General features: G+C 41.9%; 4 protein-coding genes across 7 annotated transcripts in view; 1 reads left to right on the top strand and 3 right to left on the bottom strand.

Annotated features, from left to right (window-relative positions):
• The window catches only part of prpf18 (PRP18 pre-mRNA processing factor 18 homolog (yeast)), a 14,655-nt gene extending 4,086 nt beyond the window's left edge, over window positions 1-10,569 (bottom strand). Inside the window, exons 1-2 of the mRNA XM_039010083.1 lie at window positions 10,398-10,569; window positions 9,932-10,009 (exon numbers count right to left, since the gene is read on the bottom strand). Of these exons, the coding sequence (XP_038866011.1) occupies window positions 9,932-10,009; window positions 10,398-10,463 (144 nt within the window). The 5' untranslated portion in view covers window positions 10,464-10,569. The remainder of the gene's footprint in view (window positions 1-9,931; window positions 10,010-10,397) is intronic.
• Window positions 10,570-22,661: 12,092 nt separating this feature from the next.
• On the top strand, window positions 22,662-31,488 carry LOC120060667 (selenide, water dikinase 1-like). 2 transcript variants are annotated; one of them, XM_039010064.1, is made up of 10 exons: window positions 22,662-22,731; window positions 27,064-27,192; window positions 27,505-27,601; window positions 27,679-27,782; window positions 27,996-28,103; window positions 28,255-28,409; window positions 28,589-28,679; window positions 28,878-28,977; window positions 29,115-29,327; window positions 29,435-31,488. In XM_039010064.1, the coding sequence occupies exons 2-10, from the start codon at window positions 27,097-27,099 to the stop codon at window positions 29,647-29,649; spliced, it is 1,179 nt and encodes a 392-aa protein (XP_038865992.1). In that variant the 5' UTR covers window positions 22,662-22,731; window positions 27,064-27,096; the 3' UTR covers window positions 29,650-31,488. The 2 variants fall into 2 exon arrangements, with proteins under 2 accessions (XP_038865992.1, XP_038866000.1); XM_039010072.1 differs by having other exon boundaries at window positions 22,706-22,745.
• Window positions 31,489-33,273: 1,785 nt separating this feature from the next.
• LOC120060659 (carnitine O-palmitoyltransferase 1, liver isoform-like) lies at window positions 33,274-42,872 on the bottom strand. Its single transcript, XM_039010052.1, has 19 exons — window positions 42,742-42,872; window positions 41,471-41,630; window positions 41,088-41,227; window positions 40,793-40,964; window positions 40,527-40,628; window positions 40,230-40,367; window positions 40,013-40,090; window positions 39,805-39,912; window positions 38,352-38,436; window positions 37,956-38,151; window positions 37,673-37,858; window positions 36,578-36,683; window positions 35,875-35,991; window positions 35,553-35,717; window positions 35,328-35,462; window positions 34,558-34,710; window positions 34,308-34,421; window positions 34,044-34,136; window positions 33,274-33,921 (listed from the first exon to the last, which is right to left on the bottom strand). The coding sequence occupies exons 2-19, from the start codon at window positions 41,609-41,611 to the stop codon at window positions 33,835-33,837; spliced, it is 2,316 nt and encodes a 771-aa protein (XP_038865980.1). The 5' UTR covers window positions 41,612-41,630; window positions 42,742-42,872; the 3' UTR covers window positions 33,274-33,834.
• Window positions 42,873-48,197: 5,325 nt separating this feature from the next.
• Window positions 48,198-67,840, bottom strand: chkb (choline kinase beta). Of its 3 annotated transcripts, none has more exons than XM_039010034.1 (12): window positions 67,663-67,840; window positions 67,037-67,401; window positions 66,702-66,810; window positions 62,141-62,254; window positions 60,435-60,568; window positions 60,158-60,262; window positions 55,264-55,322; window positions 54,787-54,874; window positions 52,613-52,721; window positions 51,072-51,178; window positions 50,652-50,733; window positions 48,198-50,403 (listed from the first exon to the last, which is right to left on the bottom strand). In XM_039010034.1, exons 2-12 carry the CDS (start codon window positions 67,384-67,386, stop codon window positions 50,347-50,349), a joined length of 1,314 nt encoding a protein of 437 aa, XP_038865962.1. In that variant the 5' UTR covers window positions 67,387-67,401; window positions 67,663-67,840; the 3' UTR covers window positions 48,198-50,346. The 3 variants fall into 3 exon arrangements, with proteins under 3 accessions (XP_038865962.1, XP_038865969.1, XP_038865954.1); XM_039010041.1 differs by having other exon boundaries at window positions 67,723-67,840; XM_039010026.1 differs by having other exon boundaries at window positions 67,037-67,840.
• Between the last annotated feature and the right edge of the window lie 3,922 nt (window positions 67,841-71,762).

The raw sequence follows: 71,762 nt of genomic DNA, 5'->3' as shown, positions 1-71,762 counted from the left end.
ATGCACAGTGCATTCTTCCATCACATGTACAGCTGATTCAAGATCTTGCACACTAATGAGATGCTATTGAGCCCACACTACTACTGTCCGAGCCAAGGACTACCGTACATGCTTTTTGGTAAGTTTTGATTACAATACAGGGAGGGTTGATATATTTTACATTACATGATTTTTGTTAACTAGTAAATAGTAGCCTACAGCAAAGTGTGTTTAAATCATTTCTAACTTGTTAATTTCTGCTGATTAGTTTTTGCTACCATGTGGGTTTTAGCTTGCTTGCGCCTGCTAACTGAGGGGTGTTAATTCACCTTTTTCCATACACGTTTCATATTAAGACATTCATCTTACAAAAGGAGTTGTTTAATCTAACTGCTTAACTATTTATCTGTACATGGAATTGTATGTTGTTTTTTTACAATTTCTTCCCTAATCTTTACAGGAAAATGCCACATTTCACTGCAGCTAATGTAGAAGGAAAAGCTGTGTACATTTGCAAATACTGTGCAAAATATGTGAAGAATGCAACAAAGATGCAGAATCTGGCCAAGTGCATAAAGTTTCCTCAGCGTTCACAGCAAGCAACCTGACAAAAGTCCCTCTACTTCTATTCGAGGTGAAAATGATGAATCAGGCACCTTATCGGTAGCAACAGCTCATGGTCCTCCTGGAATCTGAAGTGTTTTTGGCTCATTGGAGGAACGTAGTCATTCACCTCTGATGCTCACAGGCAATGTGTATTGGAAGAGATTTCTGAATGTTCTTCACCCAGGATACACCCCTCCAACAAGACATGCTTCATCTACTAGTTCAAAAGAGTTCAAGTGAAGGTCAAGCAAATCAGAGAAAGCAGACTATTGCAATCATCTCTGATGGGTGGTCGAATGTTCGTGGGCAAGGAATAATTAACTACATCTCCAACCCTCAACCAGTATTCTACAAGAGCACAGACACACCGGTCTCTACATTGCAGATGAGCTGAAGGCAGTCAATGACTTGGACCACAGAAGGTATTTGCACTGGTGACAGACAATGCTACAAACATGAAGGCTGCTTGGTCTAAAGTAGAGGAGTCCTACCCTCACATCACACCCATTGGCTGTGCTGCTCATGCACTGAATCTGCTCGTCAAGGACATCATGATACTGGAAACAATGGATACACTCTACAAGAGAGCCAAGGAAATGGTTAGGTATGTGAAGGGTCATCAAGTTATAGCAGCAATCTACCTCATCAAGCAAAGAGAGAGAATAAGAACACCACATTGAAGCTGCCCAGCAACACCCGTTGGGGTGGTGTTGTCATCATGTTTGACAGTCTCCTGTAAGGGAAGGAGTCTCTCCAAGAAATGGCCATATCACAGTCTGCCGATATGGACAGCCCCATCAAGAGAATCCTTCTGGATGATGTATTTTGGGAGAGTGGTAAGCAGCCGGAAACCTACAGCAATAGCCATTGCACGGATTGAGGGAGACAATGCAGTCATGTCTGATGTTCAGACTCTGCTTGCATATGTAAGAGAAGAAATCCATACTGCCCTGCCCACTTCACTGTTGCGCCAAGCAGAGGAAACTACAGTTCTGAAATGCATCAAAAAATGTGAAGACTTCTGCCTGAAGCCCATACACATCGCAGTGTACATGTTGAACCCCAAGAATGCTGGCAAGAGTATCCTGTCTGGTGTAGAGATCAACAAGACCTATGTTACCATCACTACAGTGTCGTCTCGCCACCTTGGCCTGGATGAGAGCAAGGTTCTTGGCAGTCTGGCAAAGTGCATTTCCAAGCAAGGGCTTTGGGATGGAGATGGAATATGGCAGTTGTGCCAACATGCTGTTGAAGTCGGAAGTTTACATACACCTTAACTGTATTTAGCTAACTCAGTTTCACAATTCCTGACATTTAATTCCCTGTCTTAGGTCAGTTAGGATCACCACTTTATTTTAAGAATGTGAAATGTCAGAATAGTAGAGAATGATTTATTTCAGCTTTGATTTCTATCATCACATTCCTAGTGTGTCAGAAGTTCATATACTCAAATAGTATTTGGTAGCATTGCCTATAAATTGCTTAACTTGGGTCAAACATTTTGGTTAGCCTTCCACAAGGTTCCCACAATAAGTTGGGTGAATTTTGGCCCATTCCTCCTGACAGAGCTGGTGTAACTGAGTTAGGTTTGTAGGCCTCCTTGCTCGCACACATTTTATATAGGTTTGAGGTCAGGGCTTTGTGATGGCCACTCCAATACCTTGACTTTGTTGTCCTTAAGCAATTTTGCAACAACTTTGAAAGTATGCTTAGGGTCAATGTCCATTTGGAAGACCCATTTGCGACCACGCTTTAACTTCCTGGCTGATGTCTTGAGATGTTGCTTCAATATATCTACATAAATTTTCTTCCTCATGATGCCATCTTTTTGTGCACCAGGCCCTCCTGCAGCAAAGCACCCCCACAACATGATGCTGCCACCCCCATTCTTCATGGTTGGGATGGTGTTCTTTGGCTTGCAAGCATCCCCCTTTTTCCTCCAAACATAACGATGGTCATTATGGCCAAACCATTCTATTTTTGTTTCATCAGACCAGAGGACATTTCTCCAAAAAGTACGATCTTTGTCCCCATGTGCAGTTGCAAACCGTAATCTGGCTTTTTTATGGCGGTTTTGGAGCAGTGGCTTCTTCCTTGCTGAGCGGCCTTTCAGGTTATGTCGATATAGGACTTGTTTTACTGTGGATGTAGATACTTTTGTACCCGTTTCCTCCAGCATCTTCACAAGGTCCTTTGCTGTTGTTCTGGGATTGATTTGACCTTTTTGCACCAACGTATGTTCATCTCTAGGAGACAAAATGCATCTCGTTCCTGAACGGTATGACGGCTGCGTGGTCCCATGGTGTTTATACTTGCGTACTATTGTTTGTACAGATGAATGTGCTACCTTCAGGCATTTGTAAATTGCTCCCAAGGATGAACCAGACTTGTGGAGGTCTACAATTTTTTTTCTGGAGTCTTGGCTGATTTCTTTTGATTTTCCCATGATGTCAAGCAAAGAGGCACTGAGTTTGAAGGAAGGCCTTGAAATACATCCACAGGTATACCTCCAATTGACTCAAATTATGTCAATTAGCCTATCAGAAGCTTCTAAAGCCATGACATCATTTTCTGGAATTTTCCAAGCTGTTTAAAGGCACAGTTAACTCAGTTTATGTAAACTTCTGACCCACTGGAATTGTGATACAGTGAGTTATAAAATGAAATAATCTGTCTGTAAACAATTGTTGGAAAAATTACTTGTGTCATGCACAAAGTAGATGTCCTAACCGACTTGCCAAAACTATAGTTTGTGGCCAAGAAATTTGTGGAGTGGTTGAAAAACGAGTTTTAATGACTCCAACCTAAGTGTATGTAAACTTCCGACTTCAACTGTATCTCATCAGCCACCTGGTGGAAGGGACTGAGGCTCTTTCTCCTGTTGCCTCCATGATCCTCCAAATCGCACCAACTACAGCAGCAACATGTCCTTGTTTGGGAACACACACACACCAGGCTAACCAATACAAGGGTTGAAAAATTGGTGGCCACCTGGGCAAATTTCAGCCTTTTTGAGCCTGACAACGAGCCATCCTCAACAAGGTTGGAAAGTGACAGTGAAGATGAGGCCTCAGAGTCTGATGTTCAAGAGGTGGACATGAGGAGGTCCAGGGAGAAGACATAGAAGCCTGAGAGGAAGATTATTTTACAGATGTATGTTGAAAATGTTTTTTTGGGTAGGTGCGATGGATCATTGAACATTCCCTTTTGTTGTTCAGAGAAATTATCCCATGTGAAGAGTCAACTCAATTAATTAAAAAGTTAAATTCGTAACTAATTGTTTTTTATTTCCATTGTTAGGATTTAATCATGTCTACTTATGATAAGATAGAAGGTTTATGTTTGTCTCCATATGATATGGTAAATATATCCAATGCATTAATGTTAATTCCCATATATTCCTGTTAATTCCCATGGAAAGTTTCCACCTCTGAATATTCCCCAAAATGTGAAACCCTACTGATGGGTCATGCTTTTAGAAGCACATGCATCTCTTCACCTTAAGATTGTGTTTCTAGGAAGAGCACAATCAAAACAAAAAAAAGTACACCACAAAAGACCCCAAAATGCACAAAGAATCCAAGTCAGATGCAGGTGCTGCATTTGTAAACTAAAACCCACTTTATTAGGCACATTTAGAGCTGTATTAGTCAGCTGAATTGAAATGCAGTTCTCCCCACACATGAGCGATTCTCAAAAGTAAGGCAAAACCTGCAAACACAAAAAACGGGGGGAAAAACAGAACGTTTTTTCTGCTACAAAGGCCCATATCAAACTTATTGGAAATATATGAGGCAAAGCCTGATTAACCCAAAACTTTAAAAAGCAAAAGGATAAACTGACAACAGAGCCTAAACTCATGCTCAACATGGATATGTCCCAACTCTCCATTCCTTGCCCCCTCTCCTTCCAGACAACTGATCAGTGAAGGGACTGAATACAACCCACACATCCACCACTTAAATTGGACAGGTTTAAGCAACATGACTGAAGCTCTAAGCCTATTGGAAGGATGGGTGGAACAATCATAATATATTTTTACACTGTGCTTACATTCAGGTAACATTGAAGCAGCCTGGAGGAAAGAACTAGGTAATGGGTTATTTTTGGACTGTATATAGCTAGCTTGCTGCTAGATACATTTCCTCCATATTTTGAACTCCTATCAAGTCCTTGCAGACAGGTAGAATTGAAGGGAAGAAGCAGCGGAAAGGGGAGCTTTGCAAGATTTTTGGGACACACCACTGCCTACTGTCGATCATCCTCGAGACATGCTCCCTGCCTTTGCTGTGCCATCATCCCCTACCTGTCTCTCAGGTGCCTCTTTCTGAACCTGCAGGGCAGCGTTCACAAGGTGGGAAGAGAGCACAGTCAACACAGGCTATGCAACATCAGAAAAACATTACCACACAACCCTGTAAGGGGGTCTAGTCGTAGGCTGCACTGTAACTCTGAAGACAAGTCACTGAGGGGAGAAACAAAAAGTGGAGATTGAACAGACAGTGCAGAGATAGGAAGGGGAGGAGGAAGGGAATGGAAGAAGGTGGTCGGACAGAGAGGAAAAGAGAATCTCGAAACAAGGAGTAAGATGAAGGGCACAAGGGAGAGAGAATAAGAGAGAACAGACAATGGACTATAGCTAACCTTTGATGACTCGCAGTTCTATTATATTACACATAAGAGTCATTGGATGAAGGCGTCTTCTGTACAGGGGAGTTTTGTTAAGAGCCTCGGCGCTCGGTCTGAACATTACCACGCATCGCTTGCGGTACGGTTTTAGAATAATAAGGACCATATCTTTCATATCAGTGAGACATTTTCAAAAAACAAAACTGATACTTTTATAGGGTTAGGGTTCCCACACAGTCATATTTCAATGTTACAGCACTTGTTTACGGAAAACAGACAAGACAGAGGGACTACATCGGCGTCTCCGAACATCTGTGTGTAAACAGAAGGCGGCCACAAACGTGTTGACACTGAAAAATACTGTCGCCTGCAACTGTTAAAACCGGCTCAAAACAGCACAGTAAGTGCATTTTGATGTGAAATGAAAGTAGAGGGATTTGTGTTCCGAGAACCGTACCAATTCACGTTTAGATTGAGAAAATTAATAACTAAGTAAGAATTTCACTTCTCTCATTGACTTAATCCAGCAGCATATCACCCTGCATCCCAATGCTGGCTTTCCTCTGAAGCTAAGCAGGGTTGATCCTGGATGGGAGACCAGATGCTGCTGGAAGTGGTGTTAGGGGGCCAGTAGGAGGCACTCTTTCCTCTGGTCTAAAAAAAATTATAATATCCCAACGCCCTAGGGGAGTGATTGGGGACATTGCCCTGTGTAGGGTGCCGTCTTTCGGGTGGGACATTTAACAGGTGTCCTGACTCTCTGTGGTCACTAACGTTCCCATAGCATTTATCAGAGTAGGGGTGTTAACCCCGGTGTCCTGGCTAAATTCCCAATCTGGCCCTCATACCGTCATGGCCACCTAATCATCCTCAGCTTCCAATCGGCTCATTCATCCCCCCGTAACTATTCTCCAGGTCATTGATGTAAATGAGAATGTGTTCAGTCAACTTACCTGGTAAAGTATTTATTTATTTTACTTCAAATCCCAAACCCCGGAATGGTCTACTAAAAGGCATGCTTCAGTTCGGCTGGTGGCTAGCTGAAGTCAACTAGGCGAACCAAACAAGTGTGCTTGCATACTCCTTTAAGACCTTGTGCTTTTCCCCCTCATTTTTCAAATACTACTGTGTGTCCATTTTGAGACACCGTCGCCAGTAGAGGTCGACCGATTAATCGGGGCCGATTTCAAGTTTTCATAACAAATCGGAAATTGGTATTTTTGGGCGCCAATTATTATTTATTTTTTTACACCTTTATTTAATCTTTATTTAACTAGGCAAGTCAGTTAAGAACACATTCTTATTTTCAATGATGGCCTAGGAACTGAGGCAGAACGACAGATTTTTAACCTTGTCAGCTCGGGGGATCCAATCTTGCAACCTTACAGTTAACTAGTCCAATGCTCTAACACTGATTACATTGCACTCCGAGGAGCCTGCCTGTGCCGCGAATGCAGTAAGCTAAGGTAAATTGCTAGCTAGCATTAAACTTATCTTATAAAAAACAATCAATCAATGACTGTCATTGCTCCAATATGTACTTAACCATAAACATCAATGCCTTTCTTAAAATCAATACACAAGTTTATATTTTTAAACCTGCATATTTAGCTAAAAGATATCCAGGCTAGCAGGCAATATTAACCAGGTGAAATTGTGTCATTTCTCTTGCGTTCATTGCACGCAGAGTCAGGGTATATGCAACAGTTTGGGCCGCCTGGCTCTTTGCGAACTAATTTGCCAGAATTTTACATAATTATGACAACATTGAAGGTTGTGCAATGTAACAGGAATATTTAGACTCATGGATGCCACCCGTTAGATAAAATACGGAACGGAATAAACGTTTAGTTTTCGAGGTGATAGTTTCCGGATTAGTCAAAGGTATATGGTTTAGAGAGAAATAGTCGACGCGTTATAATTCCTGTAATAACTTGCGGCTGAACTTGACAGGGGTTCCTTCGTTATTTTACCGTTCATGTCTTCCATAGAGAATGTCTTGATCTACTTCAAATAAGGTCTGTGTTTCGTGCAGGCTTAAACCGCCTCGAGGTTTTGATACCTGTGTAAATCTCACTAGGATAAAGGTAACGTTTGTCAACATATTTTCATAAACCCACTCTACAAAAAAATTATCTTCGCTTATATTTAGCCAATATTGATCAGAGTTACCTTGTCCTATGGATATCTACACAGTTATAAAATTGGCAAGGTGGTGTAAGCCTACACGAAACACAGACCTTATTTTAAGTGAATCTAAAAATATCCTATGGAATAAATGAAGGAACCGCTTTTCAGATTTTGCTAGAAGGTGTCATGGGAATTATGACTCGCACTTTGGTCATCAATTCTTACCATGCCCATTATTAAAATAGGATTTCCTGCATATAGAAATGACAGTTTTTGTTTTCAACATTCATCACAGGTAACTTAAACTCTATTTTTATTCAAACAGTTGAGAGTATTTGTCTCCTAAGCAGACTCTTCAGTATCATTGTCACTTCAGCTGTGTGTGTGTGTGTGTGTGTATTTATGTATTATATTAGGTTAAAATAAAAAAGTGTTCATTGTTCATTCAGTATTGTTGCAGTTGTCATTATTACAAAAATGTGTGTGTGATATATATATATATACACTGCTCAAAAAAATAAAGGGAACACTAAAATAACACATCCTAGATTTGAATGAATGAAATATTCTTATTAAATACTTTTTTCTTTACATAGTTGAATGTGCTGACAACAAAATCACACAAATTATCAATGGAAATCAAATTTATCAACCCATGGAGGTCTGGATTTGGAGTCACACTCAAAATTAAAGTGGAAAACCACACTACAGGCTGATCCAACTTTGATGTAATGTCCTTAGAACAAGTCAAAATGAGGCTCAGTAGTGTGTGTGTGGCCTCCACGTGCCTGTATGACCTCCCTACAACGCCTGGGCATGCTCCTGATGAGGTGGCGGATGGTCTCCTGAGGGATCTCCTCCCAGACCTGGACTAAAGCATCCGCCAACTCCTGGACAGTCTGTGGTGCAACATGGCGTTGGTGGATGGAGCGAGACATGATGTCCCAGATGTGCTCAATTGGATTCAGGTCTGGGGAACGGGCGGGCCAGTCCATAGCATCAATGCCTTCCTCTTGTAGGAACTGCTGACACACTCCAGCCACATGAGGTCTAGCATTGTCTTGCATTAGGAGGAACCCAGGGCCAACCGCACCAGCATATGTTCTCACAAGGGGTCTGAGGATCTCATCTCAGTACCTAATGGCAGTCAGGCTACCTCTGGCGAGCACATGGAGGGCTGTGCGGCCCCACAAAGAAACGCCACCCCACACCATGACTGACCCACCGCCAAACCGGTCATGCTGGAGGATGTTGCAGGCAGCAGAACGTTCTCCACGGCGTCTCCAGACTCTGTCACGTCTGTCACATGTGCGTGTGAGCCCGCTTTCATCTGTGAAGAGCACAGGGCGCCAGTGGCGAATTTGCCAATCTTGGTGTTCTCTGGCAAATGCCAAACGTCCTGCACGGTGTTGTGGGATAAGCACAACCCCCACCTGTGGACGTCGGGCCCTCATACCACCCTCATGGAGTCTGTTTCTGACCGTTTGAGCAGACACATGCACATTTGTGGCCTGCTGGAGGTCATTTTGCAGGGCTCTGCCAGTGCTCCTCCTTGCACAAAGGCGGAGGTAGCGGTCCTGCTGCTGGGTTGTTGCCCTCCTACGGCCTCCTCCACGTCTCCTGATGTACTGGCCTGTCTCCTGGTAGCGCCTCCATGCGCTGGACACTACGCTGACAGACACAGCAAACCTTCTTGCCACAGCTCGCATTGATGTGCCATCCTGGATGAGCTGCACTACCTGAGCCACTTGTGTGGGTTGTAGACTCCGTCTCATGCTACCACTAGAGTGAGAGCACCGCCAGCATTCAAAAGTGACCAAAACATCAGCCAGGAAGCATAGGAACTGAGAAGTGGTCTGTGGTCACCACCTGCAGAATCACTCCTTTATTGGGGTTGTCTTGCTAATTGCCTATAATTTCCACCTTTTGTCTATTCCATTTGCACAACAGCATGTGAAATTTATTGTCAATCAGTGTTGCTTCCTAAGTGGACAGTTTGATTTCACAGAAGTGTGATTGACTTGGAGTTACATTGTGTTGTTTAAGTGTTCCCTTTATTTTTTTGAGCAGTGTATAAAAAAAAAATGTTTATATATATATATATATATACACATATATATATATAAAAATCGGCCGATTAATCGGTATTGGCTTTTTTTGTCCTCCAATAATCGGTATCGGCGTTGAAAAATCATAAATCGGTCGACCTCTAGTCGCCAGTACACACTTCCTTAAAATAATCAGAATTAATCAAAGATAAGTAAATTAATGACTTATTGAGTTTTTGCCAAAGAAAACCTTTGTCACACAAATAATTGGCATGAAAATTAGTCCCTCCCTGAAGAATCCCTACCAATCACCGACGAAGTGGCGTAGACTTCGGGTTGCGTCAAAAAAAAAAAAAAGTGTCCAAAGTCTAAAACGTCCCAAACTGTCGTCATAATATATGTACGAACTCTTTCGGCTGGAAAGCATGCATACGCCTTTCTTTAGTCTCCTTCACAAGTTTTCCCGGAAGTCTCGCCTCTAGGTTTTAGAAACGCGGTTAAACAAAATAAAATAAAAAATAAAAACGCTGTAATATTACCTTGTGGCCACATCTTTCGAAATACTCTTCTTCTTCTTTTCGGGCAAGATCGGCTCGTTTGAAGTATTTCTTTGAATCCTGTGAATATATTCATTATCACCGCATGTCAACAATAAGATGCAACGAAGGCAACATTTTAATCTCACAAGTAAAAAAAAGAATACTTAGCTAACTAACGTAGATAAGCTCTTGAAACTAAGCGAAGATAACTAGTTAACGTTAGCTGGTGCAAGCATGCCGCTAACCTCAGAGTCCTATAACGTTAGCTCTTAATTTTATCATGACGCAGGCTCACCAAATTTGTACTTTAAGCTAACGTTGGCTAGCTAGCTACTATTTGAGTAAACACTTAATTAAACGTTCATGTACCTGCCCACGCCAAGCAACCTAACTTAAAGCAACTCTAGCTAGCTCAATTTAGCTAGCTGACTAGTAAACATACTAACGTTAGCTACCAGCTACTCACAGTAATAAGATTTTTGTCTTCAATTAGTTTTCTCTTCCTCACGATTTCAGCATTTAAGAAATCCATATTAATTATCAAATATGTCGTTATTTCTTTAGTCTTCACAGTTCAAATATATAGACCGGATCAGCTGTTTGGGAAAATGCTGGAAACAATCTGACCCGGACGTGAATAAGATTTCCTCCAACGTGAATACACACGTCATGGCGTTCAAAATAAAAGTAATTGGACTAAGGTGGCGTTATTAAGGATGATCAAAAATGAATCGCTAAATACTGTAGCAATTTTATCAGAAAATTGTATAGCTCTACGTACTTTCAGGAATCCACAGATATGTTTTTTGACTCACTGAATAATGTTCACTATCAGTGATATATAATCTAAACAGTGTGATGAACCCATCAAAGTTGAAGAGATTATAGAGTCTATCAAACATCTAAAGAACAATAAATCATCAGGTGTTACATCAGAATTTTACAAATTATTTTGTGAAGAAGTAGCTCCCTTCCTATTTGAAGTCTTTTTAGAGAGTATTAAAAACAATGTTCTCCCTCCTACAATGAGTCAGGGGTTAATAACACTGATACCTAAACCCAAAAAAGAAGTGCTGCTCATCGATAACTAGCGTCCATTTTGTCTTCTTAATAATGACCATAAGATATTACCCTTACTACTTGCAAAAAGTATTAAAGAAGTCCTGGATGCAGTCATTGATGAAACACAGTCTGGATTTATGAGGAACAGACATATTTCTAACAATGTCAGACTAGTATTAGACATACTTGACTACTCAGACCTAATAACTGAGGATAGCTTCATATTATTATTTGATTTTTATAAAGCATTTGACACAGTAGAGCATCAGTTCCTCTTCCACTCCCTTGAGAGACTTGGCTTTGGGGATTTTTTTCTGTAAGGCTATTAAGACTCTCTATACAAATGGTAACAGCTCTATCAAATTGAAATATGGCACCTCACCTAGATTTGAGTTAAAGAGAGGAATTAGGCAAAGTTGTCCTATCTCTCCATACCTGTTTTTATTAATCACCCAACTTCTTACAAATTCTTTAAATAATAGTCCTGTACAAGGTATTTCCATAGCTGGTAAATAAATTATTATAAGCCAGCTGGCTGACAATACTACACTTTTTCTGAAAGATGCTAACCAAATTCCCATATCGATCAATGTGATACAATCCTTTTCCAAAGCGTCTGGTCTATATCTTAACATTAGTAAATGTGAACTCATGGCTGTCAAAGATTGTGTGACACCTTCATATTATGGTATTCCAATAAAAGAAGAACTTACATATTTAGGCATAACCATTACAAAGGATCAGAAGTTTAGAGGCTTACTAAATTTTAACCCTATTATTAAAAAACCCCAGAAGAAGCTAAATCAATGGCTACAGAGGGACTTATCTTTAAAAGGAAGAGTCCTAATAACCAAGGCTGAAGGTATCTCTAGACTAACATATGGCGCTCTACCTTTATATCTTGACAGTAAAATAAGCAAGGAGATAGACCAGATGCTTTTCAACTTTCTGTGGAGAAACCGTACCCATTACATTAGGAAAACTGTTGTAATGAACACTTATGAGAATGGTGGGCTTTTCTGGACTTTACCACCTTAAATAATACTTTTAAGATCAATTGGATAAAACAATTCCTAAGAAGACCCACTTCTATGTGGAATTTTATTCCTCATCATGTCTTCTCTACTTTTGGTGGCTTTAACTTCATATTGGTTTGCAATTATAATATTGACAAAGTTCCAGTGAAACTTTCTGCTTTTCATCGGCAAGTTTTCTTGTCATGGTCCTTCATTTATAAGCATCATTTTTCTCCACATAGATATTATATATGGAATAATCGGGATAAATTGTATAAAAATACTTCTTTGTTTTTAGAATATTGGTTCCGAAATAATTGTCACGAACGTCGTAATCCTCCTCGTCTGAGGAGGAGCAAGGATCGGACCAAAGCGCAGCGTGGTTTGAATACATACTTTAATTTATTAAACGAAGACGAAAACGAAGAACACTTGACAAACTACAAAACAATAAACTGACGAATGTGACGCTAAAGCTAAACAGTGCAGACACAGGCAACTGACATAGACATTGACAAAGGAAACAAGGTCAGGAACGTGACAGTACCCCCCCCCCTCAAGGTGCGGACTCCGGCCGCAAAACCTGAACCTATAGGGGAGGGTCTGGGTGGGCATCTGTCCACGGTGGCGGCTCTGGCGCTGGACGTGGCCCCCACCCCACCATAGTTAATCCCCGCTTCCGTGGCCTCCTCTTAACGGCGACCCTCCAAATTAACCCCACTGGACTGATGGACGCCTCTGGACGGAGGGGCAGCACCGGACTGAGGGGCGGCACCGGACTGAGGGGCGGCACCGGACTGAGGGGCGGCACCGGACTGAGGGGCGGCTCTGGACTGAGGGGCGGCTCCGGACTGGCTGGCGGCTCCGGACTGGCTGGCGGCTCTGGCAGGTCCAGGCTGGCTGACAACTCTGGCCGATCCTGGCTGGCTGACGACTCTGGCCGATCCTGGCTGGCTGACGACTCTGGCCGATCCTGGCTGGCTGACGACTCTGGCCGATCCTGGCTGACTGACGACTCTGGCCGCTCCTGACTGGCGGGCGGCTCTGGCGGCTCCTGACTGACGGACGGCTCTAGCGGCTCCTGACTGACGGACGGCTCTAGCGGCTCCTGGCTGACGGACGGCTCTAGCGGCTCCTGACTGACGGACGGCTCTGAAGGCTCAGGACAGACCGGCGGCTTTGAAGGCTCAGGACAGACGGACAGCGCAGGCGGCGCTGGGCAGACGGACAGCTCAAACGGCGCTGGGCAGACGGGCAGCTCAGACGGCGCTGGGCAGACGGACAGCGCAGGCGGCGCTGGGCAGACGGGCAGCGCAGGCGGCAGCTCAGACGGCGCTGGGCAGACGGCAGACTCTGGCCTGCTGAGGCGCACAGTATGCCTGGTGCGTGGTGCCGGAACTGGTGGTACCGGGCTAGGGACACGCACCTCAAGGCTAGTGCGGGGAGCAGCAACAGGACGTACAGGGCTCTTGAGACGCACAGGAGGCTTGGTGAGTGGTGCCGGAACTGGTGATCCCGGGCTGGAGACACGCACCACAGGGCGAGTGCGTGGAGGAGGAACAGGGCTCTGGAGACGCACTGGAAGCCTGGTGCGTGGTGTTGGCACTGGTGGTACTGGGCTGGGCCGAGGAGGTGGCACCGGATAGACCGGACCGTGAAGGCGTACTGGAGCTCTTGAGCACCGAGCCTGCCCAACCTTACCTGGTTGAATGCTCCCCGTAGCCTATCCAGTGCGGGGAGGTGGAATAACCCGCACTGGGCTGTGCTGGCGAACCGGGGACACCATGCGTAAGGCTGGTGCCATGTATACCGGCCCGAGGAGACGCACTGGAGACCAGATGCGTTGAGCCGGCCTCCTCATACCACCGCCTCTCAGCTTTAGCTGCCTCCAGCTCTTCATGAGAGCGGCGATATTCTCCAGTTTTAGCCCAGGTCCCTTACCGTTCAGAATTTCCTCCCATGTCCAAAAGTCCTGTGTAATGGGCCGCTGCTGCTGCTGTCGCTGCTACCCGTTACCACGCTGCTTGGTCCTTGGTTGGTGGGTTATTCTGTCACGAACGTCGTAATCCTCCTCGTCTGAGGAGGAGCAAGGATCGGACCAAAGCGCAGCGTGGTTTGAATACATACTTTAATTTATTAAACGAAGACGAAAACGAAGAACACTTGACAAACTACAAAACAATAAACTGACGAACGTGACGCTAAAGCTAAACAATGCAGACACAGGCAACTGACATAGACATAGACAAAGGAAATAAGGTCAGGAACGTGACAATAATATCCTATTGGTGAGCCTACTGGTAAATGCAGAGGGTCTTTTACTCAGTTATAAGGAATTCTTATCACTTTACAAGGTCCCTGTAACACCTAAAGATTTTGCAATTGTTTTAGATGCCATTCCCTCAGGTGTTGCTTTATTATTCAGGAACGTGTCAAGACCTGACCCTCAGAGCCTACCTTCCGTTGACCCTGTTGACTCATCAGTAGGAAAGATTTGTTTCTTTCCACAGGTTCCACAGTTGACAGGTCCATTCAACAACAGAGCGATACGAACGATACGAACAGAGCAATACGAACCTTGTTTCAGCAGGATGTTGTATTATGTCATGCCTTATTGGAATGGATTTATTGATAATATCTGTTAGAAAAAAGTTTGGATGTTGCCACACACATACCTACTTGTTAACAAAATTAAGGAAGTTTCCTTTAAAATTATTCATAAATATTATCCTGCCAACCACTATATGAAGAAGTTTAAGGAAAACATCAACTCAAATGATTCCTTTTGTAATGACCACCCAGAAACAGTGTTGCATCTTTTTTGGCATTTTATTCATGTAAGAAAACTGTGGCAAGTCATCAGTAGATTTATAATTGAACACATTTATGAAGATCTTACACTATTGTGGAGAGATGTACTGTTTGGATTCTTTATCTACGATAGAAATAAGCTGAAACATTTTTATGTAATTAATTTCATTATTCTTTTGGCCAAATTTCATATTCACAAATGTAAATTTACAAACAAAAAAATACATTTTCTTACCTTACAAAAAGAAATTGAACTCTATTTTAAGACAATTAAATACTCTACTTACAAAAAAGCTGTTAGAATTATAAGTGTATGTATGTCCCTTAAGGTCCTTGTGTAATATGATATTGTACCCCCTAGCCCAATTGTCCATTGTATATTATTCATATATACTTGTGTTCCCACATGTACTTCCTGTATTGATTTGTTGTTAATAAAATTAAGAAAAATATAAATACATTTCAAAAAAGGACTAAGGGTGGGAACTTTGTGAAGTATTGGCTGTCTTTGGAAGACAAATAGGCTACACTCGATTGTTATTCTTATATGTGAACGATGAAGTAGCTACATTGTAAAAATAATAACAACTATTTACATATGTATTCAGACTCTTTGCTATGAGACTTGAAATTGAGCTCACGTGCATCCTGTTTCCATTGATCATCCTTGAGATGTTTCTAAAACTTGATTGGAGTCCACCTGTGGTAAATTCAATTGATTGTACATGATTTGGAAAGGCACACACCTGTCTATATAAGGTTCCACAGTTGACAGTGCATGTCAGAGAAAAAGATCAAGCCATGAGGTTGAAGGAATTTAATCAAATGTATTTATTTTTACATCAGCCGATGTCACAAAGTGCTGTACAGAAACCCAGCCTAAAACCTCAAACAATGCAGATGTAAAAGCACAGTGGCTAGGAAAAACTCCCTAGAAAGGCCAGAAACTAGGAAGAAATCTAAAGAGGAACCAAGCTCTGAGGGGAGGCCAGTCCTCTTCTGGCTGTTCCGGGTGGAGATTATAACAGAACATGGCCAAGATGGTCAAACATTCATAGATGACCAGCAGAGTCAGATAATAATAATCACAGTGGTTGTAGAGGGTGCAACAGGTCAGCACCTCAGGAGAAAATGTCAGTTAGCTTTTCATAGCCAATTATTCAGAGTTAGAGACAGCAGGTGCAGTAGAGAGAGAGTCCAAAACAGCAGGTCCGGGACAAGGTAGCACGTCCAGTAAACAGGTCAGGGTTCCATAGCCGCTACCAGAACATTTGAAACTGGAGCAGCAGCATGACCAGGTGGACTGGGGACAGCAAGGAGTCATCAGTCCATTATCCGTAGAGCTCCGAAACAGGATTGTGTCAAGGCACAGATCTGGGGAAGGGTACCAAAACATTTCTGCAGCATTGACGTTCCCTAAGAACACAGTGGCCTCCATCATTCTTAAATGGAAGAAGTTTGGAACCACCAAGACTCTTTCTAGAGCTGGCCACCCAGCCAAACTGAGCAATCGGGGGAGAAAGGCCTTGGTCAGGAAGGTGACCTAGAACCCAATGGTCACTCTGACAGAGCTCCAGAGTTCCTCTGTGGAGATGGGAGAACCTTCCAGAAGGACAACCATCTCTGCACCACTTCACCAATCAGGCCTTTATGGTAGAGTAGCTAGACGGAAGCCACTCCTCAGGAAAAGGCACATAACACTTAGAGTTTGCCAAAAGGCACCTAAATAACTCTCAGACCATAAGAAACAAGATTATCTGGTTTTATGAAACCAAGATTGAACTCATTGGCCTGAATTCCAAGCTTCATGTCTGGAGGAAACCTGGCACCATCCTTACGGTGAAGCATGGTGGTGGCAGCATCATGCTGTGGGGATCTTTTTCAGCGGCAGGGACAGGGAGACTAGTCAGTATCAAGGGAAAGATGAACGGAGCAAAGTACAGAGAGATACTTGATGAAAACCTGCTCCAGAGCACTCAGGACCTCAAACTGGGACAAAGGTTCACCTTCAAACAGGACAAGGACCTTAAGCCCACAGCCAAGACAATGCAGGAGTGGCTCCGGGACAAGCCTCAATGTCCTTGTGTGGCCCAACCAGAGTCTGGACTTGAACCCGATCTAACATCTCTGGAGAGACCTGAAAATAGCTGTGCAGTGACACTCCCCATCCAATCTGTCAGAGCTTGAGAGGATCTGCAGAGAAGAATGGGAGAAACTCCACAAAACTGGTGTGCCAAGGTTGTAGTGTCATACCCAAGAATACTCAAGGCTGTAATCACTGCAAAAGGTGCTTCTACAAAGTACTGAGTAAAGAGTCTGAATACTGTGATATTTCTGTTTTTTATTTTTTATAAATTAGCTAAAAAATGTAACACCTGTTTAGCTTCGTCATTATGGGGTATTGTGTGTAGATTGATGAGGGGGGGAAATATTTAATATTTCTATTTAATCAATTTTAAAATAAGGCTGTAACTTAACAAAATGTGGGAAAAGTCAAGGGGTCTTGAATGCACTTACATTTTAATTAGGTTTTAGAGTCATAAAGCAACAAATGCTATTTTTGTCAACTCTGTAAAACATCAACTCTGTCAGATTTTTGTCTAACATCAGCTCCGTCAGAGTGTTGAAAGATCTGATAGAATGGTTATGGTTTTATTGGGGATTATCAAATGAATCATTTTCCATATTTTACAAATGTTTGTATTGAACTTTTATTTTTAGAGGCAAAAATATGTCTGTTTTGAGTATCTGTTGTCAACTGATTGCTAACTCCCTTTTTTAATAATAATCACAGTGGTTGTAGAGGGTGCAACAGGTCAGCACCTCAGGAGTAAGTTGGCTTTTCATAACTGAGCATTCAGAGGTCGAGATAGCAGGTGCGGTAGAGAGAGAGACAGAGAGAGGGAGAGTCGAAAAAGCAGCACATATTCTTCCCATCACTCTCTTGATCTCTGCCTACTCACAGGAATCCTCTCAGGATCCCTCACCCTGTACCCATCTTCCTCTACCACTCTCTTCACTGCTTCGGCATACAACACTTTCTGTACTACTGTACTCTAACCCTGGCAACCTCAACCTGCCTTTCTTTCACCGGACACCTCCGATCTCCAGCCCCATGATCCCCCACACAACTAACACACACAACTTTCTCCACCGATACCACACTCCGGAGAGCAAAGCAGGTTACAATTCTTGTCCCTAATCTTGTAATCTGGAGCGCTCGCTCCCTCTGGGTGGAGGAAACGCAACAAATAATCACGAGTCCAAGTTACCTTCACCAACTCAACAGTCCCCAACCTTTCCTTTACCCAAACTGACACCACATATGGAGCAACCAAAAAGCAAGGATCCATTCTCTCTACAAATCTCACTCCCACTGTGACAAAATCATCCTTGTCATTCTTGGGAAAAGGCCCGAATTTTGTGGTCCTCGCCGCAGGTACTTCACCCTCACTCTCAACAAGTTCCATCTCCGAACTACTGGAGCAGGTATTGCTGTTTTTACACTTGACACCCACTTTCCTCACATGACTACTTCCCTCTACACTCAACTTCTTCTCAGCAGTAATCACTGCACCTGCCACCACATTTAATTCATCTTCACTCTCGTCAGGTTCCATTTCCTCCTCAAGCTCTTCCAAAAGTTCTGTGCGATCCTCCGTTCCATATTCACTCAAAGCATATTCCATATCCCTCCTTTTTTCTTGTCCATCATATTCTTCACCAGATCTTTCAGAAGGCCTCTGTAATCCCCCATTCCATGTTTATTCAGAATATCCTCCTCTTTCTTCCTTATTTCCTTTTCCGCCATCTCCCCACCCTCCTTCCGTTGCCTTGACAGCAGTGTCACGACCGGTAATAAATATTACCATCATGAGATTTTTAAACTCTCAGCCCATCCCACCTATCTCCGTAGACCACCCCCTTTTGATTTCCACATGCCATATATTTATTTACTGTGCTGTGATGTCTCACATGAATTATGAACTTCTCTAATCGCATAGTATTGTACGTTAAAGATTAATATTTTTCCTAAGAGCATTATTATATTGTTGATTGTCTATGGCTTTCCAAATCAGCCAACACTGCTATTTGTAGGGTTCATTTTAAATTAATGTTTTGATTTTTTTGCCATTCCTGAACCTGTGACCAGAAACAAGCTACATGGGGACAATACCAGAATAAATTATCTTAAATTTTTCTTCACAGCAAAATCTGCAGAGCTGAGATTTTTGTATGCTCCATATATATACACTGCTCAAAAAAATAAAGGGAACACTTAAACAACACAATGTAACTCCAAGTCAATCACACTTCTGTGAAATCAAACTGTCCACTTAGGAAGCAACACTGATTGACAATAAATTTGTGCTCGCCAGAGGTAGCCTGACTGCCATTAGGTACCGAGATGAGATCCTCAGAGCCCTTGTGAGACCATATGCTGACACATGCACATTTGTGGCCTGCTGGAGGTCATTTTGCAGGGCTCTGGCAGTGCTCCTCCTTGCACAAAGGCGGAGGTAGCGGTCCTGCTGCTGGGTTGTTGCCCTCCTACGGCCTCCTCCACGTCTCCTGATGTACTGGCCTGTCTCCTGGTAGCGCCTCCATGCTCTGGACACTACACTGACAGACACAGCAAACCTTCTTGCCACAGCTCGCATTGATGTGCCATCATGGATGAGCTGCACTACCTGAGCCACTTGTGTGGGTTGTAGACTCCGTCTCATGCTACCACTAGAGTGAGAGCACCGCCAGCATTCAAAAGTGACCAAATCATCAGCCAGGAAGCATAGGAACTGAGAAGTGGTCTGTGGTCACCACCTGCAGAATCACTCCTTTATTGGGGGTGTCTTGCTAATTGCCTATAATTTCCACCTTTAGTCTATTCCATTTGCACAACAGCATGTGAAATGTATTGTCAATCAGTGTTGCTTCCTAAGTGGACAGTTTGATTTCACAGAAGTGTGATTGACTTGGAGTTACATTGTGTTGTTTAAGTGTTCCCTTTATTTTTTTGAGCAGTGTATATAAAATATGTATATATAACATTCTGTTGCTGGCAAGAATTTTGTATAATCATTTAAATTGAAAAACTCAAAGTGTTGAATCAAGGATTGGTTTGTGTATCAATTCATCCACCATGTAACATGGAATTGGTACATCAAAAATGTCTTCCAAGTTATTTTGCAAACTGTATGGTAGAGCTGTCTGACGGAATTGACATAAATCCAGTAAATTGCATTTTATGAAGAAAAAAACATTTAGGAGTTTGTTCCTTTACATAGTGTGATACAGTAGCTGATACTTTGGTCTATCAAAATATATTTAAAATGTTGTAAATATTTAGACAAATATTTGTGGAAATAAAGTTGAAATTGTTCCCTTTCAAGAATCCCCGAGCTATAAAACTGCACATTTTTCTGCCTGCCCCAAGGCAAAACATTTCACAAATGTTCAATTAAATATGTATTTTTACTGGAAAATGATGGCCCAGACACTTTTACTTATGTCCAGCCACACAGCAATTTCTGTCTACGCCGCTGGTCAGAATTGTGCTAGAATACAAAGTTCAAGTGATATTGTCAGAAGTGATGATGAGCAAGTCATCACTGTTGGGGAGAGATTAGGGTTCGAGTTAAGGTTAGAGGTGATTATTAAAATAACTTTTGTGATGAAATGCAAGGTGCCTTTTGTCCTGTGTAGCATGGCCAGTGAGTGAAGAGGAGTGGTGATGGCCTAGGCTACTGTAACTTTTCAGCTGGGATGTGAGCTCATATCTCCCTCTAGTGTTTGCCAGGGGCCCAACACCTTTTTGGTTCTGTTGGAACATTTCAAAAGCCTTCTCCCCTTTACTATTCACAGGGGAAAACATTTTGAAATTAGGAATTGTCTACTGTAAATTATGGTTGATGTTCCCCTGGTTTAACCCTCATATTCAACGTGGTCTCAGAGCATGTCGTATTATTCTGTATGCAAATCAAAGACACTCCATTTAGTATAACACTGTAGCGACCTTAACACAACAACTAGCGACTGCGTCAAGCAGTTCATACCTCTTGGCGTAACGGTTAAGGTGTTGGCTTGACAGTCGCTGGACCGGGTTCAAATCCCGGTTGGAGCTACCCCAAACATTTGCAACAGTGGTATCAAAAGTGGGATGGCGGCCGTGGGGCCATTGGAAAGGCGTGTCCACGTGAGGGACTTAGTATAGAGAAGCATGGGGACACGCTCTCCCAGAAGAAGGAGGTTATGTAGTGACCTTACACAACACCTAGCGACTTCATCAAGAGGTTTTGGACTCTTGGCATAACGGATAAGGCGTTGGCTTGACAATCACTGGACCCGGGTTCGAGTTCCGGTTGGAGCTACCCACCCAAATTTGCTACAATATATGTTAATTTGTGGATGCCCATCATCCATTTCATATGATATGTTACGAATGCAAGTAGAACAATATTGTAACTACCCTGGGTTTCATTACATTGGTGTCAGAAGTGACCTTGCATCCACGAACGTGCGTGTGCTTGGCCATTGCGCATGTTCCTATAAGATGTTGAGTCGTAAGCTAGCACGAGGACGCACACTTTGAAAGGAGGGAGTTGTGTAACAACCCTGGGTTTATAAGCGCGGATATCGACTCTGCCACGCGAGCATGCTTTTGGGGCACAGACGATGGCGCACTGGACTTTGGGCCAGAAGGTTGAGGGTTCGAGACCTGCTCCCTGCCTGTTTCATTACAATATGTTATGAATTACAATTTGTACGATATGTAATACATTGGCAATTCGAACGACATGTTACGAATTTGCTAAACGTACAATATGTTACGAATTCCAATTTGTTATGGCTAACGTTAGCTAGAGTTAACTAGCTGGCTAACGTTAGCTAGGCTTAGGAGTTAAGTTAAAGTGTTAGGGTTAGCTAACATGGTAAGTAGTTGCAAAGTTGCTAATTAGCTCGAATGCTAAAGTTTTCTGTGATGAGATTCAAACACAACCTTTGGGTTGGCTAGACGTTCACATTATATGCCTACCCATCCAACCCGGCCAACCACCGTCCTTTCGTTTGTACCTTAAGTAACATGCTTCCTTATGTACCACACCAAACGTAACATATTATACTATTTTGAACGTCCCGGATTTACATTTACTATGTTACGTCTGGTCTATGAGACCAGTCTGTCATATCAGGTCTATCCAGTTATTATCAGATGCATCGATGCTATGGTACCCTCTCATTTTATCAGTGCCTTAGTCTTGACATATAAGGTGTATAATTGTATGAGCTGATTAGAATTACATTTAGCAAGTCGGCTAATGCAAACCTTTAATTCAGGCATTAATTTAAAAGGAAAATGATCAGTCTCTTTCCATGGTTAAAACCACACATTTTATAAAAACAGATACTTTACATATAACCTGGAATTCAGAGTTAATTTCACAATGAATGTACAATCATATAACATTATGCATGCACTGTTTCTATTGTAAACGCTATAAACTTGATTAGAACATCTGTGATTGAATACTGATCTCTATCATATTGGAGGGAAGACTAAATTAAAGGTACAATCCATTGTTGACTTTTTATTGCCAGACTGCGGTTCTTTAAAGGGGAGGTAAAGGCGCCAGTCTCCTTGCGAAGGACCCTTTGTGATCTCGTGCTTTACCTCAAGATTTCCCCCCCGTTGTGATGACGGTCCTCACCTTGTGATATTATCTGATGCATGTACATCTATTTATTTTATGCATTTCTCAACGCGATAAAATGAAATATATTCTGTTGTAAAACAAAAAATAAAAGTCAATAGATTTTTCGTCAGGCTATCTTCAGGACACCCGATTTACTCCAAATGCATTCTGGTACTGTCCCTTCTCTTGTTTCTGGAGACCCGCCGCTAAAGCAAAACCGGTAAGGATAAACTGGTGAGAGCAATTAAAGGGGAAATGTTATACGAATATAACTCTGGTTCAGCCCTATAAATGCAAGGGGGGGGTATTTTACATATATGTAAGGCAGCATATGATTACAAACTGTGTGCAAATTGCATGTATGGCGTTATTTTATTGTTACAAAGTCTGTTGTAGCACGTCTCGCATGGCGCTGTACAGGAAGGGGTTAATTTTTTCCACCGCCGACATTTTTATGCACTGCTTTCCCGGTTACTTCGAAACATAAAATGCTATTTTTCGTTCTGGTTTCGCTAATTTAAATGATTAAGAATACAGTATTGTTTGATCCACTTTTTAACTATTGTATGAAGCCCGATTAGTCGCACAAACGATGTCCCACTTGATTAATAGTTAGCACATCAGTTAGCTAAACTCATTGATTAGCAAACAGGCTATTACTTAGCTAATGTTAGCTCTCTGGCAGGCTACAAGCATGCAGCTGCAAGACAGAAAAAACTCACACAATTATTGATGACAGATTATTTTAATGTCTGTAGATAGCTAATTGATGAATATTGGTAACTTTTGACTGCCGAAATTGATTTGGCTGAAAATGTCTGGTGCATGATTTAATTTGAGCCGGCGCACACTAGCCCAATTTCACATCCTCCTCGCACTGATTCAGAAGCCAAACTCTGACTAATACCCAAAGCGCAGCAATTTATCCGGAGCCATGATAAAATACAGGATCACACAGTGACGCAAGATAGCCTGCAACTGGGATTCTGTTTAATATTTAATGTATTCTATTTTTGTTTTATTTAGCCATCAAATTCCCCGAGACCAGATCGACTAGTTAGGTCTGATTCTATGTCCAACTTCTACGCTTCTCATCAATGATATGTTCTAGATGACTGACAGGAGGCGTTGTTTTGAATCCACCGCGCCTCCATCTTGGCACTCCCCCAAAGTTAAAACATTATTTTGGAAGCTATAGAAATGCATTTATTAATGTCTAGATTTGTTTAGCCACGTTTATTCTATTAGACACCTTCATGCATAGTTTAATGTGTGCTAAACATAGAATAAACAAACATATACATAAACATTTACCATCTACCTTTTTTGAAAGTTTTAATGTTACTATCCACACTACAACAACAAAATACTTAAATACGTGTAATTTTGTCCCTGAAACATTTCATTGAAATACTGTAGAATTCCATTCATTCCTATGGATGACTGCTTCTTCTGGTGAGTGCGATATTTGTAACTTGTAGCTTCAAAGCCTCTTATTGGCCGATACATAGAATCAGCAAATCAAGGTTTATATATAAATCATTGCTTTTAAAATGTCACAGCAAAGTGAAACAGATATGTGAATAAATAAATGGAAACTGGTCTCTGGTTATGTCAGTGAGTGGTCAACAAAAGCACAGTTTTTATACTCTGCAGAACTAGAGGAAAACATAGCCTAAACGTGTTTTCACATTGAGCTATGTGTTTTCTCGGCTGTACCTGTCACTGTAAACAGGTGTTTATGTTAAAGGGTATCAATGGAAGACTTGTGAATTTGGCCAAAAGTACAGGTAACTGCCAAAATAAAGGAAACACCAACATAGTGTCTTAATAGGGTGTTGGGCCACGAGAACAGCTTCAATGTGCCTTGGCATAGATTCTACAAGTGTCTGGAACTCTGTTGGAGGGATGCGACACCTTTCTTCCTAGAGAAAATCCATAATTTCGTGTCTTGTTGATGGTGGCGTAAAACGCTGTCTCGGGTACCGCTCTAGAATCTCCCATAAGTGTTCAATTGTGTTTAGATCTGGTGACTGAGACACACAACCTTTAAACCCCCTATGCTACTTTGAGACCCCTCTTTCAAAGTGACTGAGACCTCTTCTTGCTGTGGTAGCCAAAATAATGGGCAACTGGGCATTTCTACACATGACCCAAAGCATGATGGGATGTTAATTGCTTAATTATCTTAGAAAACCACACTTATCCCACATAAAAAATCTAACACACATTATCACATATGTACACATATACGCTGCTGCTAATTTCAATCTATCCGATGCCTATTCACTTTACCCCTGTCTACATGTACATATCTACCTTAATTACCATGTATCCCTGCACATTGATATGGTATTGCTAATCCTTGTATATGGCTTCATTCTTGTTTTATTTCTTGTTCTTTTTTCATTTTTCTTATTTAACTGCATCGTTGGTAAAGAGCTTGTAAATCAGAATTTCACTGTGAGGTCTATAACTTCTATTTTGGCGCATTTGACAAATACAATTTAATTTGATCTAAGAAATGAACTTTTCCCTCTTTGAGAGATTCATTTCTGATTTATTGGATTTTGCAACAAGTTCAAGCCATTGATCAACTGATTCAGCTTTAAAGATACAGTGGCTTGCGAAAGTATTCATCCCCCTTGGCATTTTTCCTATTTTGTTGCCTTACAACCTGGAATTAAAATAGATTTTTTGGGGGTTTGTATCATTTGATTTACACAACATGCCTAACACTTTGAAGATGCAAAATATTTTTTGTGAAACAAACAAGAACTTGAGCGTGCATAACTATTCACCCCCTCCTAAAGTCAATACTTTGTAGAGCCACCTTTTGCAGCAACTACATCTGCAAGTCTCTTGGGGTATGTCTCTATAAGCTTGGCACATCTAGCCATTGGGATTTTTGCCCATTCTTCAAGTTGGATGGGTTCTGCTGGTGTACAGCAATCTTTAAGTCATACCACAGACTCTCAATTGGATTGAAGTCTGGGCTTTGACTAGGCCATTCCAAGACATTTAAATGTTTCCCCTTAAACCACTCGAGTGTTGCTTTAGCAGTATGCTTAGGGTCATTGTCCTGCTGGAAGGTGAACCTCCGTCCCAGTCTCAAATCGCTCAAAACAGGTTTCCTTCAAGAATATCCCTGTATTTAGAGACATCTTTCAATTCTGACCAGTTTCCCAGTCCCTGCCGATGAAAAAGATGATGCTGCCACCACCATGCTTCACTGTGGGGATGATGTTCTCGGGGTGATGAGAGGTGTTGGGTTTGCGCCAGACATAGTGTTTTCCTTGATGGCCAAAAAGCAACATTTTAGTATCATCTGACCAGAGGACCTTCTTCCATATGTTTGGGGAGTCTCCCACATGCCTTTTGGCGAACACCAAACATGTTGGCTTATTTTTTTCTGGCCACTCTTCCGTAAAGCCAGCTCTGTGGAGTGTACGGCTTAAAGTAGTCCTATGGACAGATACTCCAATCTCCGCTGTGGAGCTTTGCAGCTCCTTCAGGGTTGTCTTTGGTCTCTTTGTTGCCTCTCTGATTAATGCCCTCCTTGCCTGGTCTGTGAGTTTTGGTGGGTGGCCCTCTCTTCGCAGGTTTGTTGTGGTGCCATATTCTTTCAATTTTTGAATAATGGATTTAATGGTGCTCTGTGGGATGTTCAGTTTCAGATATTTTTTTATAACCCAACCCTGATCTGTACTTCTCCACAACTTTGTCCCTGACCTGTTTGGATAGCTCCTTGGTCTTCATAGTGCTGCCTGCTTAGTGGTGTTGCAGACTCTGGGGCCTTTCAGAACAGGTGTATATATACTGAGATCATGTGACACTTAGATTGCACACAGGTGGACTTTGTTTAACTAAAACCTATGTGACTTCTGAAGGTAATTGGTTGCACCAGGTCTTATTTTAGGGGCTTCATAGCAAAGGGGGTGAATACATATGCACTCACCACTTTTCTGTTTTTTTATTTTTTTGCGTTTTTTGAAACAAGTTATTTGTTTCATTTCACTTCACCAATTTGGACTATTTTGTGTATGTCCATTTACATGCAATCCATATAAAAATCCATTCAAATTACAGGTTGTAATGCAACAAAATAGGAAAAAACGGCAAGGGGGGTGAATTCCGTGGCAAGGCACTGTACATACATGCACAGGCATTTTTAGTTAGATTCGTTTTTTGTAAGTTTACTCACTTTGGACATTTTTGAGATATAACCTAATCTTCATTAATAGCATTTTGAGGTACAAAATTATTCTTCAACACTATTGATACCCGAAGGTAAATTGTTCTAATCAAATGTCTGCATAAGCATCCACTATGCCTTTACCTTTTCAGTTTAGTAGTAGTTACACCAAAACAGAATATTTAAAGTTTCACAACCTCTTTCCTTTACTCATCCCTCGGTCCTTCTTTCCTTATTCGCTGTATCCTGATCCTGGATGCTAATTGGTTGAACAGAGAAGAGATGTAGTCAGGGGTGACTGTCCAGTGTTACTCCAGCCATGTTTCTCATCCCTCTCTCCCCATCTTCTGTCCTCAGGTTATTGACTGAGGTCCCAAAGTGTCTCCAGCCATGTCTGTCAGAGAGTCGTTTAACCCAGAGAGCTACGAGCTAGACAAGAGCTTCAGACTCACACGCTTCACTGAGCTCAAAGGAACAGGCTGCAAGGTGGGTTTTTCTACACCCCTGGCGCTGTGAACAGAGTTATTAGGGTACATCGAAGACTGGCTACTGGTATAATGGCAATGAATAGAATGTTTTTGGCCACTTAGTCTTTGCTGCTTTCAAAAGTTTCCTTGCTGTGTCTCTAGCGTCAACATTAAGTCATGTTTGGGAGCAATGAGCAGACATTTACTTTATTTTCATAACTATACAATGTAAAGTTTGGTGAGTTTGAGAAAAGCACTACAAATGCAACACATTAGGATGATGATTAAGCTTGACTTGTAGTTCTGAGGTAATCTGCTTGTTATTCCATAGGTACCCCAGGATGTGCTACAGAAGCTTCTAGAAGCCTTGCAGGAGAACCACTATCAGGAGGATGAACAGTTCCTTGGAGCCGTCATGCCCAGACTTGGTATGAACACACACACACTTTATTCACATCCATTCTTCAGATAACTTTGAAAGTTTAATAATAACTGTTCTTTGCAGGCATTGGTATGGACACCTGTGTCATCCCCCTCAGGCACGGGGGCCTTTCTCTAGTCCAGACGACAGACTACATCTACCCCATAGTGGACGACCCCTATATGATGGTAGGTTCTCATTCTGTACCCCTCTTTGTGTTAATGTTTTCAGGCATACCTTACATGCTTTAGGTCCTGTGAGTATTGTATAGATTGAATAGTTACTGAGAGCTTTGGACTGGAGTCGTTTATTTCACCTTGAGCAGAGTATGTGTTATCTTCATTCATATCTACAGTAAATCATGTCAATAATGCCTTCTTTATTCCTGTCTGTGTCTATAGGGGCGAATTGCGTGTGCCAATGTTCTAAGTGACCTGTACGCCATGGGAGTGACGGAATGTGACAACATGTTGATGCTGCTGGGGATCAGTAACAAACTGTCAGAAAAGGTGCATGGCAACACACACACACACACACACACACACACACACACACACACACACACACACACACACACACACACACACACACACACACACATACCAATGTGTAGCACCCAGCCACTAAATAGTCCCTCCCCTGTCTCTGTGTCCCTGTCAGGAGCGGGACAAGGTGATGCCTCTGATCATCCAGGGGTTCAAAGATGCGTCGGAGGAAGCAGGCACGTCTGTTACGGGGGGACAGACGGTTCTTAACCCCTGGGTGGTCCTGGGGGGGGTGGCCACCACGGTCTGTCAACCCAATGAGTTCATCATGTAAGAACCCTCTCCTCACAGACCGCCCTCCTGCCTTTCACTCTTTTGGGGATTTCACTATTATTCAGATCTCTCTCTCTGAGCCTCTAAACTTAAATTGCTTTGATCAGGTGAACTGTGTTCTGTGTTGTGATAGTAATGATAGCTATGGTGATGATGTGATGTCTGCTGTTTTCCAGGCCAGACAACGCAGTGCCAGGAGATGTGTTGATTCTCACCAAACCTCTTGGGACTCAGGTGGCTGTGGCGGTACACCAGTGGCTGGACATTGTAAGTCTCAACACACTAACCTCTCCTTTGATTTATTGTATTGTAACTTAAACACTAAAATGTCAATGTAATGAACGAGACGTCTGTATCTGTCAAAAAATATCAACGGGAGGGACAGTTGGACCCAATCAAAGCTTTATCAGTCATTGCCGTGCCTCAAAAGTGGTCTAAAGTTGTGTGTATATGTCTGTCCCTCAGCCTGACAAGTGGAATAAGATCAAGCTGGTGGTGACTCAGGAGGATGTAGAGCTGGCTTATCAGGAAGCTATGATGAACATGGCCCGGCTCAACAGGACAGGTACACACACCGCCCGACTCAACAGAACAAGTACCTGTCCTCAAGTTGTTCTCCCCCTTCTCTCCTGTCTAACTTCTACCATTGTTTGGATGAATGTAATGTGAATATTGATGTAGTTGTTGTGTTTATCTCTCCAGCTGCAGGTCTGATGCACACCTTCAACGCTCACGCCGCCACTGACATCACTGGCTTCGGGATTCTGGGCCACGCCCAGACATTGGCACGGCAACAGCGTAGCGAGGTCTCATTCGTCATTCACAACCTCCCTGTGCTCGCCAAGATGGCCGCTGTGTCCAAGGCCTGCGGGAACATGTTCGGACTCATGCACGGCACCTGCCCCGAGACATCAGGTTTGTGTCTCTGGCCGTGCATGTGTTTTTGTCGGCCTGTTGTCTGTCTAGGTTCTCTCACCTCTTTCACACACATACTCATCAGCCATCTCTGTCTGTATCTATAGGGGGTCTGTTGATCTGTCTTCCCAGGGAGCAGGCAGCTCGTTTCTGTGCTGAGATCAAATCTCCTAAATACGGCGAGGGCCACCAGGCCTGGATCATCGGCATTGTGGAGAAGGGCAACCGCACCGCCCGCATCATCGACAAACCACGAATCATCGAGGTCGCTCCTCAGCTCTCCACACAGAATGTCAACCCCACACCCGGCGCAACCTCGTAATACCTCTCCCCTGCAATGCAGACCGGAACCACAGAGCTCGGCCGAGTTTTTTTTAGACTCATAGAAAACCATCCTAGAGTGTGTCAAATGTATACACGTATATATATATATATATACACACAATTAACTGGGTTGAGGTGTATGTACACCTGCCTCAGACCGACAGAAGCCTTAGGGGCAGGTCAGGTCATCACACAATGGACGCACTATCAACAAAAAACTAAAAAATCTCTAAAAAGAAAACAAGTAAAAATCCATTTGCCTTTTGTCTGTTGTAATCTGTTATGTTTGACTGAAGAGGCAGGCAGCTTCTGGGTTTAAGAATAGATTATGATTATCCGATTCTGTTGATTCATTTAGAATCTTTAGGAGACTCGGGTGTCCGTTGCTTCTTGGGCTCTTTTTAAAGGGTGCTTGTTCTCGACAAGTATGTGTAAGAGTTTTTTTTGTTTTTTTTAAGCGATGGGTAGTGATATAGCGTTTTTGTTTGTCCGTTCACTTTGTGTACAGTTTAAAAACTTAGTTCTAGTTTAAAGCTGTAACAGATGCCTGGAAAGATTGAAAAATTACTTTCAAGAGAAAAGAGTGAACGTAAGGGTTGCTTTTTTACTTTCACTTTTTGTATCCCCCCCAAAAAACAAATAAATCAAATAGATTTTTATTTTCTTGCCAGTTTTACAAGAGCACTATCAAATTGATGGATCTAAAGGAATGCATTATCAAATTGGACTCCCTCTGTTCATATTGCTGTTTTGTACTTCTAATCAGTGATAGAATCACAACAAGGACATTAAAGGACATACAATTTGTACTTCTAATCAGTGATAGAATAACAAGGACATTAAATCCATTCTGTCATCTTACAGACAATAAACAGAACGTCCTGGTATAGTTTGGTATACTCGCCTATACACTGAGTAGGATTTGGAGGAAATCTGAGCATGGTGTCTCAACTCTGTTGCATTGCACACACCTACCTTTTAAGGAAGCAGGTATCGTAAGAGGCAGATGAAATGGTGAGTGTTCAAGTCTTGGTTGACACTTTGCTCCATGAAAATAGTACCAGTGCATCCATCTGCAGCAGAGTGTACACTAGCTGATTTTCTATAGAATCTTCCAGTACCTAGAGGTTCCATACAATTTGTATACCGGTAGTGTACTTTACTCAGATTTGCCAACACTAGTATTCCACACTATCCCAATAAATGTACAATCTGCGTCTAATCATCCTGGTTGGGATAAGTGTAGTCTTAGGCTTAGATTCAAATCAGATGGAGCATTAACCAGCATTGGCCGACATCCGCATAGCAGATGTTTTAGAGTTGTAACTGCGGTATGAGATATTCTATCGATGAATGGCTGCTTCTGTATGTCACAAACCACTCCCTTAATCCTACCGCGTTAGAAGTTCAAAACGGCTCTAGAAAGTGTAGGCTATCGGTGTTTAGAAATAATTAATCAAATGTCAAACCATTGATGTTAGGCTAATGCATGTTTTCATGTTAATTTGAATGGGGAATTTATAGCGTATCAGTCTAATTCAAGTGTTTGAACTTCTAACGTGGCTGCATGGGATGTTCCATTATAGTCGGGTTTCAGTGTATCCAATGGCAGTGTCCACAATAAGGTAACACAATGAGACGCTTGTGGATTTGACAGCTCTATGCAGTTCCGACGCCGCCAAAACAACTGCTATGCAGATGTCAATCTGATTGAATCTAGCCCTTAGTACTCTCCAGTCATCTGATGTAAGGCCTTTTCTAATGTCTGGTACCATAAAGGGTTGTATGGCACTCTGCTTACAAACTGAAATAAAACTGGATCCTCTCTTACACTGAAGGACTGCGTTTGTTCTCTCCTATTGTTTCTTAAAGCAGGATGTTGTCATTATGCCATGTAGTAACTAAGCACTTTGCACACCAGAATGTAATTCCTCTGCTATACATGGCAACTGGAAATGTACGTGGTGTAGTTGGCCACACAGTTCAGGTATGAGAGTATACATTTCTATCTGTGTCCAAGTCCAAAGAAGAGGTAAAACAAACAATCAACATATCCTTTATTATAATATACTCAACACATACAGTTGAATTCTTAAGTTTACATACACCTTAGCCAAATATATTTAAACTCAGTTTTTCACAATTTCTGACATTTAATCCTAATAAAAATGCCCTGTCTTAGGTCAGTTAGGATCACCACTTTATTTTAAGAATGTGAAATGTCAGAATAATAGTAGAGAATTATTTATTTCAGCTTTTATTTCTATCATCACATTCCCAGTGGGTCAAAAGTTTATATACACAATTAGTATTTGGTAGCATTGCCTTTAAATTGTTTAACTTGGGTCAAATGTTTCGGGTAGCCTTCCACAAGCTTCCCACAATAAGTTGGGTGAATTTTGGCCCATTCCTCCTGACAGAGCTGGTGTAACTGAGTCAGGTTTGTAGGCCTCCTTGCTCGCACACGCTTTTTCAGTTCTGCCCACAAATTTTCTATAGGATTGAGGTCAGGGCTTTGTATTGGCCACTCAAATACCTTGACTCTGTTGTCCTTAAACCATTTTGCCACAATTTTGGAAGTATGCTTGGGGTCATTGTCCATTTGTAAGACCCATTTGTGACTAAGCTTTAACTTCCTGACTGATGTCTTGATGTTGCATCAATATATCCACATAATTTTCTACCTCATGATGCCACCTATTTTGTGAAGTCCACCAATCTCTCCTGCAGCAAAGCAACCCCACAACATGATGCTGCCACCCCCGTGCTTCACGGTTGGGATGGTGTTCTTCGGCTTGCAAGCCTCCCCCTTTTTCCTCCAAACATAACGATGGTCATTATGTGACCAGCCAAACAGTTCTATTTTTGTTTCATCAGACCAGAGGACATTTCTCCAAAAAGTACAATCTTTGTCCCCATGTGCAGTTGCAAACTGTAGTCTGGCTTTTTTTATGGCAGTTTTGGAGCAGTGGCTTCTTCCTTGCCGAGCGGCCTTTCAGGTTATGTCGATATAGGACTCGTTTTACTGTGGATATAGATATTTTTGTACCTGTTTCCTCCAGAATCTTCACAAGGTCCTTTGCTGTTGTTCTGGGATTGATTTGCACTTTTCGCACCAACGTATGTTCATCTCTTGGAGACAAAATGCGTCTCCTTCCTGAGCGGTATGATGGCTGCGTGGTCCCATCGTGTTTATACTTGCGTACTATTGTTTGTACAGATGAACGTGGTACCTTCAGGCGTTTGGAAATTGCTCCCAAGGATGAACCAGACTTGTGGTCTACCATTTTTTTTTCTGAGGTCTTGGCTGATTTCTTTTGATTTTCCCATGATGTCAAGCAAAGAGGCACTGAGTTTGAAGGTAGGCCTTGAAATACATCCACAAGTACACCTCCAATTGACTCAAATTATGTCAATTAGCCTATCAGAAGCTTCTAAAGCCATGACATAATTTTATGGAATTTTCCAAGCTGTTTAAAGGCACAGTCAACTTAGTGTATGTAAACTTCTGACCCACTGGAATTGTGAAACAGTGCGTTATAAGTGAAATAATCTGTCTGTAAACAATTGTTGGAAAAATTACTTGCCAAAACTATAGTTTGTTAACAACAAATTTGTGGAGTGGTTGAAAAATGAGTTTTAATGACTCCAACAGAAGTGTATGTAAACTTCCGACTTCAACTGTACATACGATTCAGATAACAGATTCAGATATACTACCTTATATATTACAACACTTAAATACTCAAAACAGTGGTATTTACAAGTGTACACATATTACAATCAGATGAAAATACAACTGCCTCTGAACTAAACAGATGCCTTGCCTATCCTTAACCTACATTACTACATCATATGAATCAATGTTCTTTAAGGCTACCAAGGCATTTTGTGCTTCATTGCTCTTGCCAAAATTGGTTCAATACTATGTTAAAAATTCACTGCCATTTTATAGAAGGGATAGTGCGAAATAAAGTCAAAATGCTTTATTAAATATTTATTTCCACAAAACAACTCCCTCCTGCTAACTGAGTAAATATCCAAAAGATCTATAACTTGACCCATTCTAAACCCGTTACCCAGAAGAGACTAGTCGTGACCCGCCGTTTTGGAAATAATGTAATGTCACAGAGCATGAAAATGTGGTATGAAGTCTATAAAGATCTTTCAGTCTGTCTACTCATCACATCTCTTTCTTGTCGTTTTGGTCGAATAGCGCACGAATGTCCAGCATGGCCTGTCGAATGTTCTGTCCAAAGCGGTACGAGTCCTACAGAGAAAGAGACAGACAGTTGTTTGACCTGATAAAGATCCAGCTAGATTGTCATTAAGGTAGTATGTAAGTGCTATATACTCTATGGTTCATCATGTAGTGTGACACAATGGTCTCACCGTCTCAGGGCTGGAGAACTTGCTGGAGATGTGGAATGTGATGAGGTTCTCTCCTACAATGATGTAAGAGACGCCATAGCCATCATCAGCCACCTGGGGGTGCAGGAGAGACAGTACCAATCACCCCTAACTCTGACTACTTCATAGAAGTAAGAAGCAGACATAGAAGAAGTAACAGAAGACACATTGGTAGTAGTCTGTAGTAATCTGGTCCCAGCTAATTTCTTAATGTGTGTGTGTGTTGTGTGCGTGCGGTAGACTCACAGGGCCAAACCCCCCTCCTGCACCCACGTATCTTGGGAACTTGTTGATGTCGACCATGTTGAGCTGCTGTTGAGGAGTCTGACTAGTGGACAACCTCCAGGGCTCTGACAACACCTACACAGGGAGGGAGGGGGGGTCAATAGAGAAGATGGGTAAGTGTAAATCTCTGATATCATATCACTTGGCTGCCAAAGTATAATTTAACACATATAATGGTGTTGACTACACAAACACTCAGAAGCGAGCTGACCTGTTTGAGGAATGGTGAGTCGATGTTGAGGTACTTGGACATGATGTAAAGACAGAAGAGGTGTCTGTCGATGCCAGAGCCTGTCATGGCCAGACGATACATATTCTGGTGTTTGTCTGCAGCCTTCCGGAAGAGGTCCAACCTCTGGGCGCTCTGCTCACAGAGACAACAACAGATGATATTCAATCAAAACCTAGATCCAGCTAAAAAACACAACAGATAGTGCAGTGGTGGCCAGTCCTCCACCTGCAGAGCTACTGGGTTTGCACGGTTTTGCTCCAGCCCTACTCAGACATACATGATTGTACTAATCAACTGTTCATCAGCACCTTGAATAGCTGAATCAGGTATGTTAGTGCAGGGCTGGAACAAAAGCAAAAAGTGCATAGCCAGTAACTCTCCAGAAGGAGGGTTGGTCATGCTTGCTCTAGAGGACACCCTTCTCTGGCTAGATAGGTACAATAAACAGACATTTGGGTCCTGGTCACCTAGTTCTCGGAGTCAGAATGACCTGAGCCTCACTGTCAGAGTTACATCATGTCACTGTCTATCAGTAACTCCCACAGACAAGGTTACTCACCTGCAGTGCTGCACCCACACTGTGTTTAAACACAGATATAGTCAAACATCTGATGATCTATATCTAGCATGCATAGCATGTATGTGAAAGGGGACTGTTACTGCTCTTGTGCTGTCATTAGTGCATTCTATATTTCCTCTGAAATGATTAACAAAGGTACACAGTAAGAGAGGTGTGTGTGTGTCCTCACCTTAGTGTTCTTGTCTTCCATGGCTCTGACGAAGGCTGTGGACTCTATGGTGCAGGAGCGAACCGTCTCTGTCCTACCCTCACGGAACATCCGGGTCATCGAGGCCTCATAAGTCAGACAGAACTCCCCCTTATCCTACAATACATAGACAACAAATACATTCAGTTTATTTGCTAGAGACATGATATTGTTTGTCTGTTGTCTATTCATGACTGACACACACACCCTGAAATGAGCCAGCTGCAGTGCTAGCTGTATGAAGGCATCAGGACTGGTCCTACTCTTCTTGATCAGGCCTTTCCCAAACTCATCAAACAGACAGCCATGGAAGTCCACGTCATCCGCTATCTCCTTGGCAACCATGTAGGAGTCCTCAATGACCTCCTGGCACTGAGGGATGAGGAGAGACCAGACACCAGAAAGGCTCAGACAAGACACAAGACAGCCCGTAGAAACTACCGACTGGTCTACTGAACACAACACTAAACTAGCTTTTCCTCTTTACTAAAGCTACAACTTTTGATCCCTAACACATTAGAAGCCATACCTCCAATGGAACGTCCCATTGTAGTTTGGCGGTGGGAGGCAGGCCCTTGTTGATGTCTCCTTTGCAGTGCCCCTCCTCTGTGTAACCCAGATGAAAGCAGTCCGTTGCTAGGACGTACTACACAGAGACATCAGCACAGCAACCATTAGATTCACACAACACACTTCCCAATGAATCACACCATGTCATATATTGTGTTTTAGAATAACATGTTTGTAATACATCATTAATCCACCATCAACAGGGCCAGCTCCAGACATAAGCGGTCCCAAGGGGGCCCCCGACCCCAAAAAAGGAACTCAGACAGGGTATCAACTTACTGTTCAGAGTAAGAATAGTAGAAAACACCAGGTGCAATTAGTTGACACAGCCATGCACATTTTTTGATTGGTAGTTTAGCCAGCTTGTAGTAATCATGGCCGAATACCGACCGGGCACGTGCCCAGGGGCCCTGACCTCCTGGAGGCCCACATAGATTATGTTAGTCATTCTCACTCAGATATCATATTAATATGACATAAGTCATGGCAAAATGTGTAGAATTTGGGGAAATTAGCTTTAAAACTGCAGAAATGTCTCTCCACCACATGGAAAATGGGTAGAATTGCAGGAAATTAGGTATAAATTGCAAATTTTTCTCCTCGCCATAAATAGGGGGGCCCCAATTGTTTTTTGCCACGAGGCTGACCATCAATAACATTACCTCCCACATGTGTCCTACAATGGGAGCATCTGCCCACGAGTGTTCTGCATTGACCCCCAGTTTACCATTCTTATAAGCGATCAGGGTGAAGGATTTGTCAAACCACCTGAGAGAGAGAGAAGGCATATCAGGTTAAACACTGAAACACACATCATAAAGGCAGTGCACAGAAAAGCAATATAGCGTTAAACTATCCTCACTGAAATAGGCCTACTTTACAACGCATCTTTCCTTCTTTTCTGTCCCGTCTCACCTGTCATAGCACTTCCCGTTTGTCTCTCACCTGTCATAGCACTTCCCGTTCGTCTCACCTGTCATAGAACTTCCAGTTTGTCTCACCTGTCATAACACTTCCCGTTTGTCTCACCTGTCATAGCACTTCTCGTTTGTCTCACCTGTCATAACACTTCCCGTTTGTCTCACCTGTCATAGCACTTCTCGTGTCTCACCTGTCATAACACTTCCCGTTTGATTCATCTGTCACAGCCTTTCCTGTTTGTCTCACCTGTCATAGAACTTCCAGTTCGTCTCACCTGTCATAGAACTTCCAGTTTGTCTCACCTGTCATAACACTTCCCGTTTGTCTCACCTGTTATAGCCTTTCCCGTTTGTCTCACTTGTCATAGCACTTCCTGTTTGTCTCATTTGTCATTACACTTCCCATTTGTCTCATCTGTCATAGCACTTCCCGTTTGTCTCACCTGTCATAGAACTTCCCATTTGTCTCATCTGCCATAGCACTTCCCGTTTGTCTCACCTGTCATAATACTTCCCATTTGTCTCACCTGTCATAACACTTCCCGTTTGTCTCATTTGTCATTACACTTCCCGTTTGTCTCACCTGTCATAGCACTTTCCGTTTGTCTCACCTGTCATAACACTTCCCGTTTGTCTCATCTGTCATAGCACTTCCCGTTTGTCTCTCACCTGTCATAGCACTTCCCGTTCGTCTCACCTGTCATAGAACTTCCCATTTGTCTCATCTGTCATAGCACTTCCCGTTTGTCTCACCTGTCATAATACTTCCCATTTGTCTCACCTGTCATAACACTTCCCGTTTGTCTCACCTGTCATAACACTTCCCAGTTGTCTCACCTGTCATAACACTTCCCATGCAGCAGGGACTTTGCGTACAGGTCCAATGATCTCAGCTTGTCAGGGTCGTAACCGTGCGCCTCATCATCAAGGGTGAGGAAGAAGGCTGACGTCTCGATGGCCTCCAGAGAGGCTTTGTTAACACCCTGGCTGAAGTACTTCAGACGAGCCCTCGCCCAAGGAACTCTGGGAGAGGATAAGAGGTGGACATTTTATTTCTGATGTGTGTGTGTGTGTGAGGAAGGAGGGGAGGTTGCGCTTTCGTGCCTATATGTGTGTATACCTGTTTCCGGCTGTGAGGGCAGCCAGTTTGAGTTCCCCAGGCTGTGGCTCCGTGGTGTCGTCGAGGATCCTCTGGAACTGAGTCTCCAGCTCAGAGGGCCATAAGTGACGTCCCCCGTAGTACAGCCACACCTTAAAGAAGCGGCCCTTATGGTACACCACCAGGTGCTTCCGGTCACTCAGGTGCTGAACAAAGTCTGGACCAAGGAGTAGGAGAGGGGGTGAGGACATAGAACATTATAAGGGGTTGGGGAATGCACACTTCTCTTGAATGATAGTTTTTGTTTAAGATGGTCAGAAGATGTGTCTGACACAAATTCATGTTCATATTGATTCATGCAACCTCCCAGCGATAGTTTGATAGTGTTATGCCCCCAGAAGGCAGCAGTGTGCTCACCTGTCTCTATGCCAGGGATACGTGTGGTGTTGAACATCCTCTCCATCTGATAGGAACACATGGGCAACACCCCCAGAGCCCTCAACTAGAGAGAGAGTATGCCAAACAAAAACCATTGACTGCAAAGATAAACAAACCATACAACTCTATGCACAAGGACTACATTTAAAAGTCCAAAGCAGCCATTTTTATCACCATAAAAAATCATTTCTGGGTAACATTTAAGTACCTTAATCTAACCACTAGGCGGTAGGTAGCCTAGTGGTTAGAGCATTGGGCAAGTAACTGAAAGGTTGCCGGATCGAATCCCCGAGCTGACAAGGTAAAAATCTGTTGTTCTGCCCCTGAACAAGGCAGTTAACCCACTGTTCCCCGGTAGGCTGTCATTGTAAACAAGAATTTGTTCTTAACTAACTTGCCTGGTTAAATAAAAATAAAATATTAACCTTACTATGCTTGGTCAAAAAGGCAAAGAGCAATTTCTCAAGCAGGAATTTCGCTAGGACTGTCTGGGAGTGGTCTGAGTGGGGAGGGGAAAACTGAAAACTAGCTGTTACTGGAATCCCACCAAAATATGCTGACAAAAACTCTTAAATATCTCCTCCGAATTATGATTCAAAGATCTTTGCAGAAAGAATGGGGTGACAGCTATGATATGACCACTTGATTTTGAATTTTTTTATTTTGGTTATTGACCTACAGTAAGTGAAGTGGAATAACAGCTGGTGGTAACATAACATAATGGTAACATAACATAATGGGTCCATTTCATGACACGTTTTAATCACTTAATATATCATCAACCAAATTGTTATCAGTAAAAACACTATAACTAATTGGTAGGTCTACCTTTACTTTTTACCTCTGTGAACTTTAATTATCCTCCCTCCTCATAAGATATATATTTTATTTTTATCTCAAAGATATGTGGGTATTTGGTCACAGAAATACAATATATATTAAACTTACAGAAGGCAAATCATTTCTGAAAAACAAAATATAAGTGTTGATATTTGTTATTGTGTTTTTATGTATTTCTAATACCGTAAAGAGTTTTTCTGCTAGATGTTTTCTAGGACCTATTTTCCATGAGTTTGACCAAAGATCTAAGCCTTTGCTTATTCCTAATTTTTAGCAGGGAAAATGTTTGGAAAATGTATATATGGCTTAATTTCTCAAAAAATAGACTCTTAGCTTTCATCAAATCTGATGTGTTCCTATGGACTTCATATGTTAGTGCTCATGGGGCATTTGAAATGGAAATGCCCTAGACCAGAAACAAGTCGAAGGCAGTGGGAGGATGTTTAGGTTAACAGAGAAGGAGGGAGATGACCTGGGTTATTTAGGGGTTAGAGAGAGGGCCGAGGGCCAAAGGGGAAATGGGGGAGGGACCTGAATACTCTCAAGGGTACAAAGAGGGGGTGAGAGAGACAGAGAGAGAGGTACTCATTACCGGTGCATGTTCTCCTCTCTCTAGTTTGCGTCGGTACTGCAGCATAGCGTGAACCACATTCCCTGCCCGAGCTGCCTGTCTGTGTGTGGGAATCACGTACAGCAGATCCTAAAGCAGAACATCAAATACATCATTAGGTAAAGGTTACTGGATACATCTCAAGCAATGCCATGTTCCCTGTATGAGTACCCATATAGACATGTCTTACCATGGCGTAGAAGTTACTGTTGACCATGATGGGACTCCTGCCTCTCAGGTAGATGTACTCCTCCCACCAATCACTCACCTGTAAAACATAATCTATTACAATAATTTGTTCAACTACTAATTCTTTGTTTTAAAGAGCACTCACCAAAACAACTTAATAAATAAAGTTAACACATTATCGTTTCATGTAACCTGACATCACACTTTAGAATACGTACGTAGTTAGTAGCCCACCAGGATTTGAGGATGAGGTATTTCTGGAGTTTGGGTGCCTCGTCTCTCTTGAAGTCATTGGCCACCACCTCCATCTGGTTGTACTGCTCATCATCCAGCAGGGGGCGCACTGATTCCAGGTACTGCAAGGTCACATAGCGATTATATGATATAATACTGATATGTAGTGTACATATATGGTTCTACACTGGTCCTGGTCCATCACTCTCCTGAACAAATGTGATCAGTTTCCTATTGTATTTCATCTAAGCATATGAGACACATAACCACCTCTCTCTCACCCTGGTTATGGTGTCGTCCACGCTAGGCACAGGTAGTCTGGGTAGGGAGGCCTGGAAGCTGTAGAGGAGAGGTCTGCGCCCAGAGAACATCTTCACCAGACTCTGAAGAGAAAAAACACAACACAATGACTGGGTTAATTGTCAGAATAATCAAATACTCATGGATGAGAATAAGAGCTCAGAAAATATATTCTTGATTCTGAACTATAAGTGAGCTGCTCTTTTGGTCATGTTTATATTGAAATAGAGACATTTGACAGACGTACCAGCCAGAGTTTGGTGCAGAAGCTCATTTTGCCGTGGGACTCAAAGATCCAGGCATGGTAGGAGAGAAGGGCCTTGAGAATGTACCTCAGCATGAGGATGAGAGAGAGCCACAGGCCCGTGGCAAACAGGATGGCACTCAGCACTGTCTGGGTCTGCACTGTCATGTAGTCACTGGAGAGAGGAGAGAACCTCACATCTAAATACCCAGATACCCACAGTTACATACTTAATCTGAAAAAATATGCATCACTCTTCCCCAATGCCTCTTCATCATTGTGTTATTTGCTCACTGACCTGACAGGTAGGGTCCTCTTGATGGTATCTATCATTCCCAGTGATGGGTCTATCCTGGCATACATGGTGCTCATGATGGCTATCACCGCAATCAGCCAACTGGATGGGCTGGCAGGGTAGACCCCTGTCAATATCCCATTCTGAAATAAAATAATTCAATGTTAATTTAGATAGTTAGCCTACAAAGAGACCAACAAGGCTATTCCTGGATGTGCTAGCCTATGTCCTAGCCAAGCACTAGGCTACACACACCTGATTCAATCAAGGCCATAATAATAACTTGAATCAGTTGTTTTAGTGCTGAACTGCAACAACAACCAAACTAGCTATCAGGTTCAGGTTTGGTAATGACTGTAGGGCTACTTAATCATTCGAAGACAAACCTTAAATCTTATGGCGCGCTTTATCCATGATGTCACTCCCGACAGGTAGATGTGTTTGAGTACCTCGCGGCTCAGGTGGAGGTCGATGCCGTCTGGGGTGACGGTGAACTGGAAGCCAACCGCCTGATGTGCCTCCGCCATCCCGGTGACGTTGAAGCCCCTGTTAAGAGAGATAGATAGACAGAGACGTTGAACTTCAATTGTTTACACACGTGAATTTATTTTAAAATGTTGGCTCTTGCACAATTATCAAACCAAACCAACTTTAGGCTAATGGATGGATGTGGGAATGAAGTCAACTCTTAATCAATTTTAGGTGAGAGAAACAGGGCTGCATTACCACATTTACTCCTTTTTTGTTGTTGTTGCAGTTTTAAAGCTAATTTCCTGGAATTCTACACATTTTGCCATTGCTTATGAGGTGTTCATATGCCATCTCAGGGGCCCCGTGGCACATGCCCTGCGTGCGCGTTCGGTAATCCGGCCCTCTTGTAATTTCAGGGATTTGTTAAATATTTTCTAACTGTATGTGGAGGTCATAAGTCTGTTTATGTTGTGGCCCGGTTGACTGAAAAGTGGGCTTGAATTTCTTTTTCCATGTCATATGACGGGCCAGCAGCTAAGTGGGGCAAAGTTGAAATGCCAGATATAGCCTAGGCTACTGGCATGCGCTCAGATGTAGGACTGGTTTAAAAATATAAACACTGCAGACTAGGAAGAGCATGTGAGGTCTACTACACCACAAACCACATAATGAAACATTTTGCAAGGTGAATTCATAAAAAAATATTCCAATAAATAGGCTTTATCAGTGCCATAATACATGATAATACAGTGCCATCAGTGCCAAATTGATATTTCTCTAGTATAGCTGTATATTATGTGTCCAGTCACCTACAAGTCTAGATTTAAGCAAATTTCATTTTTTAACAATATAAACTGAAGAATGACATGAATCATTCTCTTCAGCTAACATTTACAATAGCAAATTAATTATGATGATGCAGACTTCCTATGAATAAACATTTGTCTAGCTTCTTACACACAAATATTGTGTGGCACAAGGAGCCTACACAATTACTAACTTTTGGCTTGCTTTGTTTGTCAAACATCTGAAATGCACTATACCCAGCACCAACAACAAATCCATAGGGTATCTAACTATACTAGGCTACAGTATTACATACATTAGTGTGTCATGGACAGCTACAGTGGCTTAAGAAATTATACATTATAGCAATCTAAAAACCAAACATTCAGTAATTCCATACCTTTTTGCTTAGGGATTCAATTCAAGCTTGCTGAAGTGAAACAGAAGAAGGCATTGACTGTGGTTTCTCTCAGTGGAATTCCTCTGGACTGGGGCTGAACCTCTCTCTGTGTTCTGTGTGTGATTCCTATGCCCTTGAATTGGCTTTCCTCAGGTACTGAGAGCAATGCTATCCCCTATGCTCCCCCCCCCCCCTCTCTCTCTGTACTTCCCCTATGCCCCCCCCCCCCCCCCCCCCCCCCAGACTTTTCTATCTGTAACTGGACACTATCTAGAGCTAGACTGTAACCTCACGTGGCTGCTGACCACATAGTGTTCAAACCCCTACAGAGTACACCTATAAATACATTATGTTGATTCATCAATCTATTTACATATATATTAAGTTTCATTCAGGGCTACCAGTGACAAATGGTTCATTAATAATCAATAGTTATAAGGCATGTTTTGAGGCAAGTTTCATCTCTCTGTCTCTCGGTAAGCAGTGTATCTATGTCATGTAATAACCCACCATGTTCCGTTTTTATGTCACTACACCTGTGGATACCTCACTCACTGTTTTTCTCATGGTCTGACAGGCTTTAAGCTTTAGTCAGACACCCAAGAGTTCTGGTATTAGTTAAGATCAATGGCTTTATGTTTCAAATATGTTTTATTGCTCTTTAACCTCTATTTCACATTTGTCACAAAGTACTTATAGTAAGTAAATACCCCAAAAAGAGTAAACAAAGGCAACGGTGGGAAAGGCAAACTCCATAGGAATTCTTTAAAAGGAAGGAAACGAGATCGTGAGCCCATCCTCCTCTGGGCAGAGAATTAAGGCACGTACAGATCGGTAGTATTGTCGAGTGTCTGCCGGCTGAGAGTACTTAGCACCTCTGAACAGAGTGCAGGACGTAATTTGCAAATCGAGCCAAACCGATTCAATATGTAGAAACGGGAGAAAATAATTTTTTATATACGTATGATATTACACAACGCGCCGTCACCAAGCGAACGAATGGCAAACAAACGACCCCCTACTGTACCAACAATCGTCTGGTGAGTTTTCTCCTTTAGACTACTTTAGTTCAAGTTATCATTAAAGGCAGAGTAAAAGCATGGCAAGGCTTATTGTTGCTGACACAGAACGGGTACAGTCCTCATATAGCAAAGACCCACGTTGATGATTAGTCAGCCTTTTTCCAGATACGTTCAATACAAATCTGGGCCTGAACCCCAAACAGAGCAAGCCAAGGCAAATCAGATTGATTGATGAACGTTTGTGTCAGAAGGAGAGTTGAAGTAGGGCTTCATAGCGGGTGCAGATGGGTAGAGGAGGGAGGACAGTGAGAGAGGACAGTGAGAGAGAGGGAGTGATGATCCAGCATTACAGCAGTGCTGTGTTCTATACCTGGCATGTACACCTGGTCACCCAACACTGTCCCCTGTCCAGCTAACGCCACCTTCTCAGCCCCTTTCACCTAGGACCAGATACGGGAGGATTAGATAGATAGGTCTATGGCATTTAAAACAACTTAATCTCATTCAAGATAACACTCAGTTGGTTGCTCACCTGCCCCCACTGCCCAGACTCCACACAGAATGATGCCACCACATTCTCTGAGTTATTTCCTCTAATCACAAACAGCCGGTCGGTGGTGCCCAGGAAGTAGAGACTGGGAAGGTCAACAGTGGCTTTGGTTAGGGTAGGGAGCAGCTCAGACCACAAGTCTGGGAAAGAGAGAGAGAAAACAGAAGTGTGTGTGTGTGTGTGTGTGTGTGTGCACGTACGAACGTGTGTGCATGTGTGTGTGTGTGTGTGTGTGTGTTAGGTGGTTCAAGGCTGTTATTCATTAGACTGCAGCTTGCAATTGACCAACATGTAAGGTTGAAATAAACAAGTCCACTCACTACCTGGATTGAGACAAGACTGTTTGACCTTGCCTGGAGTCATACTGTAGTAGCAGCTTTTCTCCAGTCCTCTGGATGTTCCCCAGGACATAGAGACAGAGGCCCAGGCTGGTGGCCAGAGGGAGGTCATGGGACAGGAACAGGGTGAACTGAAAGTCAGTCAGAGGCAGAAAGGAGACAAAAAACCTGCAGCAGAGCACACACACACACACACACACACACACACACACACACACACACACACACACACACACACACACACACACACACACACACACACACACACACACACACACACACACACACACACACACACACACACACCTATGGTTGGACAGTTAGTTCAACTCGAGTTCACAATTTGTAATTTTAGTGCACACATTTTTTTGTTATCGTGATTAATCGCATTGTCTGAAAGTGTTCAAAATAGACTGAAAACATCCAAAATACATCATGCATACAGCTAAAAACCACAATGCGATGTCCAAACAAGTTGACATTGAGGTTAAAGAATGTGTGTTTTATCAATTTACCTGATTTTGCTGTTGCTTTGGACAAAATCAAGACATCAATATTCTTGTAATGCTTTTTGTATAAAAAATGTACTTATATGTGTATAGGCAAAAGTTAGACATTTGTAGAGCCACAAGCTTGATGTGGCCATTGCGTGCTATGAAGGGGTTGTACCTAAAGGAGGCCATTTTAAACTCCCAGACCCTCTTGGCCCATTGCCTGTAGCCCCCGATGAGGTAGTTGAATAGAATCACCGCAGTAAAGCACCACTTATCAGCCATGAAGGGGAGCTCTGTTATTGGATGCCAGTCACCGGTGACCTCTGACCCATCCAGGGTGAAGAGGTGGCGGGTGGCTTCTGTTTCTGGGTCGTTCCAGGAGGTCAGGTTCTCCTTCCTCATGCTGCAGAGCCAGAGCTCACCCTGCCACCTCAGAGAGGTCAGTTCAGCCCTGTGTTCAGCCGGCAGACACCTGGCAATGCATTCACAATATGTAGAATATGAATAAACAGTTTTCAATTGAAAGGAGAGTTCACTCCTTGCAATTTAAGATTATTTATTGGTGTGGAACTTGAAACCCATCAAGTAGGCTGATTGAGGACAGGTATGGGGGGAATGGGGGTACAGGATGTCATGCTGCACCTGGTGAGGTGAGGCAGCTCCAGCAAGTGTCTGCTGAGGTAGAAGAACACAGTCGTCTCCAGCTCAGTACAGCAGATGTCCTGGGCTAGAGCCAGGCAGGACAGACAGGTGTCTAGGGTTAGAACACCCGACAGGACAAATGCCTCAGCCAGCAGGTAGCTGCCCACCTCCAGAGCCAGACAGAAAGAGAGCATTGCAACATTATAAACATTACAACATTACAAACAATAAATTGCTGGTGCTGTGTGTGATGTGCCAGCCTGGGCCAGATGAATTTCCATGAATAGAAAATGAAGTATGATATATGAGGAATAATACCCACTTAGATGTGTTCTTCCAGCTTCTCCTAAGGAACGCTGAAGTCATTCCAGAAGCAGAATTCTAGGAGGGAGTGGAAGACTGAGAATGGAATGTGGTCCAGGAGAATCAGGCTCTCTGAGGTCTCTCTCATACTGGACTGGGACATGGCTCTGAAGTACTCATTACAGTCAGACAGACGACCCAGGTTTACCTTATACACAGAGATGGAAGGTTAGCTTTGTCATTATGTCAAGCTATGGAAAAATGCTGCAATGTCTGATGGGACACTCTACATAATGGAGAAGTGAGGTGTACCATTTCTAAAGGCAATGCAGGGATGATGTGATGACATACAGTAGCTGTTAACTTACGTGGAAGGCATGTGTGCTGGTCTGCACTGTAACCATGGTTCCGATTCCATCTCCATGGTCATAAGTATGATATGCCTCATTGGTCTGCCACTCCTCTGACACCCTGTCCTTCACCCGAGTCACCTGGTGATGTCAGCCAGGGGTGTGGCACCGAGAAGGGCGTTCGCCACACCCTCTCTAAAGCATACTTCAACCACCCGCTGATCCACAGCAGCACAACTGTCACATACTGTCTGAGAAGACTCATCATACTGAGGAGAGGAGATTCTTTACTACGGGTGCGGTCGTAAATTGCCTACAGTGTGTAGGGTCGTTGGTAAATTCAGAGGGTTGTCAGATTGTCTGTTCGTAAATTGAGCGTTTCGGAGCACAAACTGGGCGCTCTGGCCGAGGAATAGAGTTGATCCGAACATTGAACTCACGACAGTCAAGTGCCCAAGGTAACTGGCTAAAGTTGGCTAGCTCGCTAGCTACTTCCAGACACAAATGAGAGAACACCGCACTCTGACCATTTTATTCTCCTTAGTAGATCTGGTTAGGCTATTTTCATGTTATCTAGATTGTTAGTGACTATCTGTGCTGCTGGGAACAATTTAATTGCATTTTTACTAACACCAGTCATATATTCATCAGATATTCTGCACTCTGGCACACTCAGACGAGAGTGCTCCGAAATCAGAGTAGCTAGCCAGAGTGTAATTTACAAATGCACCCTAATATTAAAATGGACCTACCTCATCAATCTCATGAATCTATCTTGTACAGAACTGTCTCTCTCTTAAAACAGTGTTGGGACTTGTCAAAAATCTGTCTAATTTTTTAAAGAATCATGTAATACATTTGAACAATTATGCTAATATTGTAGTCATATTTGCCACAGGAAGAGAAACAGGCCTACACTAGACACAAACTGTGAGAAACAGATATTTAACCTTAGATCCTGGAAACATTGAACAACATCCTGCTAGAGAGAACTCAAGGAGAAGCGCTAACATTATACAGAAACAATCCAGAGCACGATGGAAAATGAACAGACTGAACACACTCCAGGGTCCTAATAAACATTTATCTCCTTGATCCATAGCAGCTCAGTGTAACTTGTCTGATAAGTTAAACAGACCAGCAGCTATAAGACTGGCCTGAACACCACACACCAGTGGATACGCAACAGAACAAATGGCAAGAAATACAATTGGCCTCCAGCAACTATGTTGCTTGGACCCCTAACAATGACATCCCAAACTTGCATAAATCCAGCTTTGATCCCGTGTGAGAGCAGAGTGAGCAGACAGTCAGTTATATACCCGCATTGGAACTCAGTGCAGGAAAACAGCTCTACAGGACTGATTTTAGGCCTCATGGGGGACTCATGCCTAGTTCTAAATCATCCCCTAGCTACTCCCCATATCCCCTACCTTCTATGCACTGGAAGTGAGGAACAGATGTGATACAGTGAAACTCCCAGCTAGTTAAGAGGTGCAGCTATTGGCATATTGAATATCTATCCAATTCTTGCAGACTGACATGAAGTGCCATGAAGCCAGGGATCGATTTGAAATGGACCAAGTCTGCAAGTTAGAAATAGGACTTCCCTAAATCTGCTATGAATTGTACCATTAGGGGTAGCTCCCGTTCCTGAAAATGTATTGATTTTCTACAGTATAGATTTGAGATTAAAATAACTGTTGCCATAACATTCTATTTAATTTCTAATCATCAATACATGAAGACATAGTCAATCAGGTATCAAGCATGTTTATTTGCAGTTCAGTTATACGTACACAGCAGCTGCAGTGCAGGGAGAATATCAAGAACATCAAAGGGTTTTGGACAGGATTGATGTGTAATGAAAGAAAGTTACTTAATTTAGCTAGTTGACGAGACACTGGCTTCTATACTAGGCAGTTTCATATTCTCGGAAATCGAACATTGGCCTACATCCACAACATATATTCTAACATTATACAAAGGGTAAACTCACAGGTCCACCTTTATTATAACTCACATCAAAACAAAAGAGCACTTCACTGGGCAAACAAATATACTAAATAAATTATAACAAATTATACTGAAAAACATTTCCATGTGTTCAAATGATTGCCATTGAAGAAAAAAAACATCATCCCATTTTCAAAATCTTTGGATCTGAATTCCAAAAGCATGCAGATATTCCATTTGGTTTTAATAATGTTAGGCAGGCAGACACACACAGAAGCCAAATGCACATTTAAATAAGATACATCTGTTGTTCAAAGTCATGGACAGCTTTCTTTAACCATTGTGGTTCTTGGTCAGAAATGGAAAAGGACAAACATCCAAACCTTGGGCAGAGTCAAACCGTGACAGACAGTTCTATACCAGTTTACTAGTAATGGAACAGCTTTAGAATGAAAGGTAAACCTAGTCAGAATGCAATGACATCTAAGCCAGACAAAAGCTATTTATATATATATATATAACAGAGATTATTATTTTAATAAACTGCTCTCCTCTGAGAGGTTGTGCAATAAGCTTTGTCTATAACCAAAACATGTTCCTTTTTTAATCATTTAGTTTCAGGTCTACATTTGCTCATTTATCATACAAAGTGTAAAATGACCCCCATTGTTGTGAAGAGGTAGAATGACACAAAATACTTGTGCCAGGAGGTGACATGCGACACCTCCTGGCAGCCATGTTGGAAGACCGCCGCATCAATTCTTCTGACAACAACTGAGTGGCAACCCCAAGCTGAATGATAACAGTGCCTAAACCTACTTGGTTCATCACCATGGTCAATTTCTGTGCCGTAATTGGCAGCCAAGACACTGTAGCTGAGAAAACAAATTGCCTTGCTAAGAAACAATTGGCTGTGCAATGCAGTGTACATGCTCACAAACAGCCAGCAGGCTGCACCATTCTTCCACCACAGTGACTGGTCTTCCAACATGGCGCCTGGCATGGTTGCTAAGTGATTTCTGACAACTGCAACCCCTCTATATATAGTTTGACTAGAGAGAATGCTAAAACAGACAGGTCGTACATGGGGTTTAAGCCCAATTCAATCAGAAACAGTCATAGAGAAAGGTCAAAAACAACATCCTGTTTAAGAACATATTTGACTTACTATGCAATGGAGCATGTTCTTTTCTTACTAGTTCTGAATAGGGCCATGAGTCCAGTTTTCCCTACTGCACTACAAAGAAACAGAACTACAGTATGAACTGAGTTCTGATATGCAGCTTGATTCTCTGCCATGCTGTATTGTGTCCACGCACCAGCACCATGCATAGAACAGGCATTTAACAAACAAGTCAAGGGAAAAAAAGGAAAAAAGACTGCACAAAATGAGCATATTTCGACCCTGAAATCAAGGGTGTACTGAAGTTCAACAACAATTAAATTACGAGGTGGGGTAAAGAAAGAAGCAGAGTTGAATGACAAAGAAAGCACATGACTACAGGGTTTGAAACATAAATGTATGGAACCAGTAGATCGTAACTAATGTAAACAAATAACATGCTTTTTTTTTGCTGTGCATTTTCACAGAATTTCACATTTCATAGTAGGGGAAGATAAGTGCATTTTGTTGGAGTGCAGCTAAGTCCCTGCTTCACTGTTACTTGTCTCAGGCAGAGCAACGTATTGGATGCTACTAGATGGAAAGATACTAGATAGATGGGGTCCTGGTATATTAGAAATATCAAGTTCAAACAATAGATAATTTTGTAAAAATCCACCTAAGACTCTTCAGTGGGCGTTTACCCCTCATATTTGGTTTGGTTTCAACACTTAACAGATATGCCTAGTTAACTACGTTTCTGCATCAGGACAGTTGCGTACAGGAAGAATCAGCAGATATAAAAATGACAGTACATTCCATTGAAGTCAATCTGTTCTTTTAGCGATTTAGGAAAATAACTTTTTCTGCTTGAAGTAGGCATCAAATCGTGACTGGGCATAGTCCTGAAACGACAGAGATCAAATGAACAGGTGTAAACTTCAAGAAGGATTGTGTGTTTTAGAAGCACTATTTAGCCAGGTCATAGAACAAATCACTCAGCAAATAAACAGAGTGAGTGACCACTAAACACCTGCAATGTCATGTGAATGACAATCAATGTTCCAGTATGCTGAAGATCTACTGTATCCTTTCATTCTAGTGAGGTGAAGTCTATCTCACCAGGTGAAGTAAAGTCTACTCATGTACTTACCATGTAGCCAAACTCGATCTTGGATATCCTGGCTTGAATGATAGACCACAGGCCCCAGAGGAAGTGAGATGCCATGGCGAATCTGTGGGAAAATCATTAATCCCTAAATTAACTGCCAACGGACTGGCTACTTACTGTACATGTGGATACCGTAGCATTGAATAGTTCATACCAAAATCAACACTATTAGACATTTTCAAAAGTAAGCACCACATTGGTAGTGGTAAAGGTGACTTTTCCCTCTTATTATGTAAAGCTCTAGGTGGAAAAGCAATATAAATCCAATCAATTATGATTATTATTACAAAACAGAGCACATATTGTAGAATCCTTTAAAGATTTAAAATATATATATATATATTTGATTTATGAGTGAACTGTCCTTTTTGGATTCATCTGTGGTAGAAGTCTGTGTCCTACCGATTGGCTTCGACCAGCAAGTCCTGCTCTATACGAGCTTGGTCCTCGTGCATGGTGCTCTCTGAATAGCCTCCCGTCTCCACCAGGTAGTTACGGATGAAATGCAACTGCAGTGATAAACACACTCGCTCAGAGATGAGGGACGCCACATAGACTTAATCTATAAATGGAATTCCCTGGCTTGTATCAATAACTTAAAAATAATGCATTTGCAATTGTGTCATTGTATTAGACCAGCTGACTTCATGAGTTCTGGAAATGTGCATGCATAGTTTTGTTTCAACTAGATAATGTGGTCAGAAAAATAGTTCTACAAGACTGGACAGACATACATTATGTCTGAGGACATACACATTACACATGACGTATTCTCAGTATGCGAAAACAGAATGTTTTATAGTATGTGAATTTTCTAAAATCGAGTATGGTTTAAATGCCAGGATGATATACTAATTTGCTCTTCATCTGGTAAAGTTTGATGCACACTTTTCCACAATGCATTGCAAGAGGTGGGCTGCGAGTGATAGACCTTAGTTATCTTTATTTAGCCAAACAACAAATCTATGCTACTTAATTGGGAAGATGCCGAATAGCAAAGCTTCTGCGGTTGTGTTCAAATGAAGTTGTTTTTGTTCTCCTGAAAACGATCACAGATTTTTCATCGTAGGTTACATCTTTGAAAAAACATTTCTTTTTTACCCAAAGTGGATTTCTGTTTTCTCATTAAAAAAGTGTTTTATTGTTCTCTTTGCCTTTGTTAAAGCTTTTAAACTAAATGCAAAACCATATTTTGATTTCTGAATGTGTTGGCACGGGGACTAAGGATTTGGCTGCGTTGTTGATGTCATGTTAAATCAGGCCTTTTGATTTGAACATTGATTTGAACCCATTTAATTAATGGATCAAGCCTTGGCAATCATTCTGATCCCAATAATCAGTGCTTTAGTTTATTATGTTGATGTCCAGTGGTTCTGAATTAGCGATTCACCCGACCGTCCACGTTTTTCTGCGCCTTTTGATTTGAACATTTAAAAAGTTTGTGTGTGTACTAAGCAATTGTATTTATATATGTTACAGCCCTTTGGTTTCACTAATAAATCATGTTGAAATGGAACCAAATGATCGGTTTCTGTCTTCGGTTATTGGATAGATGGGCTATGGTATAGGTTGAACGTGATGCCAATAACCAGCCTGGGTAGGAATATAACTCTTCCTATTCTATTCAGAGAATAGAACAATGCATTGAATTTGGAAATGAGCTATTATCAGACTGGTTAATGCGATGCATGTCTGTCGAATTTGGAAAAATCCACCCGCACTCTGCCCTACCGCACCCACTCACCAGCCAATATTGCGTTACGACCATGGCATACTGCATACTTTTTACTAAACAGTACGTGCTAAATAGTATGCAACGACGAGTACATAGTATGCAGTTTAAGTGTGTAGTACGCTAGCATGGGTATTCGGACACAACCACTGTGTTTGCATAGATATGTTAGAGGGCATTTTGATATAGGTGTGGTAGAGGTTGTAGTCACCTGTTGTTCTCTGCTGGGGTAGTTGTCAGGTGTACACTTGTAGAAGGGCCACTTGTTGTAGGTGTAGTCATAGCACCACTCACAGAAGTGGTTCCCAAAGTCAAAACCCCTAAACAAACAAACACATTGCAGCACAATCTAAGATGACAATCAAAGAAATTGAGACAATCGCCACTACATATGGATAATATAATACTTAGATCTGTCCCTTTTACTCGTAGAGACATACAGTTGAAGTCTAAAGTTTACATACATCTTAGCCAAATATATTTAAACTCAGTTTTTCACAATTACTGACATTTAATCCAAGTAAAAATCCCCTGTCTTAGGTATGTTAGGAACACCACTTTATTTTAAGAACGTGAAATGTCAGAATAATAGTAGAGAGAATGATTTATTTCAGCTTATATTTCTTTCATCACATTCCCAGTGGGTCAGAAGTTTACATACACTCAATTAGTATTTGGTAGCATTGCCTTTAAATTGTTTAACTTGGGTCAAATGTTTCGGGTAGCCTTCCACAAGCTTCCCACAATACGTTGGGTGAATTTTGGCCCATCCCTCCTGACAGAGCTGGTGTAACTGAGTCAGGTTTGTAGGCCTCCTTGCTCACACATGCTTTTTCAGTTCGGCCCACAAATTTTCTATAGAATTGAGGTCAGGGCTTTGTGATGGCCACTCCAATACCTTGACTTTGTTGTCCTTAAGCCATTTTGCCACCACTTTGGAAGTATGCTTGGGGTCATTGTCCATTTGGAAGACCCATTTGTGACCAAGCTTTAACTTCCTGACTGATGTCTTGATGTTGCTTCAATATATCCACATAATTTCCCTCCCTCTTGATGCCACCTATTTTGTGAAGTGTACCAGTTCCTCCTGCAGCAAAGCACCCCCACAACATGATGCTGCCACCCCCAGGCTTCACGGTTGGGATGGTGTTCTTCGGCTTGCAAGCATCCCCCTTTCTCCTCCAAACATAACGATGGTCATTATAGCCAAACAGTTCTATTTTTGTTTCATCAGACCAGAGGACATTTCTCCAAAAAGTACGATCTTTGTCCCCATGTGCAGTTGCAAACCTTAGTCTGGCTTTCTTATGGCGGTTTTGTAGCAGTGGCTTCTTCCTTGCTGAGCGGCATTTCAGGTTATGTCGATATAGGACTCGTTTTACTGTGGATATAGATAATTTTGTACCTGTTTCCTCCAGCATCTTCACAAGGTCTTTTGCTGTTGTTCTGGGATTGATTTGCACTTTTTGCACCAAAGTACGTTCATCTCTAGGAGACAGAACACGTCTTCTTCCTGAGCAGTATGACGGCTGCGTGGTCCCATGGTGTTTATCCTTGCGTACTATTGTTTGTACAGATGAACCCGGTACCTTCCGGCGTTTGGAATTTTTTGTTGTTGTTGAGGTCTTGGCTGATTTCTTTTGACTTTCCCATGATGTCAAGCAAAGAGGCACTGCGTTTGAAGGTAGGCCTTGAAATACATCCACAGGTAGACCTCCAATTGACTCAAATTATGTCAATTAGCCTAGCAGAAGCTTCTAAAGCCATGACATAATTTGCTGGAATTTTCCAAGCTGTTTAAAGGCACAGTCAACTTAGTGTATGTAAACTTCTGACCCACTGGAATTGTGATACAGTGAATTATAAGTGAAATAATCTGTCTGTAAACAATTGTTGGAAAAATGACTTGTGTCATACACAAAGTAGATGTCCTAACCGACTTGCCAAAACTATAGTTTGTTAACAAGAAATTTGTGGAGGGGTTGAAAAACGAGTTTTAATGACACCAATCCTAAGTATGTAAACTTCCGACTTCAACTGTACCTTAATCAATGCTGTTACCGTTAAACTGTGTGTGCCTTTGATGGGTGGCAGGTAGCCTAGTGGTTAATAGCGTTGGGCTAGTAACCGAAAGGTCGCTGGTTTGAATCCCGGAGCCGACTAGGTGAAAAATCTGATGTGTCCTTGAGCAAGGCACTTAACCCTAATTGCTCCAGTAAGTTTCATTGGATAAGCGCATCTGCTAAATGACTAAACTGTAAATGTAATTGATGTACACTATATGGGGCTATAAGCATTCCTATGTAGTTGTAGCTGAGAGTGTGTGGTCATAACTAAAACTACAGGTGTAAGGGTTGAGTGTGTATGTACACAAAAGGCCTTTACCTGTAGTTGTAGCTGCTGTACTCAAAGTCTATGAGCATCAGTTTCCCAGTGGAGGTGCGGTCTCTGTCCTCCAGCATCAAAATATTACCTGAGGACGAGAGACAGGAGGTTACAACACTCCCACTTCCTCCTCAAGAGTTAAATATGACTGTACATTCAGTGTGTCCTGATGTGCACTTCAGGAGTCAACTGCATGTATAGGCAATCTACGGCCACCACCTGTACCATCTACTCTATTGGTTTGCACCTGCCGGAGGGTGTTGCGTACGAATGTGTTCAGTCTCTAAAAATAGATACCCTCCACCCCTTCTTTCTCCAACTTATGTAATATCCTGTCCTTTCAGGAAGTGACGGACATCCACTGTTGAGCCAGGGGGAGGGTCAAGCAGCCCAAATTAGAGGTAAATATGGTTAGAGGGGAGCGAGGGAGATGGGTAGAGAGAGTGAAGGGAAGAGAGCACAAAGATAGACCTTTACCTTCTTGCACATCATTATGACAGAACACCACTGGAGATGGGGTCGCTGACAACAACACTCTGTCAGAGAGGGAGAGAACATGACATTAATGTATTATGTACACACTTCAACTTTCAGTGAACTTTAAGCGGCAGAGGTTATGGTACATGTCAACAGCTCATAGGTTATCACTCTGTACAATATCAAAAAATATGTTTTATTGTAGACAAAGACAGACTACGGAATTACACAACACACTATTTGGTAGACCCGATTACTCCCTTCACGATTTCAAGTGCACGATCATGACGGTAGAGTAGTTATGGGAAGCATTGAGTACTGGACACCATGGCATAGCAACTATTTAGTTGGATTGTGCAATAATGGCATGTCATGCATGCCTCTGACTCTCCAAGGGTAGCTCAATAGGAAATGAACTGAGCAAAAGTGAAATACGTGATTGTGATATTTGTGATTGATTGAGCAGCCATGTTCAGAATGCAGGTTCTGTAAGATATGTTGATCTATGCTTCTGATATAGTCACAGGTAGATATACAGAAGAGTCTCAACCACCCTAACATTAGCCAACTGTGGCAGTGGCTGTAGGTGTAGATGCAGTGCCATCCAGTGACAAATGTGTTGCTGTTTTGGCTCTGTTCTCCAGCACTTTGGATTTGAAATGATACAATGACTATGAGGTTATAGTACAGACAGATTTAATTTTAGAGAGTTTAATCCATTTAGATATTACAGCACTTTTTGTACATAGTCCCTCCCTCATTTTAGGGGACCAAAAGTATTGGGAGAAATTCACTTATGTAGGTAGGCAAAAGTTCAGTATTTAGTCCCATATTCCTAGCACGCAAAGACTACATCAAGTTTGTGACTCTAAAAACTTGTTGGATGCATTTGCTGTTTGTTTTGGTTGCGTTTGAGATTATTTTGTGCCCAATAGATAAGAAATGGTAAATAATGTATTGTGTCATGTATTGGAATCACTTTTATTGTAAATAAGAATAGAATATGTTTCTAAACACTTCTACTTTAATGTGGATGCTACCATGATTACAGATAGTCCTGAATGAGTGATGAGTGAGGATGCTAACCTCTCACCATTACAATAACAGAGGAGGTTAGCATTTTTTTGGGGGGGGTATAATATTTGTAAATAATGTATAATTTCAAATCAAAAGTGCTGGAGTACAGAGCCAAAACAACAACAAATTGTCACTGACTCAATAATTACTGAGGGCACTGTATGTGGTAACACTTTCAGTAACTCTACAACTATTACAAAGCAATTCGTAGCTAGTACATTGGACATTTAGATACACCACTAATGACATAACAAAGCTGTACAGATGTGTATAATATTGGTCCAGGTTGCTGTTAAGCATGTGATAATGTGACTGATCGCTTGAATGCACCTTGACGTAGTAGAAAACTATATGAATATAAGCTATCATTATTATTAGAGCAGGTGACCTTGAGGTGTGTAGAGGACTGGCTGCCAGACAGTAAGGGCACACCATAGACTTAGATAGACATCTCTAGTACCCAAAAACACATTTGAGCATGGGCAGCGGCGAAGCATCATTGAGTTTCAACATTTTGAAGTAGTTAACTCAGTGGGACTTCCTATGGGTTATGGAAGGTTCAAATAATTCCATCCAAGTCATTAGGAAGGATCAGCCAATGAATTATACTTGCGAGCAAACATTCCATAAACAGCAAGCGGCAATAATCACCAATCTTTGCTTTATACCTGTTCAAACAACACACTCTGGAGAGGTATACTACAAAGCAATCTACTCAGGCTTTTATAAAGCTATCCAGCTTCAGTTAGCTTCACATTCCAGGTCAAGCTTCATCCGTACTACGACGGTGAATATTGCTCGTCCGGTTGCCGCTAACTCTAGCAGGCTTGTAACTGTGCGTGCATCTCGCACATGGCTTGTGAAAGGCCGGACTCTTCATTGAGACAATGCTGAAACGTGAATCCTTGGGCGACTCAGTGCCACATTTTCATTTGTGCCGATATCAAACTGAAAGAAACATTATCTTGCAAAATCAGCAGGCTATAGTGTGAAATAGGCCTTTATGTGCCGTCTTTATTTATTGTTAATGCCGGCTTTAGTGTGCTTATTAATGCATGACCATTTTCCCACTCCTATTGCTCCATCTATCTGTGGAACAGCTTGACGTGTTGTGGTCATAGACATATAATCCATAGAGGGGTTTTGGAACCTTAAATTTGACCGTTAAACTCATGGGTAGGCTAGCAAAGGCTGCCAGTCTTGACTTGAATGGGAACTGCCATCTATGAGATATATATATATACACTGCTCAAAAAAATAAAGGGAACACTAAAATAACACATCCTAGATCTGAATGAATGAAATATTCTTATTAAATACTTTTTTCTTTACATAGTTGAATGTGCTGACAACAAAATCACACAAAAATGATCAATGGAAATCAAATTTATCAACCCATGAAGGTCTGGATTTGGAGTCACACTCAAAATTAAAGTGGAAAACCACACTACAGGCTGATCCAACTTTGATGTAATGTCCTTAGAACAAGTCAAAATGAGGCTCAGTAGTGTGTGTGGCCTCCACGTGCCTGTATGACCTCCCTACAACGCCTGGGCATGCTCCTGATGAGGTGGCGGATGGTCTCCTGAGGGATCTCCTCCCAGACCTGGACTAAAGCATCCGCCAACTCCTGGACAGTCTGTGGTGCAACGTGGCGTTGGTGGATGGAGCGAGACATGATGTCCCAGATGTGCTCAATTGGATTCAGGTCTGGGGAACGGGCGGGCCAGTCCATAGCATCAATGCCTTCCTCTTGCAGGAACTGCTGACACACACTCCAGCCACATGAGGTCTAGCATTGTCTTGCATTAGGAGGAACCCAGGGCCAACCGCACCAGCATATGGTCTCACAAGGGGTCTGAGGATCTCATCTCGGTATCTAATGGCAGTCAGGCTACCTCTGGCGAGCACATGGAGGGCTGTGCGGCCCCCCAAAGAAATGCCACCCCACACCATGACTGACCCACCGCCAAACCGGTCATGCTGGAGGATGTTGCAGGCAGCAGAACGTTCTCCACAGCGTCTCCAGACTCTGTCACGTCTGTCACATGCGCGTGTGAACCTGCTTTCATCTGTGAAGAGCACAGGGCGCCAGTGGCGAATTTGCCAATCTTGGTGTTCTCTGGCAAATGCCAAACGTCCTGCACGGTGTTGGGCTGTAAGCACAACCCCCACCTGTGGACGTCGGGCCCTCATACCACCCTCATGGAGTCTGTTTCTGACCGTTTGAGCAGACACATGCACATTTGTGGCCTGCTGGAGGTCATTTTGCAGGGCTCTGGCAGTGCTCCGCCTTGCACAAAGGCGGAGGTAGCGGTCCTGCTGCTGGGTTGTTGCCCTCCTACGGCCTCCTCCACGTCTCCTGATGTTCTGGCCTGTCTCCTGGTAGCGCCTCCATGCTCTGGACACTACGCTGACAGACACAGCAAACCTTCTTGCCACAGCTCGCATTGATGTGACATCCTGGATGAGCTACACTACCTGAGCCACTTGTGTGGGTTGTAGACTCCGTCTCATGCTACCACTAGAGTGAGAGCACCGCCAGCATTCAAAAGTGACCAAAACATCAGCCAGGAAGCATAGGAACTGAGAAGTGGTCTGTGGTCACCACCTGCAGAACCACTCCTTTATTGGGGGTGTCTTGCTAATTGCCTATAATTTCCACCTTTTGTCTATTCCATTTGCACAACAGCATGTGAAATTTATTGTCAATCAGTGTTGCTTCCTAAGTGGACAGTTTGATTTCACAGAAGTGTGATTGACTTGGAGTTACATTGTGTTGTTTAAGTGTTCCCTTTATTGTTTTGAGCAGTGTATATATATCCGTTTAGTTACGGCTGTCAGTTTGCCTTTTGCAAATGGCTAAATACAATCACGAGAAAAACATAGTTTGGAAAGCAAAGGCTATCATTACTAAATGTGTGATGTGATTTTTTATTATATTAGTCAAATGTTTGATCAGTTGTCTTCCTCAAATGAAGGGGATGATGACAATCTTTGCCAGAGGGAGGGTATCTGATTTCATTAGTCCTCAACTTGTGGCTCATTCAGGATAAAATGGGAGTTAGACCTGAGTTAGCCTGCCCATAGCAGGTTAGTTTTGAAGGATTCGTTGCCATAGAAATGTACCTGGCTAAAAGGTGAGCCATTTCGTATGACCAGTTATCTTGAGTTGAACTCAGAGTTGACCAATGTTACCTCACTAACTCCTCAAACCTGGTACATCCCTCAGGTGGCAGTATGCACCCTTTCAGTTTGTTACCAACTCATAGTAGTAGAAGAAAACGTACTACTTCAAAATGGAGATGGCCTCAATGGCACTGCCCATGCTCTCACAGACGCATAATAGGCCAAATACAAAGTTGCGTCCTTCTCTAACTATCTCTATGGGGCACACACTGCTGGTCTGGGTGTGTGTGGTGTCACAGGAAGCTAAAGTCCAACAGTCTCCTGATAGGGCAGTGTCAGAGAAAGGCACTGGGGGAGAGGTCAACTTTCTAACTGGCTGCAGAGAGAGAACACCACATATTTATTAGAGAGTAACATGTTTGTGGACGTGAAAGAGTTTGCTCATGTATATGATGTGTGTGTGTATTTGTGTGCGGTTGAGTAAGGTCCATTGTGACATGGATCTACCAACTCTCCCGCCTTCCCTAAACATTCCTGTTTTCCCCCCTTTTAGCTCCCCTGCCATAGCATTACTTTCCCCGGCCACTCTCACCTCCTCTCCTCCCATAGCCTTGCCATTCCCAGACATCTCCCTTGCCAGATCATTGTCCTTTCCAGCCATTCCCTTCCCCAGCATCTCCTGACTCACCGGAGACTCTCCAGCTCTGCCGGGAGGTCGTACTTAATCAACTTGTTGTATTTCTTGACGTGAGCCTCCCGGGCAAACTTTAAGTTCATCACCTGATCCATGTACCTGAGACAACACCAGACAGAGCATTATTGAGTATTGTGGAAAACAGCTGATGAAAAGTACTACCTGCAAACAGTTACCTCAAATTCAAATCAATACATATTTTTACAGTACTCCTTAGTCAATACTTGGTGTAGGCTTTGACTTGGAGAGAGCAGTCCCATCCTATCCTCACCTGCCAATGGTCCCGAACAGCCACTTGGGTTCCTTGTTAAAGGGCATGACCATCCTATGGAAGCGGGCCATCTTTGAGGCGATCTCAGCGGACAGTTCCGGAACAAAGAGCTGCTCTGTACGCAGACGGTTGCTCTGGGAGATAAGCACAAAGATACAGGACTTTACACTCATATTCATTTAAAATGTATGGGACTTTTCTGCAACATCTGCCCAAAAGTCTGGACCTTTATGTAAAAGGTGCACTCGCCAGTCATAAATCCCAGCGCCGGTTGTCCCCCCTCAATCACTACAAAGATGCTAACTTAAAACTATCAATTGAGATATCTGTTATTGTCAACCTGTATGTTGAGTTCAATATTTGAGTTTGAGAGACATTTTTATGAACACACATGACAAGTGCGTATGTCTGTTTGTAAGCGCACATGGTAAAATAAGCATAGGACAAAAAAAGATATGCAGACATTTCTCTACACACATGGAATGTGAAAGTGAATCTGTATGCATTTAGCTCACAGTGAAAAACAAAGGCAGAGATACTTTCAAACACATGATTGAAACAGATTTGACATTTGCAAACTGTCTATTTGAGGCTTTGTCAGAAAGTGTAAAAAAGAAATGACAAGTAATGTGCTGGTCAGAGAGAAGACCCGTCAACATCTTGCATTCTGGAAGCACTTGCGAATGGATTCCATTTCAAACCGATTGATCAATATAGCGATGCATAGGTATTGCACATTGTTAAACTGATACTGTTTTTAAAGGGGCAGTCTGCAGTTCAAACAATAACAAAGGGATATTCCCACCACTAATTTGGTAAACAGCAAAGAGATGGGGCTGAAAATTGATAGACAGACGTACAGAAGCAAGGACTGACCATTCATGAGATTATAGTTAACCATGTTGAGGGTATACGTTTGTTTACAATTACATTGTTTATAAACAAAGATGTAAAAAAAGCTTTTATTTAGGATTCTGATAGGGTACTACAGTTGAACTAAGCTCATGAGGCATTCATAAGTTATATTCAAGTAATTATAAATAAATACATTATTATGGTGGGAGATCAGCTTTAATATTGCAGATAGATTGTAGCTTCCAATGTATGCATCATTTCCAATCCCCCATATATTTTTTCAAAAAACACACACAAAATATATAGTGCTAACAGAAAGAATTCAGACCCCTTCCCCTTTTCCAAATGTTGTTACATTACAGCATTATTCTACAATGGATTAAATATAAATACACCTTATGGAACAGCGGGGACTGTGAAGCAACAAACATAGGCACAGACACATGCTTACACACAGTAACATATGTACTATACACACGTAGATTTTGTATTGTAGATATGTGGTAGTGATGGAGTAGGGCCCTGAGAGCACACAGTGTTTGTGAAATCTGAATATATTGTAATGTTTTTCAAATAAATGTTGCTGCCCTGGCAGCAGCTAATGGGGATCCATAATAAATACATAACTTTAAACCATTGTATGAGATTCTCCAAAATTGAAATATTCTAGGCATTTATATAAATTCCAGTTGTACTTTATTAAAAGCCTTTTCAAAGTTTCACAGTCAGTTATGAATGTGTGCCTACCTAACACACAGCAAAAGTTGCAAGGTCTGGATATTACAATATTTCTATAGATTTTATTATTCTTGTGTGTGTGTGTGTGTGTGTGTGTGTGTGTGTGTGTGTACCGGCAGGTACTGTTCCAGGCGTCCCTCAGGGAAGATTCCATAGAGCCGTGGCCCCAGGGCTCTCTCCGCCAGGATGGCAAACATCACACTCTCCAAGACCAGAGAATCCACTCCCTGTTCACACACACACACACACACACACACACACGAGATGAGTCAGAGACCATTGAAGCATTTCATAGGTTGCTGATGAGGACTGAAGATGTTCTGTTCAGGGACTATGTAATATTGAGTACATAACAGTAATCTGTATGTTTGATGTAAGGTCTAGCCTATGCCATGTCTTTCTGTCATGAATCCTTCCCTATCGCAGTGCATTTTTTGTACATAAAGCAAATATGAGAAAATCAGACAATAGGCTTATCTATCCATCTGTCAGTTCTACATGACTAATCTCAACACAGGAATTATCATCCTGTGTAGATCTACAATGTACATATTGTATGTGGAATGTGGCAATGCTTAGCTCATGTGGTGTAGCAATGCTTAGCCCATGTAGCTCAATTGGTAGAGCATTGCACTTGCAACGCCAGAATAGTCGGTTTGATTCCCGGGATTACTCATATGTAAAATGTAAGCACATTTTTGTAGGTTAAGAATGAGCCTCAAATTTGCATCGTCAAAGTCATGAAAATGCGACCAATTAAGATATAATATATTTTTTTAACTGTTTAAATGGGTTTCCAAGTGAATTAACTTGCCGTATTTTACGGCCAAGAAGTAGCACGACGCCAAAAAGTTTAATCCGTTTCATTAGATCTAAAGACACGAACTACAAATCTTTTGACAGCTTGCTGGTCTACAATTAAACATTTGAAAAAAGTATTGGCTGGCAAAGTTGTTTATTTTTTAAACGGCGTAATCTAATATTAAACACAAATGGCCTGTAACTAATGGATTCTTACCATCCTCTAAATCCCCAGCTTGAGCAGGAACACTGACATGCTATCAAAGCAGCAGGAGACGTAGTCCAAATAAGACTTTTCTAACTTTCGGCAATGTGTCTTACTTCTTGAGCGTCAAATATTTTGATGAAAGGAATCAGGTATGGCTAAATCAAAACAAATATAATTTTATATATACAGACAGTGCTGTGAAAAAGTATTTGCCCCTTTCTAATTTTCTCTACTTTTGCATATTTTTGATACTGAATAACAATGGTCAAGCATGGTGGTGGTAATGTGATAGTTTGGGGATGCTTTGCTGCCTCAGGACCTGGACGACTTGCCTTAATAGAAGGAACAATGAATTCTGCTCTGTATCAGAGAATTCTACATGAGAATGTCAGGCCATCCGTCTGTGAGCTGAAGCTGAAGCGCAGCTGGGTCAGGCAGCAAGACTATGATCCAAAACACACAATCAAGTCTACATGAAAATGCTTAAAAAGCAAAACATTTAAAGTTTTGGAATGGCCTAGTCAAAATTCCAGGCCTAATCCCAATTGAGATATTGTGGCAGTACTTGAAACGAGTAGTTCATGCTTGAAAACCCACAAGTGTCGCTGAGTTAAGATAGTTCTGCATGCAAGAGTGGGCCAAAATTCCTCCACAGCAATATGAGAGACTGATCAAAAACTACAGGAAGCATTTGGTTGCAGTCATTGCAACTAAAAGTGGCACAACCAGTAATGAGTGTAAGGGGGGCAATTCATTTATCACACAGGGGAATTGGGTGTTGCATAACTTTATTTGTTAACTCAGGTCCCCTTGATCTAATATTAGGTTTTGGTTGAAGATCTGATAACATTCAGCATCAAAAATGGGGAAAATACTTTTTCACTGCAATATATACACACACACACACACACCTTAAATGACCACATTTTCATGAATTTGATGACATAATCTTGAAGCACATTCAAAAGAGCCAGAACATGACCCCAGAAGTATGACTTAGAATAACGTCACTTGCACATCGTATATTCTTCATCTATATATTCTAGGGTAATTGCCAGGGACCTCACGATACTATTGTATTGCGATTCTATATGTATTGCGATTCGATACTGCGATTTTATTGAAATGTGATGTTCCAATACAGTGAGCTCCAAAAGTATTGGGACAGTGACACATTTGATTGTTTTGGCTCTGTAAGTGCAGACTGTCAGCTTTGCTTTGAGGGTATTTTTTTTTACACATATCAGGTGAATCATTTAGAAATTGCAGCACTTTCTGTACATAAATCGTCCCGTCCCCCCCATTTTAAGGGCCAAATTAATTGGTACAAATTCACTTGTGTATTAAAGTAGTACAAAGTTCAGTATTTGGTCCCATAGTCATAGCACGCAATGACTACATCAAGCTTGTGACGTGACGTTAGAATTTTATTGGATGCATTTGCTTTTTGTTTTGGTTGGTTATCAGATTATTTTGTGCCCAATAGAAATGAATAGTAAATAATGTATTGTGTAATTTTTATTGTAATTAATAATGTATTGTGAATAATAATGAGTGAGAAAGTTTGATGCACAAATATATCCCAAGGACATGCTAACCGCTCAACATTGCAAAAACACAGGAGGTTAGCATTTTGCCCATTCAAAAGGCACTTAAATATTTTGTCTTGCCCATTCACCCTATCAACGGCAGACATACACAATCCATGTCTCAGGCTTAACATTCCTTCTTTAACCCATCTCCTTTACACTGATTGAAGTCGATTTAACAGGTGACATCAATAAGGGATCATAGACTGAACATGTGAAAGCTATGTCGTAATGTTTTGTATACTCAGTGTGTATGTACAGTTAAAGTTGGAAGTTTACATACACTTAGGTTGGAGTCATTAAAACTCGTTTTTTCAACCACTCCACAAATTTCTTGTTAACAAACTATAGTTTTGGCAAGTTGGTTAGGACATCTACTTGTGCATGACAAGTAATTTTCCCACCAATTGTTTACAGACTGATTATTTCACTGTATCACAATTCCAGTGGGTCAGAAGTTTACAAACACTAAGTTGACTGTGCCTTTAAACTGCTTGGAAAATTCCAGAAGATTATGTCATGGCTTTAGAAGCTTCTGATAGGCTAATTGACATCATGAGTCAATTGGAGGTGTACCTGTGGATGTATTTCAAGGCCTACCTTCAAACTCAGTGCCACTTTGCTTGACATCATGGGAAAATCAAAAGAAATCAGCCAAGACCTCAGAAAAAAAAATTGTGGACCTCCACAAGTCAGTACAAACAATAGTACACAAGTATAAACACCATGGGACCACGCAGCCGTCATACCTCTCAGGAAGGAGACGCGTTCTGTCTCGTAGAGATGAATGTACTTTGGTGCGAAATGTCAAATCAATCCCAGAACAACAGCAAAGGACCTTGTGAAGATGCTGGAGGAAACAGGTACAAAAGTATCTATACCCACAGTAAAACGAGTCCTATATCGACATAACCTGAAAGGCCGCTCAGCAAGGAAGAAGCTACTGCTCCAAAACCGCCATAAAAAAGACACTACGGTTTGCAACTGCACATGGGGACAAAGATCGTACTTTTTGGAGAAATGTCTTCTGGTCTGATGAAACAAAAATAGAACTGTTTGGCTATAATGACCATCCTTATGTTTGGAGGAGAAAGGGGGAGGCTTGCAAGCCGAAGAACACCATCCCAACCGTGAAGCACGGGGGTGGCAGCATCATGTTGTGGGAGTGCTTTGCTGCAGGAGGGACTGGTGCACTTCACAAAATAGATGGCATTGTGAGTAAGGACAATTGTGGATAGATTGAAGTAACATCTCAAGACACCAGTCAGGAAGTTAAAGCTTGGTCACAAATGGGTCTTCCAAATAGACAATGACCCCAAGCATATTTCCAAAGTTGTGGCAAAATGGCTTAAGGACAACAAAGTCAAGGTATTGGAGTGGCCATCACAAAGCCCTGACCTTAATCCTATAGAAGTGTGGGCAGAACGGAAAAGGCGTGTGCGAGCAAAGAGGCCTACAAACCTGACTCAGTTACACCAGCTCTGTCAGGAGGAATGGGACAAAAGTCACCCAAATTATTGTGGGAAGCTTGTGGAAGGCTACCCGAAATGTTTGACCCAAGTTAAACAATTTAAAAGCCAATGCTACCAAATACTAATTGACTGTATGTAAACTTCTGACCCACTGGGAAAGTGATGAAAGAAATAAAAGCTTGAATTAAATCATTTTTTCGACTATTATTCTGACATTTCACATTCTTAAAATAAAAGTGGTGATCCTAACTGACCTAAGACAGGGAATTTTTCCGAGGATTAAATGTCAGGAATTGTGATAAACTGAGTTTCAATGTATTTGCCTAAGGTGCATGTAAACTTCTGACTTCAACTGTAATTGTATTCAACATTCTGGCTTGTACAGAAACTTGCCAAGTTTTTGCAATGCTTTAATTCAGACTGTGTTCCAGAAAGCCAGTATCAGTATGATTTATTTATTTACTTGGCGAATCAAGGCGATTCTGATTATAAATTCCCAGTCACTTCAATGTGAACAGGCAGAGTTAAACTAAATATAGGCGATAGCTAGACAAACTACATTAGCCATCTGGGACAATTATCGGCTTGATTTAAGGTGGCTGACCTGTAGGATGGCCCCATAGACTCGCAACAAGACCCTGCGAGGTTCATCTCCAATAGTGTGGGCATGGTCTGGCAGACTGCACATGAACAGCAGGTTGCTGAGTCCACCACTGTAGACAAACCGAGAGAGAGAAAGAGAAGTTGGACATTGGATTGTCACTTTCATGTGTGCTAACGTGGACGGCATGGAGCACAGTACAATACCTTATAGGATACTCATAAAGTTATGTCAGATAGTGTGGCATTATTTTTAAGTGTGTGTTTCAGAGCGAGAGAGATTATGATTTGCCTATGTGAGAAAAAGTCCCAGATCTTTCAATCCTCATCCCAGATTACCTGACAATGCTGATCTGAAAATCTGCCTCGGGAATGCTTTTCCATGACCCGGAAAGGAAGTCTCGGCACCAGGCGAACGCTCTGCCTTTCATATCCATGTCCACCACCTCTGTCCGCCCATCCCGGTACGACTCCGCTTCAGAATCTTCATCACCATTTGCTCCACGGGGACTCGGCGCCCTGAGGTTGCTCTCATTGATGACCAGGGTGTCCCCAACCTTTTTATTATCCACGGTTGGACCAGTGTCCTCCGTCTTCAGAGTGGGAATGTATCTCAAAGTCGCCGTATTGTCAGATTTGCCAAGCGCCCCTTCGCTGTGACACTCCATCACATTTTGGCCCGACTGCATCGCTGTTTAACTTGGCTGGTTGTAGTTCAGAATGAATTGAGTCCCAACTCGCTGTCAGATTCAGTTAGCTGGCTAAATTAACTTGAATGATCAGACATAGCTAGCTAGTTAACTAACTTGCTACGAATAGCATTGCATAAAAACTGTAAATTAGGCAGCAACAGTTAGCTAACCGAACTAGCTAGTCAGTTATTTTTTGTTGAAATTAGAAAACTGACGTTACAGTAGCTAGCTACATAAATAAAACGGGGATGAAAGGATACTGTATTACGTTACCAGTGGTGAGATGTCCACCTTGAAGGCTGGAGAGTAATGTCAAAGATATTTGTAACTAACCTTGTTAGTTGCTAGCTCTTATAACTGTGGTAATGTCGCCTCGGTAGATGAATGTATGCCACTCGTTAGATACTTTCTCCAGAGATACAGTACTTTATATCTCCGCTTCCTCGTTTTCTGCTGGATTTGACCAACGTCAGCGTGTCGTCAAGCAAAACTCAAAAAGTACTTCCGGGTCACGGAATTTCGAAACGTTCATAATAAAAGTCTCATGTAATAGTAGAAGTTCCATTATTAATCTGTATTTATTAATGATATATGAAAAATTGTCTAAATGTTAAACATTAAGAAATATTAAATATTGTTGAGTGATATTTTCATTACATTTGGGGTTTAAAACATGTTCCAAGGTCAAATAAATGCCCCCAATGCATACACTGTATATTATATATTGGTTTTTAGAGAGAACTTGTTTAGGTGCCGAAGTAAAAGTGGGGTTGGGATTATTCACTAGGGTCTGTAGAATCTATATATAATGTTATTTCACGGGACACTTTCTACCCCTCTTTCTATGACATATACTGACCGAAGGATTTAAGCCTTGCGGCATGGGTTGTGTATGTGTGCCATTCAGAGGGTGAATGGGCAAGACTAAAAATTGAAGTGCCTTTGAACGGGGTATGGTAGTAGGTGTCCCGCGCACTAGATTGCAACGCTAATGGGTTTTTCACGCTCAACAGTTTCCGGTGTGTATCAATAGTCCACCACCCAAAGGACATCTAGCCAACCGGCAGGCCGGTGGTTGAACACTGGTGATTGATGAAAGAGGACAAAGGAGGCAAAATGTGCAGAGCAACAGACGGGCTACAATTAGTCAACTGACAGTCCAGTACAACATTTCTGCCCATAAAATAATGCACAACTCGCCATACATTGATGTGGCATGGCAGCCGACTACCTTACAGAGTTCCACTTCGTTCAGCACAAAACAAGAAACTGCGGTTGCAGTGGGCTAAGGAACGAAAACACTGGACATTTGGAAAAACATTGCCTGGTATGATGAATCCCGGTTCCCGCTGTTTCACTCCGATCAGAGGACTAGGGTATGGAAAAAGCACTAGTACGTGCATCCATCATGCCACTTAACATCAAATATACTGATTAATTAAAACATTTTCTGGAAAACATTTTTTTAAATGCTATTATATTATGAATAGAAGCGGTGGAGTTATCAAACAACATTTTATTGGTCACATGGTTAGCAGATGTTATTGCGAGTGTAGCGAAATGCTTATGCCTCTATATCCAACAGTAATATCTAACAAATTCCACAACAAAACCTAATACACAATCTAGTAAAGGAATAAGAATATATAAGTAGAAAATATATGGATGAGCAGTGACAGCGGCTAAGATGCAATAGATAAAGTAATTAGATAGGATACAGTATATACATGAAATGAGTAATGCAAGATATGTAAACATTCTTAATGTGGAATTATTAAAGTGAATAGTGTTCCATTTATTAAAGTGGCCAATGTTGTTTCCTGAAGTCCACGATCATCTCTTTTTTGTTTTGCTGACATTGAGTGAGAGGCTATTTACCTGACACCACACTCCGAGGGCTCTCACCTCCTCCCTGTAGGCTGTCTCGTCGTTGGTAATCATGCCTACTAAGCTATATGGAATTGTTTTAAGGTCATACCAAGGATAATTTTGCTGTTTTAATTCTAAGACAGCTTGAAGTATCCCCCAACAATATTTAATTAAGTATTTGATGAACATTGTATTTGGACATACTGCTATTAGCCCATACAAACCAATTGAATAACAGATTCACTACATGGAACAGATAAATCTAAATAAAGTTTTTCTTAAGTGTATGTCCTATATCTGAGCGATATAAGATCAGAACTTTATTTTGTTTTATGTATTTACCCTTTATTTTTGGCACTATAAATAATTGGTATTCACATTACTCTTACAGAATTTACGAGAGGGCAAGTATATTGAACATATAGTCAAATGCCTATGACAACTTGTTTTTAACCAAGAGAGAATAATTTATAACTGACTTTTTCCTACATAACATACAGTACCAGTCAAGTTTGGACACACTTACTCATTCAAGGGTTTTTCTTTTTTTTATACTCTTTTCTACATTTTAGAATAATAGTGAAAACATCAAAACTATGAAATAACACATATGGAATCATGTAGTAACCAAAAAAGTGCTAAACAAAAATATATTTTACATTCTTCAAAGTAGCCACCCTTTGCCTTGACAGCTTTGCACACTCTTGGCCTTCTCTCAACCAGCATCAAGAGGTAGTCACCTGGACTGCATTTCATTTAACAGGTGTGCCTTGTAAAAAGTAACTTTATTTCCTTCTTAATGCGTTTCAGCCGATCAGTTGTGTTACAAGGTAGGGGTGGTATACAGAAGATAGCCCTATTTTGTAAAATATAAAGTCCATATTATGGCAAGAACAGCTCAAATAAGCAAAGAGAAACAACGGTCCATCATTACCGTAAGACATGAAAGTCAGTCTATACGGGAACTTCAAGTGCAGTCGCAAAAACCATCAAGCGCTATGATGAAACTGGCTCTCATGAGGACCGCCACAGGAAAGGAAGACCCAGAGTTACCTCAGCTGCAGAGGACAAATTCATTAGAGTTAACTGCACCTCAGATTGCAGCCCAAATAAATGCTTCAGACTTCAAGTAACAGACATCTCAACGTCAGCTGTTCAGAGGAGACTGTGCGAATCAGGCCATCATGGTCAAATTGCTGCAAAGAAACCACTACTAAAGGACACCAATAAGAAGACTTGCTTGGGCCAAGAAACACAAGCAATGGACATTAGACTGGTGGAAATCTGTCCTTTGGTCTGATGAGTCCAAATTTGAGATTTTTGGATCCAATCACTGTGTCTTTGTGAGACGCAGAGTATGTGAACGGATGATCTCCAGCGTGAAGCATGGAGGAGGTGTTATGGTGTGGGGGTGCTTTTCTGGTGATTTATTTAGAATTCAAGGCACACTTAACCAGCATGGCTACCACAACATTCTGCAACGATACACCATCCCATCTGGTTTGCACTTAGTGGAACTATCTTTTTTTTCTCAACATGACAATGACCCAAAACACACCTCCAGGCTGTGTAAGGGCTATTTGACCAAGGAGTGTGATGGAGTGCTGCATCAGATGACCTGGCCTCCAAAATCACCTGACCTCAACCCAATTGAGATGGTTTGGGATTAGTTGGACGCAGAGTGAAGGTAAAGAAGCCAACAAGTTCTCAGCATATGTGGGAACTCCTTCAAGACTGTTTTGAAAAGCATTCCTCATGAAGCTGGTTGAGTGAATGCCAAGAGTGTGTATAGCTGTCAAGGTAAAGGGTGGCTACTTTGAAGAATTTCAAATATATTTTGATTTGTTTAACACTTTTTTTTTTGTTATTACATGATTCCATATGTGTTATTTCGTAGTTTTGATGTCACTATTCTACAATGTAGAAAATATGAAAAACCCTTGAATGAGTAGGTGTCCCAACTTTTGACTGGTACTGCTGTTTTTACAGATTGTAAATTAAAGCTAAAACATTTTGCATAGTCTCCTCTGAACAGTTGATGTCTGTTACTTGAACTCTGAAGCATTTATTGGGCTGCAATTTCTGAGGCTGGTAACTCTAATGAACTGAGTTGTTGACAAGCTGAAGGTACACCCATGCATACCCCACAAGACATGGGGGGTCTCTTCACAGTCCAAGTCTAGAACAGACTATGGGAGGTGCACAGTACTACGTAGTCATGACTACATGGAACTCTATTCCATATCAGGTAACTGATGCAAGCAGTAGAATCAGATTTAAAAAGCAGGTACAGATACATCTTATGGAACAGCGGGGACTGTGAAGTAACACAAACAGGCACAGAACATACATACGCACTATACACACACGTACACATGGATTTTGTGTTGTCGATATGTGGTAGTGGAGTATGGGCCTGAGGGCACACACTTAGTGTGTTGTGAATTCTGTAATGAATGTATTGTAATGTTTTTAAAATTGTATAACTGCCTTAATTTTGCTGG

This window comes from Salvelinus namaycush, chromosome 2, assembly GCF_016432855.1.
Source record: "Salvelinus namaycush isolate Seneca chromosome 2, SaNama_1.0, whole genome shotgun sequence".
NCBI classification, from domain to species: Eukaryota; Metazoa; Chordata; class Actinopteri; order Salmoniformes; family Salmonidae; genus Salvelinus; species Salvelinus namaycush.
Note: the sequence above shows the minus strand (reverse complement) of the source record. Positions and strands in the feature narration are given on the sequence as shown.

What these genes read in the sequence shown, in the direction of transcription:
- LOC120060667 (XM_039010064.1), top strand. Translation starts at nt 27,097, where the DNA reads ATGTCTGTCAGAGAGTCGTTTAACCCAGAGAGCTACGAGCTAGACAAG. An exon ending in TCAAAGGAACAGGCTGCAAG is followed by an intron (nt 27,193 to 27,504) that starts GTGGGTTTTTCT and finishes GTTATTCCATAG; the next exon opens with GTACCCCAGGATGTGCTACA. An exon ending in TACACCAGTGGCTGGACATT is followed by an intron (nt 28,680 to 28,877) that starts GTAAGTCTCAAC and finishes TCTGTCCCTCAG; the next exon opens with CCTGACAAGTGGAATAAGAT.
- LOC120060659 (XM_039010052.1), bottom strand. Translation starts at nt 41,611, where the DNA reads ATGGCGGAGGCACATCAGGCGGTTGGCTTCCAGTTCACCGTCACCCCA. An exon ending in AGCGCGCCATAAGATTTAAG is followed by an intron (nt 41,228 to 41,470) that starts GTTTGTCTTCGA and finishes ATTTTATTTCAG; the next exon opens with AATGGGATATTGACAGGGGT. An exon ending in AAGAGGACCCTACCTGTCAG is followed by an intron (nt 40,965 to 41,087) that starts GTCAGTGAGCAA and finishes TCCTCTCTCCAG; the next exon opens with TGACTACATGACAGTGCAGA.
- chkb (XM_039010026.1), bottom strand. Translation starts at nt 67,386, where the DNA reads ATGCAGTCGGGCCAAAATGTGATGGAGTGTCACAGCGAAGGGGCGCTT. An exon ending in TTTCAGATCAGCATTGTCAG is followed by an intron (nt 66,811 to 67,036) that starts GTAATCTGGGAT and finishes GTTTGTCTACAG; the next exon opens with TGGTGGACTCAGCAACCTGC. An exon ending in TCATAATGATGTGCAAGAAG is followed by an intron (nt 54,875 to 55,263) that starts GTAAAGGTCTAT and finishes TCTCGTCCTCAG; the next exon opens with GTAATATTTTGATGCTGGAG.